This window comes from Pleurodeles waltl, chromosome 6 (assembly GCF_031143425.1).
Source record: "Pleurodeles waltl isolate 20211129_DDA chromosome 6, aPleWal1.hap1.20221129, whole genome shotgun sequence".
In the NCBI taxonomy this organism is placed as follows: Eukaryota; Metazoa; Chordata; class Amphibia; order Caudata; family Salamandridae; genus Pleurodeles; species Pleurodeles waltl.
The window spans coordinates 980,199,844-980,271,932 of record NC_090445.1 but is presented as its reverse complement, the minus strand read 5'-3'; positions in this window follow the sequence as shown (position 1 = coordinate 980,271,932).

Genomic DNA, 72,089 nt, shown 5'->3' with positions numbered 1-72,089 from the left:
AACTCTTGCCTCCTGTAGCTTTGGACACATCCTGTGAGATGAAGATTTTACTTCCCTGCCAAGAAATTTGTTTTTTGGCTTTCGCAGCGTTAAGAATTCTCAATAAGTTAGTAAATTCAAGAAAGAAAATAATCACGCCTCTTGGTTTAGATGTGGAGGAATGCGGAGAACGATGACCAATGCGGTGCGCTGTTTGGATGTTCAATACTGTAGAAGATGGTATACCCACCAACTTTGGAAAGAATGAGGTAAAAAATGAAATTGAGTCACTCCCTTCAGGACCCTCCGGTAATCCATAAAGGCGAAAATTATTGCGGCTATTTCTGTTTTCCAAATCCTCCTTAAGAGTCTTCAAGGTTGCAACTTCCTTCTCCAAACTAATAATTTTATGTGTTTCATCCTGCACGTCGCTGACTCTTTGTTCCAAAGCAGAGACTCTCACTTCCATTTGAGACCACTTAGAATTAAGATTTTGTATCCAAGAATTAGTTTCTTTGATAAAAGGACGCAATGCGCGTATTTCGTCAAGCACAAGCACGAGAGAGATCAGCGAGGGAGATTTTACTGGTGAAGGTGGGTCCTGTTTGACCCTCTTATGAGTGGTTGTAGAAATATTCTGAGGAGCTTTAGGCGAAGAAGAAGATGAGGAAGACATCTTTGATATGGAAGAAGAAGACGCTGCAGCAGAAGTGTCCAATTGTAAAAAGTGTGAAAGTTTGTCAGCTGAGGAGGACTTGATGCGACAGAGATTTTATTTTCTTTAGTTTGCCCATATGAAAATAAAAAGCCTTCAATAAGGAATCAAGTGACACAGGAACTCCAAAAATATGTTAACGAAACAGCAAAAATAAATAACCAGGCTTGCGCAAAAAAGAAAGTCAAATATTCAAAAAAGTATAATGTAATGGTGAGCAAAGTAAGTCAAAATGACCACACTCATGAGGAGAAGTAAGAAAACGTAATTAAAGAGTCCGGAAATAAGCTAGGCAGCCTAAAAAACAATGAAAATGCTCCCATAGTTGTTCTTAGTGAAACGACATTAAAAGGAAGAACGGCTCCGGCGGTAGAAACTTGCCCGACGATGCGCGGAGCTCCATAATCAGGCGGCTATCTTGGATGGCGGCTCCGCCTTAAGGCTGCATGGAGCAGCTTTTAAATTCAACAAGGTGCTGATGGCTCGTGCCCATAACGCTTTGTCAGCATGCAACGGTTTATCCTGGTAACAAATAAACCAAGGATTACTGGAGCTGCACACAAATAATAAGCTTAAATAAATGCTTATTTAAAGTTCAGTGAAAAGGAGAACATGCGCTGCTTGTGTATTAAAATCTGCGGTGGTTGAGCTCACCATTGAATATTGTAAATAAAAGCAAGGTTTGTTCTGAAGTAAACCCACTGGTCGCCACTTTGTCTTGATAACATGGCAGATAAAGTGGGTTTAATGTAGATTTATTGATTGAAGCTTCATGTAAGTTGCGGTAAAAAACAGCACACATCTTCCTTCCTTCTCTGCCTCTCTCCAACTGTCCTTCCCTCCTCACTCGAACCCTCCATGGCAATGCATTCCATTTTCTTACATACCTACACTTCTTATTGTATGACAACATATAAAACCTTCCCCTTGGAAAATATTGCTATAATATATCAAACTCCTAGATTTTGGGATATAATGCACAAAATTGTTTGTTAGATAGTGAGTTTTTGTGGTTCAAGTAAGATGTCCATTTGGTTGTTTTTGTTTTAGATAAAAATGTTTCACCATGTTTTGGTGGTGCATACTTATTTTTAGAATTGTGATGGGTTCTAAGGTTATTTGACTTTTGAAAAATTCTGATTCTCTGTTGGGATTTCTGAACCGTCTACAAGAGGTTACATTTTTCTCTAGTGATTTTCTCATGGAAAGTATGGTTTGTTGTTCAGAAGATAAAATGAAGCCTTGTTTTCTACCAATTTACAAATATCTTCCTTGTCCATGTGAAAAAAACTGACTTGCAGAATAAGACGTGTACTGGAAACAGGAGAAGCAGCCAGTCAGTTAATTCTCCGGAGCTCCACCACAACTTCACCACAGACATATAATGAACTACTAGAGTGCTAACATTTTGCATTTGTTGTTGGAATAGGAGTTGTAGAACTGAAAGCATTTCATATGGAGGACACTGTAGTAAATGAGCAAAACCAGATATTTTTTTTCATAATGGAAATTAAAGTAGTGCCCTGGAAGGTTAAGATTACACCTCATTTAATATAGATTCTCAAGTATCTTTTTTTCTCGATGTCAGAAAAAAGTGTGGTGGTATGAATTATTATGTACTTCCAACAGCAGCAGCAGTCTGACAGTTGAGTTCTCAATATGTCCTATCTTCACCACAGAGTTCTAATGAACAATTAGAATACTAAGGCCCATATTTATACTTTTTTAGCGCCGCATTTGTGTCATTTTTTTTTCGCAAAAACGGCGCAAACATGCAAAATACAATTGTAGATTTGCGTGAAAAAGTATAAATCTGGCCCTTTGTTTGTTAAGGTTAAGTATTCAACTTTTTTGTTTTGCTAATTTTATTTGTTTAGTTTTGGACCTTAACCCCTTCTCTGCCAGGCCTTTTCCCCCCTCCTGTGCCAGGCCTTTTTTTGCCTATTTGGGGCAGTTCGCGCTTACGCCCTCATAACATTTTGTCCACATAAGCTAACCAAGCCAAATTTGCGCCCTTTTTTTCCAACATCCTAGGGATTCTAGAGGTACCCAGACTTTGTGGGTTCCCCTGAAGGAGGCCAAGACATTTGCCAAAATACAGTGAAAATTCATTTTTTTTCAAAAAAATTGGAAAAAGTGGCTGCAGAAGAAGGCTTGTGGTTTTTCCCCTGAAAATGGCATCAACAAAGGGTTTGCGGTGCTAAACTCACCAGCTTCCCAGCTTTCAGGAACAGGCAGACTTGAATCAGAAAACCCAATTTTTCAACACAAATTTGGCATTTTACTGGGACATACCCCATTTTTACAATTTTTTGTGCTTTCAGCCTCCTTCCAGTCAGTGACAGAAATGGGCATGAAACCAATGCTGTATCCCAGAAACCTAAACAATTCTGAAAAGTAGACATAATTCTGAATTCAGCAAGGGGTCATTTGTGTAGATCCTACAAGGGTTTCCTACAGAAAATAACAACTGAAAAAGAAAGATATTGAAATTGAGGTAAAAAAAACATCAATTTTTCTCTACGTTTTACTCTGTAACTGTTTCCTGCAATGTCAGATTATCGAAAGCAATATACCGTTACGTCTGCTGGACTCCTCTGGTTGCGGGGATATATAGGGCTTGTAGGTTCATCAAGAACCCTAGGTACCCAGAGCCAATAAATGAGCTGCACCCTGCAGTGCGTTTTCATTCTATACCGGGTATACAGCAATTCATTTGCTGAAATATAAAGAGTAAAAAATAGCTATCTAGAAAACCTTTGTATTTCCAAAAAGGGCACAAGATAAGGTGTTGAGGAGCAGTGGTTATTTGCACATCTCTGAATTCCGGGGTGACCATACTAGCATGTGAATTACAGGGCATTTCTCAAATAGATGTCTTTTTTACACACTCTCCTATATTTGGAAGGAAAAAATGTAGAGAAAGACAAGGAGCAATAACACTTGTTTTGCTAATCTATGTTCCCCCAAGTCTCCCGATAACAATGATACCTCACTTGTGTGGGTAGGCCTAGAGCCCATGACAGGAAACGCCCCAAAACGCAACGTGGACACATCCCATTTTTTTTAAAGAAAACAGAGGTGTTTTTTGCAATGTGCCTACCTGTAGATTTTGGCCTCTAGCTCAGCCGGCACCTAGGGAAACCTACCAAACCTGTGCATTTTTGAAAACTAGAGACCTAGGGGAATCCAAGATGGGGTGACTTGTGGGGCTCTGACCAGGTTCTGTTACCCAGAATCCTTTGCAAACCTCAAAATTTAGCAAAAAAAACACATTTTCCTAACATTTCAATGACATAAAGTTCTGGAATCTGAGAAGAGCCACAAATTTCCTTCCACCCAGCGTTCCCCCAAGTCTCCCGATAAAAATGATACCTCACTTGTGTGGGTAGGCCTAGCGCCCGCGACAGGAAATGCCCCAAAACGCAACGTGGACACATCCCATTTTTTGAAAGAAAACAGATGTGTTTTTTGCAAAGTGCCTACCTGTAGATTTTGGCCTCTAGCTCAGCCGGCACCTACGGAAACCTACCAAACCTGTGCATTTTTGAAAACTAGAGACCTAGGGGAATCCAAGATGGGGTGACTTGTGGGGCTCTGACCAGGTTCTGTTACCCAGAATCCTTTGCAAACCTCAAAATTTGGCTAACAAAACACATGTTCCTAATATTTCTGTGGCAGAAAGTTCTGGAATCTGAGAGGAGCCACAAATTTCCTTCCACGCAGCGTTCCCCCAAGTCTCCCGATAAAATTGATACCTCACTTGTGTGGGTAGGCCTAGCGCCCGCGACAGGAAGTGCCCCAAAACGCAACGTGGACACATCCCATTTTTTTAAAGAAAACAGAGGTGTTTTTTGCAAAGTGCCTACCTGTAGATTTTGGCCTCTAGCTCAGCCGTCACCTAGGGAAACCTACCAAACCTGTGCATTTTTTAAAACTAGAGACCTAGGGGAATCCAAGATGGGGTGACTTGTGGGGCTCTGACCAGGTTCTGTTACCCAGAATCCTTTGCAAACCTCAAAATTTAGCTAAAAAAACACATTTTCCTAACATTTCGGTGACAGAATGTTCTGGAATCTGAGAAGAGCCACAAATTTCCTTCCACCCAGCGTTCCCCCAAGTCTCCCGATAAAAATGATACCTCACTTGTGTGGGTAGGCCTAGCGCCCGCGACAGGAAATGCCCCAAAACGCAACGTGGACACATCCCATTTTTTGAAAGAAAACAGATGTGTTTTTTGCAAAGTGCCTACCTGTAGATTTTGGCCTTTAGCTCAGCTGGCACCTAGGGAAACCTACCAAACCTGTGCATTTCTGAAAACTAGAGACCTAGGGGAATCTAAGATGGGGTGACTTGTGGGGCTCTGACCAGGTTCTGTTACCCAGAATCCTTTGCAAACCTCAAAATTTGGCTAACAAAACACATGTTCCTAACATTTCTGTGGCCGAAAGTTCTGGAATCTGAGAGGAGCCACAAATTTCCTTCCACGCAGCGTTCCCCCAAGTCTCCTGATAAAAATGATACCTCACTTATGTGGGTAGGCCTAGCGCCCGCGACAGGAAATGCCCCAAAAAGCAACGTGGACACATCCCATTTTTTGAAAGAAAACAGATGTGTTTTTTGCAAAGTGCCTACCTGTAGATTTTGGCCTCTAGCTCAGCCGGCACCTAGGGAAACCTACCAAACCTGTGCATTTTTGAAAACTAGAGACCTAGGGGAATCCAAGATGGGGTGACTTGTGGGGCTCTGACCAGGTTCTGTTACCCAGAATCCTTTGCAAACCTCAAAATTTGGCTAACAAAACACATGTTCCTAACATTTCTGTGGCAGAAAGTTCTGGAATCTGAGAGGAGCCACAAATTTCCTTCCACGCAGCGTTCCCCCAAGTCTCCCGATAAAAATGATACCTCACTTGTGTGGGTAGGCCTAGCGCCCGCGACAGGAAATGCCCCAAAACGCAACGTGGACACATCCCATTTTTTGAAAGAAAACAGAGGTGTTTTTTGCAAAGTGCCTACCTGTAGATTTTGGCCTCTAGCTCAGCCGGCACCTAGGGAAACCTACCAAACCTGTGCATTTTTTAAAACTAGAGTCCTAGGGTAATCCAAGGTGGGGTGACTTGTGGGGCTCTGACCAGGTTCTGTTACCCAGAATCCTTTGCAAACCTCATAATTTGGCTAAAAAAACACATGTTCCTCACATTTCTGTGGCAGAAAGTTCTGGAATCTGAGAGGAGCCACAAATTTCCTTCCACCCAGCGTTCCCCCAAGTCTCCCGATAAAAATGATACCTCACTTGTGTGGGTAGGCCTAGAGCCCATGACAGGAAACGCCCCAAAACGCAACGTGGACACATCCCATTTTTTTTAAAGAAAACAGAGGTGTTTTTTGCAATGTGCCTACCTGTAGATTTTGGCCTCTAGCTCAGCCGGCACCTAGGGAAACCTACCAAACCTGTGCATTTTTGAAAACTAGAGACATAGGGGAATCCAAGATGGGGTGACTTGTGGGGCTCTGACCAGGTTCTGTTACCCAGAATCCTTTGCAAACCTCAAAATTTAGCAAAAAAAACACATTTTCCTAACATTTCAATGACATAAAGTTCTGGAATCTGAGAAGAGCCACAAATTTCCTTCCACCCAGCGTTCCCCCACGTCTCCCGATAAAAATGATACCTCACTTGTGTGGGTAGGCCTAGCGCCCGCGACAGGAAATGCCCCAAAACGCAACGTGGACACATCCCATTTTTTGAAAGAAAACAGATGTGTTTTTTGCAAAGTGCCTACCTGTAGATTTTGGCCTCTAGCTCAGCCGGCACCTACGGAAACCTACCAAACCTGTGCATTTTTGAAAACTAGAGACCTAGGGGAATCCAAGATGGGGTGACTTGTGGGGCTCTGACCAGGTTCTGTTACCCAGAATCCTTTGCAAACCTCAAAATTTGGCTAACAAAACACATGTTCCTAATATTTCTGTGGCAGAAAGTTCTGGAATCTGAGAGGAGCCACAAATTTCCTTCCACGCAGCGTTCCCCCAAGTCTCCCGATAAAATTGATACCTCACTTGTGTGGGTAGGCCTAGCGCCCGCGACAGGAAGTGCCCCAAAACGCAACGTGGACACATCCCATTTTTTTAAAGAAAACAGAGGTGTTTTTTGCAAAGTGCCTACCTGTAGATTTTGGCCTCTAGCTCAGCCGTCACCTAGGGAAACCTACCAAACCTGTGCATTTTTTAAAACTAGAGACCTAGGGGAATCCAAGATGGGGTGACTTGTGGGGCTCTGACCAGGTTCTGTTACCCAGAATCCTTTGCAAACCTCAAAATTTAGCTAAAAAAACACATTTTCCTAACATTTCGGTGACAGAAAGTTCTGGAATCTGAGAAGAGCCACAAATTTCCTTCCACCCAGCGTTCCCCCAAGTCTCCCGATAAAAATGATACCTCACTTGTGTGGGTAGGCCTAGCGCCCGCGACAGGAAATGCCCCAAAACGCAACGTGGACACATCCCATTTTTTGAAAGAAAACAGATGTGTTTTTTGCAAAGTGCCTACCTGTAGATTTTGGCCTTTAGCTCAGCTGGCACCTAGGGAAACCTACCAAACCTGTGCATTTCTGAAAACTAGAGACCTAGGGGAATCTAAGATGGGGTGACTTGTGGGGCTCTGACCAGGTTCTGTTACCCAGAATCCTTTGCAAACCTCAAAATTTGGCTAACAAAACACATGTTCCTAACATTTCTGTGGCCGAAAGTTCTGGAATCTGAGAGGAGCCACAAATTTCCTTCCACGCAGCGTTCCCCCAAGTCTCCTGATAAAAATGATACCTCACTTATGTGGGTAGGCCTAGCGCCCGCGACAGGAAATGCCCCAAAAAGCAACGTGGACACATCCCATTTTTTGAAAGAAAACAGATGTGTTTTTTGCAAAGTGCCTACCTGTAGATTTTGGCCTCTAGCTCAGCCGGCACCTAGGGAAACCTACCAAACCTGTGCATTTTTGAAAACTAGAGACCTAGGGGAATCCAAGATGGGGTGACTTGTGGGGCTCTGACCAGGTTCTGTTACCCAGAATCCTTTGCAAACCTCAAAATTTGGCTAACAAAACACATGTTCCTAACATTTCTGTGGCAGAAAGTTCTGGAATCTGAGAGGAGCCACAAATTTCCTTCCACGCAGCGTTCCCCCAAGTCTCCCGATAAAAATGATACCTCACTTGTGTGGGTAGGCCTAGCGCCCGCGACAGGAAATGCCCCAAAACGCAACGTGGACACATCCCATTATTTGAAAGAAAACAGAGGTGTTTTTTGCAAAGTGCCTACCTGTAGATTTTGGCCTCTAGCTCAGCCGGCACCTAGGGAAACCTACCAAACCTGTGCATTTTTTAAAACTAGAGTCCTAGGGTAATCCAAGGTGGGGTGACTTGTGGGGCTCTGACCAGGTTCTGTTACCCAGAATCCTTTGCAAACCTCATAATTTGGCTAAAAAAACACATGTTCCTCACATTTCTGTGGCAGAAAGTTCTGGAATCTGAGAGGAGCCACAAATTTCCTTCCACCCAGCGTTCCCCCAAGTCTCCCGATAAAAATGATACCTCACTTGTGTGGGTAGGCCTAGCGCCCGCGACAGGAAATGCCCCAAAACGCAAGTGGACACATCCCATTTTTTGAAAGAAAACAGATGTGTTTTTTGCAAAGTGCCTACCTGTAGATTTTGGCCTCTAGCTCAGCTGGCACCTAGGGAAACCTACCAAACCTGTGCATTTCTGAAAACTAGAGACCTAGGGGAATCTAAGATGGGGTGACTTGTGGGGCTCTGACCAGGTTCTGTTACCCAGAATCCTTTGCAAACCTCAAAATTTGGCTAACAAAACACATGTTCCTAACATTTCTGTGGCAGAAAGTTCTGGAATCTGAGAGGAGCCACAAATTTCCTTCCACGCAGCGTTCCCCCAAGTCTCCCGATAAAAATGATACCTCACTTGTGTGGGTAGGCCTAGCGCCCGCGACAGGAAATGCCCCAAAACGCAACGTGGACACATCCCATTTTTTGAAAGAAAACAGAGGTGTTTTTTGCAAAGTGCCTACCTGTAGATTTTGGCCTCTAGCTCAGCCGGCACCTAGGGAAACCTACCAAACCTGTGCATTTTTTAAAACTAGAGTCCTAGGGTAATCCAAGGTGGGGTGACTTGTGGGGCTCTGACCAGGTTCTGTTACCCAGAATCCTTTGCAAACCTCATAATTTGGCTAAAAAAACACATGTTCCTCACATTTCTGTGGCAGAAAGTTCTGGAATCTGAGAGGAGCCACAAATTTCCTTCCACCCAGCGTTCCCCCAAGTCTCCCGATAAAAATGATACCTCACTTGTGTGGGTAGGCCTAGCGCCCGCGACAGGAAATGCCCCAAAACGCAAGTGGACACATCCCATTTTTTGAAAGAAAACAGATGTGTTTTTTGCAAAGTGCCTACCTATAGATTTTGGCCTCTAGCTCAGCTGGCACCTAGGGAAACCTACCAAACCTGTGCATTTCTGAAAACTAGAGACCTAGGGGAATCTAAGATAGGGTGACTTGTGGGGCTCTGACCAGGTTCTGTTACCCAGAATCCTTTGCAAACCTCAAAATTTGGCTAACAAAACACATGTTCCTAACATTTCTGTGGCAGAAAGTTCTGGAATCTGAGAGGAGCCACAAATTTCCTTCCACGCAGCGTTCCCCCAAGTCTCCTGATAAAAATGATACCTCACTTATGTGGGTAGGCCTAGCGCCCGCGACAGGAAATGCCCCAAAACGCAACGTGGACACATCCCATTTTTTGAAAGAAAACAGAGGTGTTTTTTGCAAAGTGCCGACCTGTAGATTTTGGCCTCTAGCTCAGCCGGCACCTAGGGAAACCTACCAAACCTGTGCATTTTTTAAAACTAGAGTCCTAGGGGAATCCAAGATGGGGTGACTTGTGGGGCTCTGACCAGGTTCTGTTACCCAGAATCCTTTGCAAACCTCATAATTTGGCTAAAAAAACACATGTTCCTCACATTTCTGTGGCAGAAAGTTCTGGAATCTGAGAGGAGCCACAAATTTCCTTCCACCCAGCGTTCCCCCAAGTCTCCCGATAAAAATGATACCTCACTTGTGTGGGTAGGCCTAGCGCCCGCGACAGGAAATGCCCCAAAACGCAACGTGGACACATCCCATTTTTTGAAAGAAAACAGATGCGTTTTTTGCAAAGTGCCTACCTGTAGATTTTGGCCTCTAGCTCAGCCGGCACCTAGGGAAACCTACCAAACCTGTGCATTTTTGAAAACTAGAGACCTAGGGGAATCCAAGATGGGGTGCCTTGTGGGGCTCTGACCAGGTTCTGTTACCCAGAATCCTTTGCAAACCTCAAAATTTGGCTAACAAAACACATGTTCCTAACATTTCTGTGGCAGAAAGTTCTGGAATCTGAGAGGAGCCACAAATTTCCTTCCACGCAGCGTTCCCCCAAGTCTCCTGATAAAAATGATACCTCACTTATGTGGGTAGGCCTAGCGCCCGCGACAGGAAATGCCCCAAAACGCAACGTGGACACATCCCATTTTTTGAAAGAAAACAGAGGTGTTTTTTGCAAAGTGCCTACCTGTAGATTTTGGCCTCTAGCTCAGCCGGCACCTAGGGAAACCTACCAAACCTGTGCATTTTTTAAAACTAGAGTCCTAGGGGAATCCAAGATGGGGTGACTTGTGGGGCTCTGACCAGGTTCTGTTACCCAGAATCCTTTGCAAACCTCATAATTTGGCTAAAAAAACACATGTTCCTCACATTTCTGTGGCAGAAAGTTCTGGAATCTGAGAGGAGCCACAAATTTCCTTCCACCCACCCTTCCCCCAAGTCTCCCGATAAAAATGATACCTCACTTGTGTGGGTAGGCCTAGCGCCCGCGACAGGAAATGCCCCAAAACGCAACGTGGACACATCCCATTTTTTGAAAGAAAACAGATGCGTTTTTTGCAAAGTGCCTACCTGTAGATTTTGGCCTCTAGCTCAGCCGGCACCTAGGGAAACCTACCAAACCTGTGCATTTTTGAAAACTAGAGACCTAGGGGAATCCAAGATGGGGTGACTTGCGGGGCTCAGACCAGGTTCTGTTACCCAGAATCCTTTGCAAACCTCAAAATGTGGCTAACAAAACACATGTTCCTCACATTTCTGTGGCAGAAAGTTCTGGAATCTGAGAGGAGGCACAAATTTCCTTCCACCCAGCGTTCCCCCAAGTCTCCCGATAAAATTGATACCTCACTTGTGTGGGTAGGCCTAGCGTCCACAACAGGAAATGCCCCAAAGCACAACGTGGACACATCCCATTTTTTGACAGAAAACAGAGTTGTTTTTTGCAAAGTGCCTACCTGTAGATTTTGGCCTCTAGCTCAGTCGGCACCTAGGGAAACCTACCAAACCTGTGCATTTCTGAAAACTAGAGACCTAGGGGAATCTAAGATGGGGTGACTTGTGGGGCTCTGACCAGGTTCTGTTACCCAGAATCCTTTGCAAATCTCAAAATTTGGCTAAAAAAACACATGTTCCTCACATTTCTGTGGCAGAAAGTTCTGGAATCTGAGAGGAGGCAAAAATTTCCTTCCACCCAGCGTTCCCCCAAGTCTCCCGATAAAAATGATACCTCACTTGTGTGGGTAGGCCTAGCGCCCGCGACAGGAAATGCCCCAAAGCACAACGTGGACACATCCTATTTTTTGACAGAAAACAGAGCTGTTTTTTGCAAAGTGCCTACCTGTAGATTTTGGCCTCTAGCTCAGCCGGCACCTAGGGAAACCTACCAAACCAGTGCATTTCTGAAAACTAGAGACCTAGGGGAATCCAAGATGGGGTGACTTGTGGGGCTCTGACCAGGTTCTGTTACCCAGAATCCTTTGCAAACCTCATAATTTGGCTAAAAAAACACATGTTCCTCACATTTCTGTGGCAGAAAGTTATGGAATCAGAGAGGAGGCAAAAATGTCCTTCCACCCAGCGTTCCCCCAAGTCTCCTGATAAAAATGATACCTCACTTGTGTGGGTAGGACTAGTGCCCACGAAAGGAAATGGCCCAAAACACAATGTGGACACATCAAATATTTTCATAGAAAACAGTGCCTACCTGTGGATTTTGACCTGTAGCTCAGCCGGCACCTGGGGAAACTTAGCAAACCACCCCTTTTTTTAAAACTAGAAACCCAGGGAAATCCAAGATGGGGTGACTTGCGGGGCTCTGACCAGGTTATGCTACCCAGAATCCTTTCAAACATCAAAATTTGGCCCAAAAAACACTTTTTCCTCTCATTTTGGTGACAGAAAGTTCTGGAATCTGAGAGGAGCCACAAATTTCCTTCCACCCAGCATTCCCCTAAGTCTCTCGATAAAAATGGTACCTCACTTCTGTGGGTAGGCCTAGGGCCCACGATAGGAAATGGCCCAAAACACAACGTGGAACAACATATTTTTTCACAGAAAACAGAGGTGTTTTTTGCACAGTGCCTACCTGTGGATTTTGGCCTCTAGCTCAGCCGGCCCCGGGGGGGGGGGGGCAGAAATGCCCTAAAATAAATTTGACCCCCCACCCCCTCCAAACCCCCCCTGCCCGGGAGCGACCCTTGCCTACGGGGTCGCTCCCCCTGCGTGACATTGGCACCAAAAAACAAATCCCTGTGCCTAGTGGTTTCTGCCCCCTTGGGGGCAGATTGACCTAAAATCGCCCAATCTGCCCACAAGGGGGGCAGAAATGGTTTAAATACAATTTGCCCCCCAGAGCAGCGACCCTTGCCTGATGGGTCGCTACCCATCTCTAAAAAAACAAACAAACAAAAAAAACACACACAATTTTTTTTTGCCCTGGCACCTAGAGGTTTCTGCCCCCCCTGGGGGCAGAAATGGCCTAAAATAAATTTGCCCCCCCCAACCCCAAACCCCCCCGGGAGCGACCCTTGCCTACGCGGTTGCTCCTCCTGCGTGACATTGGCGCCAAGAAACAAATCCCCGGTGCCTAGTGGTTTCTGCCCCCTTGGGGGCAGATTGACCCAAAATCAGCCAATCTGCCCCCGAGGGGGGCAGAAATGGTCTAAATACAATTTGCCCCCCAGGGGAGCGACCCTTGCCTGATGGGTCGCTCCCCATCTCTAAAAAAACAAAGAAACAAAAAAAAAACACAAAAAGAAAATTTGCCATGGCGCCTAGAGGTTTCTGACCCCCCTGGGGGCAGATCGGCCTAATAATTGCAAGCAATCCGGCTTTTGAAACCCTGGGAGAGACTTAAAAGGGAAGGAAATACATTTCCTTCCCTTTGAAGCCCCTCCGGGCCTCCCCCAGGTGATTGAAAGAGAAATGCTGAGCATTTCTCTTTCAATCGCGCTGGAAGCAGAGCTTCCAGCGCGATGGGGGAGGCCCCTGTGACAAATCAGCGCGTGCTCGCGCGCTGATGTCACAGGGGGGGTGGAGGGGGTCGGGGGTGGAAGGGGAAGGTCTTCCCCTTCCATTCCCGCCTTGGGGGGGAGGGGGGTGCACAGGGGGGGCGCGCTAGCGCTCCCCCAAGTTCCCGTGCTTTGGACGAGGTGACCTCGTCCAAGGCACACGGGAACTGTAGCCTTGGACGAGATCACCTCGTCCAAGGCACAGAAGGGGTTAAGTACTGGTTATGTAAAAGCCGGAGGACATTGCACTTTTAGAAGTCTATAGTAACTTTTGATTAACATGTTTTTGTCGGTTTTATAGTTGATCTCTTTGTTTTAACCACATCATGCAAGGTTTTAAGTAACTATAACATGAATAATAAATTTGAATTTACTGCGGGCTACCTAATTAAGTTCTATCAAGGAATTACTAAACAACCCACTTATCAGATGATAGTGGCCCTGCCAGGTGCTACTATCAAAATGAACTGAGTAACCCCCTCCCAATAATTGGTAACTGTCTAAGAGTTATGGAGAGCAATTCTTATCAAGGAAAAAATGTATGTCAACAACAATCTGTAGGGCTGTTTATATATAAAATAGATATTTATTTCACTAATATGTGTGTGACTTTATCATTCTAGTGCAAACCGTTTTCCGTTATGAATTATATCCAACTTGAAACACCACATATCTTGATAATAGATATGTAAATCACATAGGGGCACATTACGACATTGGCGGTAAGTGACGCCTACCGCCGCAGCGATGGCCGCCAAACGACCATTGCCGCGGCTAACATCCATCTGCCAAATTATGACCACAGCCGGATTTGTGCAACAAGAAGGGCAGAAATCCGGCTGTGGTCATACTGGCGGATAGTGTTAAGGTGGCGCTGCTACCACCAGCAGCGCCAGGGCAGTAGACCGCCGCCAGCCGTATTGTGACAAATAATACAGCCTGGTGGTGTTCTGCTGGCGGGCACTGCTGGCGGTAGCAGCGCCCTGTCCCTTCCCCTGCAGGAAGACCCTCTGGATGCAGGTAAGTAGGGTTTCCGACAGAGGAGAGGGGTGGAGGGTGTGGTGTGTGTGGGGGTGTGTGTGCAGGAATGTGTGAGTGTGTGCGTGAATGCGATTTTTCAAAGTGTCACTCATGCTTCTTGTCTGTAGGTATAACAACTGTGTTGCACTCTGGTTGTTCAGTGCTCCCTGAGTGGTAGTGATGATGCATAAGACAGGGGCTGGCAAGATGGGTTTTGCCAGTAAGATTGTGAACATGCATGACATGTGGGGCAACTTTCCTTGCCCCAGATGTCATGCAGTCACCGGTCACAGGCGGTCATTCTTGGGTTGTCAACTTCTTGGAGCGATGCTGGCAAGGTGCTTACATCCTTTCTCAGTGGAGGCATGTGCATCCTTCAGCCTGGATGCTATGAGTTACTGAGCCAACGATTACTGTGTCTGAATGGTTATGCTGGTTAGCATGGGGTAGAGACTCAGTTCATACATGCTTGCAGCTTATTTGTGGTTTTCCTGCTGTGATGTCACCAGGTCATCGTTGTTTCACCTAAATGTTTTTTGTGTGGATAAATGCTTTCTGTCAATGGCTCATGTCCTTTCAAGCTTGCCTTCCAGGTCTGGCCACTCTTGATCTTCCATCCTACTGAGCTTGGTCAGTCATCAGGTTTCCCTGTGTGAACCGGCTGGTCACACTTACATTTACACTTCTTCTTTCTACTTGGTGCTTTGACTTGCACCTTTATTTCAATGATGGAGTTGAGACTGCTTGTTGCTAAAGTCTCTTCTTCTAGGTGAGGCATCATCCACATTCTTTGGGAATGGCAAATAAGACCTGCCACTGGCCTTGGTTATTGGGCTTCTGCTTAGTAATGATCAACGCAGTCGCTGATCCAATTTTCCTTGCCTTCTTTAGAACTATGTGACATGCCGCCACATGTTGCGTGTCCCTCTTGCCTCTTCAGGGACCTACTTCCGTGGGCAGTAGGGAGTTGTGGTTCAGCCTCCTTTCTCTGTGCTATCAGGCAGGGCTGGTAGGGTGTGGCCTGGCATGCCTTGAGGGTGCAGGATGATGTGGTCCTAGTGTCTAGACACCGTCATGTCATTGTTATGTTACCGATACTTGTTAAGCACATGTACACTAACCAGTTTCATGGCGCTAAAGCAGAAGAGAACTGACCAAAAACGACTGCTGTGAAGAGGATGCACTAATAATTAGCTTGTCAGAAAAGCCAGGGTTTAGGAGATTGTCTGAATTTTGAGCTATTGTGTGCTTCATCTGGCATGCTTGGGCAACAGTACAGTGTCTCTGGGATTCCCAGTCTCTTTAATGGGTGGCAGTGTGTAGGTTGCACCTCGTTTTCTGAGTGTCCTCTGGTGAGGCCTCTACTTCTTTGTCTCATGGACTCGCGTGTCAGAGTGTTCTCCTTCCTTTCGCTGCTTGGCTTATCCACTCCTCTCCTGACCTTGTTGGGGAGGTAGGCTTCTATCTGCTTCCTCTCTGGAGTCAGCATTCTGGCGGTACCACAATGGAGAGGGGCCTCTCCTTTGGGCTTGGTCAGAATGAAATTGGGTGTCTCTGAGGCCAACTGCCATGGTCGACTCATAGGCTGGGTGGTGGTGTAGGTTTTGTCATTTTGCTCCACTTGTGCTGTCTCTCTTTGGCAGTGTCTGTATGCGCTGTCACCCCAACTGTCCTTAATAGCCTTTCTTCTGTCCCCTGTTACAGTTGGGGTGCTTGCCTTTTGTGCTTCTTATTGTTGGCTCTGTTGTTGGGGATAGAGAAGCACACTGCAGGGCTTGGGTGCTCCCGGTGGTATAGGCAGATAACAGTGTACATCAGGGAAGGGATGAAGTGCAGCTTGGAACTTTCTTCTCCCTTGCAACTCGCTACCCTCAAATTTGTCCACAACCTTCAGTTGGGGGAGGTGTCAGTCGTCTCCACAGGGTGCTGATTTCTCCTGCTGAAAGCCTCTCCTCTCAGTCTGTGCTCTGCGTCTGGCAGCCTTATTATGCAGCTCTGCTTACAAGGTGTGGGTCCATGATGAGTTGATACAGTACCTCTTCCTTTCAGTGTGGCCAGTGATCTCTCTGGACTTTGAGTAGCTGATGAACCATGTTGAGGGCTGTGTGGCGATGGAGATGGCTATTGAGGGGGTTAGGGTCTGGCCAGAGTGGCAAAAATGTCCCTGAGTATGCAAAGCCTGCAGCTGGATTTTGACCTCCTGTAACGGAGTCTCTTGTGTGGCCTCTTTTCTCCAGGCCACCTGTTCTTTGCTGTTGGGCAGTAAGGTTGCATACTGAAGGTGTGGCAATACCTATTGCCCACCAAGTCTTTGATAGATTTTTCTAGGTTATGTTGTGGTACAATATGGTAAAGCTGGTTCCTTGTCATACAGTTTGTTGTCAAGGGTGACCTCTAGTTGCCTTGTTGGTGCATTGTGCCGCCTCTTATGATAAGGGTCTGTGTCTTTCTGCCGTGCCGGGCACCACACTAGTTCTGAGAGCATGTACTGTATGTAGGCTCACTCCTGCTGCTATGCTATTTCTCAGGCCAACACTCCTTGCACTGCACATACTCCTTTCCCTCTCTTGCTGAGGGCATTCAAACCTGTCTCTTCTCACCCTACGCTGCACTGAAATCCGGCTACGAGGCAGCATTTGGTGGCAGCAGGGGACCACCAGGTGGTGTGCAGTGTTCACCCCACTTACTATACAGGACTCACCTCCCACCTGACTTGGACCTGCAAGCGGCTTACTCACGCTTATGGGGCAAGAGATATGGGGTTGTGTCTGTCCAGCATTGATTCCAGGCTTGTGTCACTTCCTTTGCTCCTGCTGCCTGGCAAGGGCTGGATGGGGTGAGTAGCAGCTGGCCCAACACTATTCCACCAGTGGGTGTGTGTCCATCGGCGCCACCACCCACTCCTCTGAACTCGTTGCTGCTCCAGAGCTGGTCAGTGTAGTCACAGCTGGGAGTCCTCCATGGGAATTCACAGCAGCAGGCTTCGCCCTTTAGCCTGTGTGTCTGTCAATCAATCAATCAGCATTTGTAAAGTGCAACACTATCAACCTCAGAGGTACCTGGCCACTGAGGGTGGCGTGTCTCTGTCAAAGAGCCAGGTCTTTAGTTTCTTTCTAAAGTCCGTTAGGGAGGGTGCTGTTCGGAGATGGAGAGGCAGGTCGTTCCAGGTCTTGGTGGCAATGTAGGAGAAGGAGTGGCCTCCACTGCTGCTGATGTGGGGGGTGCGAGGGCTAGTGAGGTGGAGCAAAGGTCTCTTGTCAGTAGATTAAATCTCAGTTGCTGGTTGATATAGTATGGTCCTCAGATGTGTAGAGCTTTGTAGGCGAGCATGAGGATCTTGAGCTGGCATCTCTTCTGGATAGGGAGCCCGTGGAGGTCTCTGAGGTGGGGGGAGATGTAGGTCCTTCTGGGGAGGCCAAGGATGAGCCTGGCTGCAGTGTTCTGTATGGTATGGTATGGTGTCTTCTGAGGAGTTGGGTGGAGATTCCAGCATAAAGGGTGTTGCTGTAGTCGAGGCATTTGGTGACAAGGACCTGTGTGATTGTTTTTCTAGTGTTTATTGGGATCTATCTGAAGATTCTGTGGAGCATGTGGAGGGTATGGAAGCAGGAGGAGGCGGCTGTGTTGACTTATCGTATCATTGTCAGTTGGCTGTTGAAGATGATGCCCTGGTTGAGTACGTGGTCTGTTGGGATGGGTGTTGGCCCGCGTTTTACCAGCCACCAGCTGTGGTCCCATGCAGAGGTATTTTTTCTGAATATTAGTACTTCAGTTTTGTCTGAGTTCAGTTTGAGGCAGTTGCCTTACATCCATTTGGATGCATTGGTCATGGCATTGCAGAAGTCTGTTTTGGTGCTGGATGGGACTGAGTGAGAGGATTAGTTGAGTGTTGTCTGCCTAGGAGATTTTGTTGAGTCCATGGGATCTGACGAAGTCTGTGAGGGGGTCAGGTAGATGTTGAAGACTGTGGGGCTGAAGGCTGATCCTTGGGGTACACTGCACATGATGTCCTTGGGTGCGGAGGTGAAAGGGGGTATTCAGGTTCTCTGTGTATGTCCCATCAGGAAGGAGGTGATCCATTTGAGGGCGTTTTTTTATAAACCCATATTCCAGAGTCTGTTGATGAGGGTGTGGTTGGAGACGGTGTTGATTGCAGCAGAGAGGTCAAGAAGGATCAGGGCTATTGTTTCTCCACGGTCGAGGAGAGTTCTGATGTTGTCCGTGGCAGCAATCAGTGCGGTCTCGGTGCTCGGTTTGGCAAGGAATTGTGATTGTGAGGCATCGAGTAGATGGTTTTGTTTAAGGAATTTGGTGAGCTGTTAGTTGATGGCTTTCTCAAGTACTTTGGCTGGGTAGGGGAGCATAGAGATCGTTCAGTATTTTTTAGATCACTGGGGTCGGCAGAGGGTTTCTTCTGGAGGGGCTTGACCTCTGCATGTTTCCGTTTGTCAGGGAAGTTTGCTGTGGAGATGGAGGTATTGAGGATAGCTGTGAGTTCAGTATTGATGGGGTGAGTTCCGAGGTTGAAGATATGGTGGGGGCAGGGGTTGGTGGGTACCCCGGAGAGGATGGATGACATGATGCCTCCTGTGGTCTGGATGATGATCTGAGACCAGGTGGTGATTGTTCGGTTGATGTCCACTGGTTGGTTGAGGTTGTGGAGGGTAATGGTGGTGGGTTGGGGATCAAAGTTGTTGTAGATGGTGGCGATCTGGTTGTGGAAGTAGTTGAAGAGGGTGTTGCTGAGTTCTTGGGAAGGGTGGAGGGTGTTCTTAGTGGCTTTTAGGTTGGAGAATTCTTTGACTATTTTGAAGAGTGCCTTTGTGTGGGTGGCTGTTGCGTCGATGCAGGTGGAGATGGCTGTTCTCTTAGCTTCCCTGATTTGCCGGTGGTAGTTGCTGAGGGATGTTTTGTAGGCAGTTCTGTCAGAAGGTTTTTTTTGTGATGCACTTGAGGTTTCTGAGTTCTGCAGTGCACCAGCTGCTTGTTTTGATGTTTTGTTGGTTTCATTGGGATGACTATGTCTTCACACTTGGTGATCCAGGCAGAGAAGTCTTGGATGGTCTGGATAAGGTCTGCTGATGTTCTGGGTTGTGTGGTGCTGCTGGCCTGTGTCCACTGAGTCTCAGTTATCTTGCCCGAGCTGCGGTGGGGGGAACTGTGGTGCTTTGCGGTGGAGTGTTGAGCATTGGAGATGGTGAAGTGAATGATGGTATGGTTGGTCCAGGTGAGTTGTGTTGTGGGTGAATTTGATTCTGTTGCTAGAGGTACAGATAGCATCAAGTGTGTGTCCTGCTCTGTGCATGGGTTTGGTGACCAGTTGGGTGAGGTCAATGTTGTTCAGGTTCTCCAGGAGGGCGGGGGCGCGGGCATCGCTGGGGTCATCGATGTAAAAATTGAGATCACAGAGTAGGACATACTGGTGGGAGTAGATGGCGGGGTGATGAAGTTGGAGATGGCATCATAGAAAGCTGGTCAGGGGTCTGTAGGTGAGGGTGGTTCTTATTGTTGTCTTGGCGTTGGTCAGTCGGAAGTTGAGGTGTTCCATGAGAGGCATTGGGTCATCATTGGTGACGATGCATCGTACTGTTTCTGTGAAAATTATGGCAATGCCCCCCGTGTTTATTGGTGTGGTCTCGGTGTAACATCTTGTAGCCCTCTAGAATGGCAGTGGTGATGTTGGGGTTCTAGTGTGGGTTAAACCATGTTTCGGTGATGAAAGTGATGTACCAGGAGAAGGTGCTGATGGTGATCCAGGGTGTTGAGGAGGATGCATTGAAGTGGTTCCAGGTGTGTGGAGAAGGTAATGATTCTCTCTGTGTTTCTCTGGCAGGAAAGTGCCTGCGGTGGCCAGCACCATTATCCACCAGTTGATACTTAGGACTCTGGCCAGATATGAGGTCTGCCTTGTGCCTGTGGGGATGTCGAGTGAACACCACAAGCTACACCAAACCTGTCACCTCACTCGTCACGGTTCCTCTGTTTCCTCTGGCCCCTGTGGCGGTCTACTGCTTCGTCACTTTCTTTCAGTATCTTGATTAATGCAAGAGCAACCTTTAGAGGGCAGTTTCTTAATAGCATGGTGAGCCCAGAGTTGTTTCTCCTGATGCAGCAGGCCAACCAGTGTTGGCAGTCTTTGCTTTCTCTGGGACAAGTGTGCTCCTCCGTGCCTCACGCCATACTGACTGCTTGCTTGTAGGGGGTGTAGGAAGCTGGCCTGTTGTGGTGAGCACCTTTTGTGTTATCACGTTATACCAGGTCCAGGTATCCCCTTTTAGTGAAGTGTAGGCAGTGTCTAGGAAGTCAGATCTCTCTAGAGGTAGCTGTGGATGAGCAGCCAAGACGTATCTAGGTGACATGTAAAGCTTATGCCATACCACTATAATCACACAGCAATATCACACATGAAAGAACCACACAGTGTTACAAAATAAAGGTACACAAACACTAGAATACTATTAGGCAGTCCCCCCAACTGGAGGAAAGTAAACACACTATAATATACACATTAACAATCAGCGAAGAGCATAAAAAGCAATAGGCATTGGCATAAGCAATAGAAAATAGTGTAAATCCTTAGGGAGGGCCAAACCATAGACTAAGAAAGTGGAATGTGAGAAAGAGTCCCCACCTAAGGATGTGGAATTGCTAGAGGGGAGCTGGAGGAACTAGGAACCCCAAGAGGTGAGTACCAGAGTGACCCCCAGCAATCAGGAGAGCAGAGGTAAGTACTTGGTTTCCCCCAAAACCAACAGGAGGACTTAGGAAAAGGATTGTGCAAGACCCAGACAAGACTGAAAGAACCCAGAAGTGGATGCTGGCAGACGAGGACCTGCAAAGGGAGGGGACCATATCCAGTTTGTTATGAAGTGTCTGCTGGTGGCAGGAGCCACTAAAAACCCTTCTGTGGATGCAGGACCAGGTTGATGGTGGACAAAGAAAACCAGCTGTGCAGCACAGGAGCTGAAGAGGAGTCCCTGAAGTGATGCAGATGGTATCCCACGTTGGCTGTCGGGTTGCAGTGGGTCAGTGGTGCTGAAGAATCACCAAAAAGCCTTGGCGAATGCAAGAGAGGAAGATGAGTTGCAAGGCTGAAGAGGACCAGCAAGACCTAGGAGCCTTGACCCAAAGAGGGGAGTCCGGGGTGACCCTCAGCATGCGAAAGAGTCACAAGAAGAGGAGGCAGCCCCCACAGGCAACCCACTGGCAGCAGGCACAGCAGTCGCAGTGAGGCCCACTAAGCACACCTGAAGAGGATTCCCACGTCGCTGGAGCAGAACAGAGGAGACCATGCTTGGCAGGAAGGAGTGCTGGGGCCCGGGCTACACGAAGCCTGAAGATCCCTTGGAGGAGGAACAAACAAGCCTTGGTAGCCGCAAGAGTTGGGGTACACAGGGGTACTGTCCTGCAAGGACAGACAAGGGCTTACCATCTCCCAAGTTGGACAGATGGCAGAGAGAATCAAGGGGACCACTCCAGACCACCATCTGTGATGCAGGATCCAAGCAGCTCCGGAGGCGAGAAGATCCCCACAGCTGGCCGTTGTTGCAGTTGGTGCTTGCAGATGCCTCTTTCACTCCAGGGGAGATCCCTTCTTACTTCTTGTGCAGGCTGAAGACTAACCAACCTCAGAGGATGCACAGCCAGGTAAATGTTGCAGTTTCTGGCAGGGGCTGGAGAAACAATGTTGCAAAGTGGAGTCCTTTCAAGTTGCAGATTATCTGTTCCTGGAGGGTCCAGTTGCAGTTCCAGTGGCCAGAAGATGAAGTAAACAATACAGAGGAGTCCTGCTGGAATCCTTCATGTCCAATTTGAAGACCCTAAACAGCACAGGAAGGGGGATTGGTCACCTAGTAGGGTGACCACCTATCAGGAGGGGGCTATGACGTCACCTGCCTGACCTGGCCACTCAGATGCTTCCAGGTGCCTCTGCCCACCTTGGATTCAAGATGGCAGAATCAAGTGGCCACCTGGAGGGAACTCTGGGCACCACCACTTGGATGGTGATGGACACGGGAGTGGTCACTCCCCTTTTCATTGTCCAGTTTTGTGCCAGAGCAGGGGCAGGGGGTCCCTGGACTTGTAAAAACTGGTCTATGCAAGGAGGGCACCAAATGTCCCCTTCAAAGCATACCGGTGGCTTGAGGAGGCTACCCCTCCCAAGCCTTCTCACACCTATTTCCAAGGGAGAGGGTCTTACCTCCCTCTCTCACAGGAAATCCTTTGTTCTGCCTTCCTCTATCTGAACTGGTCAAGCAGCAGGAAGGCATAAACCTGTCTGTGAGGGGCAGCAGTCTGGGCTGCCTGCAAAACCCCAGATGACTGGTAGGAGCAATGCTGGGAGTCCTCTAAGGAGCCCCCAGAGTGCATGAAATCATGCAACCAATACTGGCAACAGTATTGGGATATGATTCTTACATGTTTGATACTAAACATGCCCAGGTTTGGAGTTACCATTATGTAGCTAGACATTGGATAAAATGGCTTCTGTTTACTTACGAAGTCCAGTGTAATGGAGCTGGAGTTCATAGGGGTGCCTCTGCTCATGCGGGGTGCCCTCACACACAGGGACCTGCACCTTGCCCTCTAGGCTAGGAGGGCCTACCATAGGGGTGACTTACAGTGACCTGGTGCAGTGATCTGTGGTGAAAGGGTGCATGCACCTCTTCATGCACGCTGCAAAGTCAGGCCTGCAGACACATTTTCCATGGGCTCCTATGGGTGGCATAATACATGCTGCAGCCCATGGGAGACCTTTGGTGCTCCAATGCTCTGTCTACCTAAATGCCATATACTAGGGGCTTGTATGGGGGGAACCAATATGCCAATTGTGTGGTGTGCAAAGTCCTAGGCAACCGATAGAGCACAATCACTGGGGTCCTGGTTAGCAGGATCCCAGTGAAAACAGTCAAAGCCTGCTAATAGCAGGCACAAAGTGGGGCAACCATGCCAAAAAGAAGGTACTTTCCTACTGGGGGTCTCTGCAAAGACTGGTTCCCTCCTGTATATGGCAGTGAAGGGACCTTGACGCAGCCCAAGGACCTTGCGCACGATCCACTTCTGCACTCCTACTGGTTCCACTCCTGGACTCGGCTCACGCCTTCACCGGAGTGGGGGTGGAAAATGCTCATGATGGTGCTCTCTCACTACCATGGATCAGCCTTACAGTAACTCTGAAGCCAGGCACCTTTTCTGCAGTAGGGTCCTGCAGCACTGCGATACCCATCTTGCCTCACCTAGCAGCACTGCCTATGGAACCCAGCCTGGACTCAAGCCTCTGTCTTGCTTGGCACAGCAGTCCTGTACGGTGTTATTGCAGGTGGATGATGGCTGCCGCAGTGCAGTGCATGAGGAATACAGCCACTTCTCCACCTGTAAGCTATGGCAGAATTCCTCCTCTTCGCTCCTTCACAACACTTTTCTGTGGGGCAGCATGGCAGGTAGGGGTAACACCCCCTCGTCGCCAATGTAAAGTCGTGGGCCCTATCCCATCTACTAAATTAAGGGATGACATTAACGCATGTTCTGGTGGGTATAACTGGCCATAAGCACATGAGCCGAGGCCCTTTTATTAACAAAGTCACTTGAATGGTGATTGATGCCTGTGTTGAAATGGTGTGGGGTGGGTGTTCGCACTGCCCCTAAGGAGGGGCTCCAACATGGGCGTGTCCAGCAGGACATTACAGGGCCTGCGTTAGGCCCCTGAATGAAAGTGGTGTGGGTGCAGTAGCAACATAAAACTTTCGAAATTTCTGCCGCTGAAAAACGTACGCATTTCAAAAGTAGTGTTTTGTGTTGCAGACAGCTGCCTCACGCTCACTCATTTTACCGTAGAACAAAACTTCTTGCGCTTGATACAATCTATTAATAATTATTTTAGTTTGGATGTGAGGCTGCTTGCTACTACTGCTGGTTTAGAAATGAATGCCCACCAGAGAACCTGATTGATTCAGCTGCACCGCTGACTCACACCTGTCACCTAATCACCAAGAAGTGCAGCGTCGGGCATCCAGCCAGAGATCTAACTTCATCTTTCCACCTCGACAGAGCTGTGTTTACTGACAGGTCTCTTACTGTCGGTTTAATCCATCTGCCTTCATTAGCATGTCAAGGCCTCTTGCTGCTGGTTTATTTTATCTGCCTTTATTAACACGTGAAAACGCGGAGTCTTTATTGCTTGCAGTTAATAGAGTTATTCAGGGAATCAATATGTTTTCGGAATGGTCGAACGCACGTTGAAGTAATACTTCACAAAATAATTTCTCTTTTAGCAAAAATAATTCAGCACAGCTGACTATAAAAGAGAACCGGTGAAGGTTGAGTATTCACCGCCTCCTTGTAGGAACAATGCTCAACGCGGAGATTTTAGCATCTTGAAGAGGTTCTGGGCTGACTCGGGAGCGGCTCCTTCACTTATGCGGTGGAGCGTTGCCACACTGCTTTTAATAACGGAGCGTTATCATTTTGTTTTTCAGCTGCGCCAGGTTAGGGTGGGGGAGCTGGTGGGAGGAGTGGTTTGTGCACCAAAAGCGTGCATGTATGTTTGGCTGGCCTTTACATTTCTCCTACCGGCTGTATTGCACAGCCGCGAGGAGAAAGTGCACAATCAATCAGTCAGGGATTTGTAAAGCAGGGCTACTCACCAGTGAGGGTCTCAGGGCACTGGGGGAGGTAGGTGGGTGCCTTTGATCAGTCGAACAGCCAGGTCTTGAGGTCCTTCCTGAACTGTGACAGGGTGGGGGATTGCTTGAGGTGGATGGGGAGGGTGTTCCAGGTCTTGGCAGCAATGTGGGAGAAGGATCTTCCTCCGGCTGTGTTTTTCCAGATGTGAGGGACATTGGCGAGGGCCTGGTCGGCAGAGCCTAGTTGTCTGGTGGGAGTGTAGAAGGATAGTCTGTGGTTGAGGTAGGCTGGTCTGGCGTCGTGTAGGGCCTTGTAGGCAGGGGTCAGGAGCCTGAAGGTGATTCTCTTGTCAATAGGCAGCCAGTGTAGGTCTCTTAGTAAGGCGGAGGTGTGGCTGTGTCGTGGGGCGTTCTTGATGAGACGGGCGAAGGTGTTCCGGATGCGTTGTAGTCTTTTCCGGGTCTTGGTGGTTTTGGCATAGAGTGCATTGCCGTAGTCGAGGAGGCTGCTGACAAGGGCTTGGGTGACAGTCGTCGGCGTATGAGATGATGTTGAGTGCGTGGCTTCTGATGATGGCGGCCAGTGGGGTCATGTAGAGGTTGAAGAGGGTGGGACTCAGCGAGGATCCTTGGGTGACGCTGCAGCTGATCTTGGTGGCTTCCAAGAGACAGGGAGGAGTCGGACCTTCTGAGTTCTGCCGGAGAGGAACGAGGAGAGCTATTGCAGTGCTGAGTCTCGGTTGCCCGCGTCGTGGAGACGGGTGTGTAGCTTGTCGTTTGAGACTGTGTCGAAGGCGGCAGAAAGGTCCAGGAGGATGTGGGTGACGGTCTCTCCTCGGTCGAGGAGGGTGTGGATGTGGTCTGTGGTGGCGAGGAGGGCGGTCTCGGTGCTATGGTTGCTTCTGAATCCTGACTGAGAGGGGTCCAGGATGTTGCTGGCTTCCAGGAAGGAGGTGAGTTGTTTGTTGACTGCCTTCTCCATAACTTTGCCCGGAAAGGGCATCAGGGAGATGGGCCGGTAGTTCTTGAGGTCTGTCTCAGTGTGTTTCCAACTCTCTGGGAAGGTGGCAGTTTCAAAGGAGCGGTTGATGGTATGCCAGAGGTTGGGTGCGGTGATGCCGCTGGCTTTGTTGAAGATGTGGTGAGGGCAGGGGTCGGTGGGTGCTCCTGAGTGGATAGTTGCCATGATGTTGCGGATCTCATTGTCGGTTATGTTGTTCCAGCCGAGGAGGGTGGGTAGGGGATGGGGACGCTTCAGTCGACGAGCTGGTGGTGAGAGTCGGGAGGGGACCTGGGTGGTGAAGCTGTCTGCAATCTTGCTATGGAAGTATTTGGTAAGGCTTTTGCAGAGTTCTTGCGACGGGGGATGTCAGTGGAGTTGGAGTTGGCGTTGGTGAACTCTTTAATGATGGTGAAAAGTTCCTTACTGTTGTGAGTGTTTTTACTGATGCGTTGTTGCAGGACAAGTTTTTTGGTGGTCCTAATGAGCTGGTGGTGATGTTTGACGGTGTTTTTGAAGGTTTTGTGATTTGCAGGAGTCTTGTCGGTGCGCCATTTCCTCTCTAGACATCTGCAGGCCTGCTTTGATTCTTTGAGTGCAGGGTGAACCGGTTTGCTTTCTTTGTTGTGCTTCTGTAGTGGGTTGTCTTGAGGGGGGCGAGGGTGTTGGCGCAGTCACTGATCCATTTGTAGAGGTTGTGTGCGGCAGTGTTGATGTCGTCGTCAGCTTTGGGGTGTTGCGTTGAGGCTGGCAGTGAGCTGGGCTTCAGTGACCTTGTTCCAATTTATGCAGGGAACTTGGGGAGTGTGGTGGCGACCAATGGGTTTGTTGAAGGTGAAGTGAATGCAGCGGTGATCGGTCCATTGGAGGTCGGTGGTGTGACTGATGGAGACGTGGTTGCTGGCGGAAAAAATGGGGTCCAGTGTGTGACCGGCTCAGTGAGTGGGTGCGGTGACGAGTTGCTTGAGTCCGAGGTTGGCGAGGTTTTCGATCAGGGTGGTGGAGTTGTTGTTGTTTGGGTTTTCCAGGTGGAAGTTGAGGCCCATGAGTAGGATGTAGTCCTTGTATGTAAGAGCGTGGGTGGTGGCTAGATCAGTGATAGTGTCGCAGAATGGGGGGGCTGCGGCCTGTAGATGAGGGTGCCCCACAGAGTGGTGTTCGGGTTGGTTCCAATCTGGAAGTGGATGAGTTCCATGTTGGTTGTGGAGTCTTCGGTGCTGGCGGATAGGCGTAGGGAGTCTTTATGGATGATGGAGATGCCTCCCTTGGGGAAGATCGTGCAGTCTTTGCGGATGTTCTTGAGGCCGTCTGGGATGGCAATGGAGATGTCTGCAGCCGAAGAAGGGTGAAGCCATGTTTCTGTGTGGAAGGCGACGTCCGGGGATGTGGTGTCAATGAGGTTCCAGAGTTCGATGGCATGCCTGTGGATGGAGCGAGTGTTGATCAGGATACATCTGAGGCTGTGTTCTGCTTTGTGGGTCCTTGAGGGTGGGCTTGAGTGACGGAGGCTGGTGAATATGCAGTGGTGACAGGTGAAGGGTCTCTTGGTGTTACTTGGAGATGCCTGCTTACAGTTATTGTCATGTCCTAGGTTGATTGCGATGAGTGCTGCTGGCATGTAGTGGTGGTGGCTGAGAGGCCCAGGGGTCCTGGTGCTGGTCGCGGTCAGTTCGCGGACAGATGCAGACAGGCTTGCCTTAGGCGCGCTTTTGGCACGCACGCTGCACACGTCCGCTGCGTGGTCACCATTAAGTAGGGAGGGGGGAGGAGAGGACAGCTGGGAGGCAGGAGCGGGAATGGTGCGAAAATGGGGGCAGGGGTCCGGGGGCAGCAGCGGCGGGGAGAATGCGAGAGAGGAGGGGGGTGGTCCGCAGGGGCAGCAGGGGCAGCAGGAGCAGGGAGAATGCGAGAGACGAGAGAGAATGAGAGAAGGGAGAAGAAAAACAAGGAAAAGAAGAGGGAAGCGCAGAAAGCGAAAATGGCGCAGAGACAGCACACTAAAAGAAAAAGGAGGAGAAAAGGGAAAGCGGCAAAGAAAGAGGAAAGCACGAAGTGAAAGGAACAAAAACAGCACTGTTGGACCTGGCCCTTTTACAGGGTCATTCCCCAGACTTTTTGCTTTTGCCTCCTTATTTTTCTGACCTTTGTTGGCTGACGTTTTGACTCTGAGCACTTTTTCACTGCTAACCAGTGCTAAAGTGCATGTGCTTTCTCTTACAAATTTAGTATGATTGGATTATACCTGATTGGCATATTTAATTTACCTATAAGTCCCTTGTAAAGTGGTATCTCTACACCCAGGGCCTGTAAATTAAATGCTACTAGTGGGCCTGCAGCGCTGCTTGCGCCACCCACTGAAGTAGCCTGTCAAACCTATTTAAGGCCTGCTAGCGCAGAGCCTGTGTGCGCAGTTTCCTGCCACAGGGACCTGGCATCTAAATTTACTTGCCAGGCCCAGAACTCCCCTTTTACTACATGTAAGTCACCCCTAAGGTACGCCCTAGTTAGCCCTCTGGCAGGGTGCCAGGTATGTAGAAGGCAGGACATGTGCCATGTTGCGTGGCATGTCCTGGTAGTGACAAACAGCCTAACTTGGTGTCTCACTGCTGTGAGTGCTGCCTTCTCATAGGATTGCATTGGAAATGCCCTGCCTTATGTGGAAGGGGTATTGTCTGATTTATGAGGGGTAGCGTAGGCCTGTTTGGTATGGTTGTGACAGTGGTAAGAAATGCTACTTACTGGTGTAGGTGTATTTCTTATTACTGTCACAGAAATGCCACTTCTAGAAAGTGCGCATTTATCTGTACTTATAAATTTGGTGTTTTGTAGCTTGTCTCCAATCAACGTCTGGGCAGACTGACAGTTGGGGCTTTGTGCATACTTCTCAGACAGCCTGAACACAGGGAGGGTGGAGGTGACACAGAGGTGCATCTACATATTGTAAAGCCTACCTGGGCTGAGAGAAGGGAGAGGCGGGGCACGCCTGCATTTGTAAAGACTGTGCCCTGGCCTCACACAATAGGGTCGTTAACCTCCCACTGATGTTTGGAGCCTGTGCTGAAAGGAGAGAGGGGGCACTCCCAGAACCAGTTTTAACTGGCTGGAACCTCCTCTCCCTACCATTGTGAAACACTGTAAAAACTGACTATAAGTACAGGGGAATTTTCCCCACAATTTGAACATTCTTGGAACTGGAAACTGGACACACGCTGAGGAATGGACTCACCAGGAAACCACCTTGGACTGCTGCTGTTGTGCTGACCTGTGACCTGCCTGGCCACTATAAGGAACTGCCACAATCTGCCCTCCTTGTGCTGGTCTGTATTGGGCCCACCAGTCCTGTGCTCCTTTGGCCTCCTGATTGCTCCCAGGGGCAGGGTGCTGTGCCCCTGACCCCTGTACCGATCTCTCCAATTTTTCCTAGCGCTGGGAGAGGAGCGCTCACCCCTAAGGAATTTGCTGCCAGAGATCACCGCCGCAGCCCAGGCTGCACGTTTGGATTTCGCGCTGTAACAAGTGCTGGGTTCTGCTTCCAAAACAATCACCGCCGCCACCCGGGATCTTCCTCTTCAGCGCCGGGTCTGCGCTGATTCTAGTGCCCCCGGGGCACCTCAGCAAAAGATACGGAGCAAGCGTGCTCCTCTCAGCGCCCCCGAGGCACCTCCCAGAAGGCACACAGGGGCACCAGCCACCTACAATCCTACAGGAAGCCTCCCGGCGGCTCGGGAGAGGCTTCCTTCACTCGCACACCACATCGGGTGCGGGTGAGTGTTCCCTCGGGCCCCCGGAGGGGTCCGAGTTTCCATCCACAAGGGAAGCAGGACTCGGGGAGGCGCAGGGAACGCCCCCCTTCCCCGGTCACTGCGACAGGAGCGGGACGCTCCTTGCCGTTTTCGGGGGCATTTTTCTTTTAATTAACTCAGGAAGGGAGACCTCGACGGAGGTCCCTTCCCGTCTTGGCCCCCGGAATCATTAGTGGGCCGCGCCTGGCCCCCTACCCTATGGACAGGGTGTGCGGAGGCCGAGGCAGGCCCCCACCCAGAACGGAGGCCCCCGGAGGGGTCCGTTCAGGAAAAGAGGGTGCCAACCGCCCCTCTTCGATCCAGGGCATCGCGTGGCCCCCGTTTTGCACGCCGGAGCGCCGGGGGCCCACTAAACTCACCTATAGGCACGGGAAGTGCCCAAAACAACTGGAACCAGTTACTCGTTAGAAAATCTAGGCTCTAGAAGCCTAAAACAAACTTACAAATGTTTGCTAATTTCTACCTGTTTACTGGTGACACACATATGTGCTAATGTTCCTTTTCTAGGCATGTCGAGCTAATGTGTATGTATATGACTTGTAGTAGGTTTTCTAATGTTCCTTTTAGGGGTATTTAGGAATTGTTCCTGACAAGTGCATATACCTCTTATTATAATTTCTGACTACTGCTTATGTTGCAGAATCCTGAGTACGTACATGTCCTAACGTGACAACTGCAACTTCTTGCAGAGTATTAGTGACTTGTGTAACCTTCTGACGACTGCTAAGGTAGCAGGGTATTACTTACGTGTAATGTTGGTCTAATTATGTTTTGTGCAATACAGATTATTTTTACATAGCTCAGTGTTGTGTTTACTTTGTGGTGTACATTTTGCGTCACGTGTGTTGTGTGTTGTGAGAACGCTTTACACATTGCCTCCACGTTAAGCCTGACTGCTCGTGCCAAGCTACCAAGGGGGTGAGCAGGGGTTATCGTGGATGTGTAACTCCCAAACCCTGACTAGAGTGGGCAGGTTCTGCCTGGCTGAGGTGCATACCCTAGCCAACCAGAAACCCCATTTCTAACAAGCACACTAATGAAAAAGGAGAAGAAAAGAGAAAAGAGGCACAGGGCAGCCAAGCAGAAGAGCAGAGCTCTCCCACCAGGTACCCGGATAAGGCACAGGCAGAAGCCTGAGGGTGGAGGAAGGCCTCAAACTTCGGACAGAGGTCAGGGTTTGAGTCAGGATGGGCTTCCACTTACTAATGGAGCTATGCGGAGGCAGAGCAGTTCACTAACCAGGTCGTCACTCCCTCTGTGAGCGCCGTAGCAGGCCACTCACTCTAATCACAACTCTGCTGTCAAACTGGTGACAGCAGCTTTGTGATTGCCTGAGGGGAGTCTGGGAGCCTGTGCGCTTCCCCAAAGAGGAGACTGGAGGAGACAAACCAGCCTCCGGAGGAAACAGGTAAGTGTTTTTTTTATTTTTATTATTGCCCCCCTTCTCCCAACAATTCAGTGGCAGTCGCCACTGTCTAACCAGGAAGTATACAATGGATGAGAGGTGTTAAGGTGTGGTTAACCAAAAGTATGATGTAATGCACAGCACATTAGTGTAGTGTAAGGTTTGAACAAGCTCCCATGTGGTGTTGTTCATATGGAGGCTCCATCGCTGGGAAAGACACTACTGAGAGGATCTTGTTTATTTTTTCATGTGTCGAACTGCAGGCGGGCTCTTTGCGAATTATTTCTGCATTGTACTTGCAATCAGTTAATTGGGGTCAACAACCACACAATTTAAAGGGCCCACTGTGTTGAGTGATTTATATTTTATTATTTAGTGCTTGGACTGTGTTTCCTTCTGAACTTCCTTCATGCTTTCAGCTTGCTATAATTTGAGCCAGTGGTTTGGGCTGCTTCACACCGGCACTTAATTCTGAACACTGAAATATTGAGTGTGCCTGATATGGCACTGGTTATTTAATTTAGAGATGAGCAAAGCAACAGTCATTTATGAAATTGATATTCATTAAGAATGACTAAGAGCTGCTGTCCAAACAATTCTTATAATTTTTGGTGGCCTGGAATAGGAAGAATCACCACACTTGCAGGGTGTGATGGTTAATAGTTGTGTTGGTACTGTCATTGGTAGCGCTGGTAAGGGCAATGGGTGGTATAAGCTGCAGTAGTCTCCTTTGGACGGCCCTGGCACTTATTGTTTTAACTTGTTAAGCAGTGATTGTCTTCATCATGCCATGTGGGATTGCCTAGTTTTGAAATGTCTAACAGTGAGCCTCTCCCTTAGTCATGCCATTCTGAGGTCTCTCTGTTAAAGAAAAAAATCATTTGATTTTGCAGTATTGTTCAAAAGCTACCTACATGGAGGGAATACTTTCATTGGCTTGAAAGAAGAGGTGGTGTTTTATACATCATCGTAGACGAGGGGCTTTATTCTTAAAAACCTGAACCCAGGTGTATACTGCTTTGAATTTACAAAGAACTTCAAGGATACAACTTCAAATGGAAACCTGCGCCAGTCACAATCCAGGAAAAGAATTGTGAAAACGTGCACCATTCTATTTTTGCAGAAGATAATAACACAGTAAATGCACATGTTTTTTTTTACTTGTAAAATATTTTCCCAGTAAAGAAAACTGTTCCCATACTACGCCACTGTAGGGTCATGCTCACTGTGGATAATGGAATGTTGGTAAAGAAAGAAAGTCATGGAATTAAGGTTCCAGAAGGGGATTCAGAATGGAGCAGACTTGAAGAGAGGAAGCTGTGTCTTAGAGTAGCTGGGGGTTATGAGAAATTTTAATGCTGTTTTCCAAAGAATAAAGAACTGAGAAACCTACAACCTTCGTATGGCTGCTACATAAATTGGCGATGAGGGGTACTCTGCGCAGGAGGCAGAGGTTACCCATAACTCCCAACCCCTGGTCATTCACGGTAGGACTGAAACGAAAGATCATCCTACGAGTCAAGCATCTACATGATCGTGAAGATTAGGATTGTAGTTACAGTTGTGTCAAGGAAAAAGCGGCAAGTATTCTTCAAGTGGCAAATACATTCTTTATTTACTTAATTTTAAAGAACTGTTGATGTGCGCTTAGTGGAATTCAAAAGTAAGCAGACTTAAGGCGCTTCGTTTTATGCGCGTTGTCCGTGCGGCAAGTAATTTTTCATTTACTCAACCTTAAAGAACTGTCGATGGGTGTGTGGAGGAATTCAAAACCAAGCAGACTTCGCGGCCATTGCCTTCTTAACGCGCTTCGTTTTATGCCATTGTTGGCGCGTGGATCGTTTGAAAATAATCAAATTCCACAAGCTATTCAAACGCGCTTTGTTTATGTGTGCTGTCAACGCGCGTGGAGAGTCGAGCAGGCTCCACGTGTCGCTGCGTCGCCGCAGGTGCACCTGCACGACTCTAAAAAAAAAAAAATGTTTTTAAGCGCGCACCGCACATACTTTAATTTTATGGCCAGAGGAGATTAAAAAATAAACGGACACTTACCGAGAAGGTGTTTCTTGAAGATCGCGGAGGTTTGGCATCTTGACTTCCTCCTGCCGCTCCTGCTGCCATTGGCCGACTTCCTGTTGTCTGACTCAAGCTGCCTGATGCATAGAAATAGTAGAAGGACTACTGAAAGAACAAGGAAGTTAAAAGAAGAAAGGGACTACGAAGATTACAGAAGTTACATAAAGTTACATACAAGAAAAAGAGGAGAACTCTAATTACAAGGACTGATATAGTATCTCAATAGAATTGTTGTTATTTTAACTTGTTATTTCAAATTGTTATTTTAGTTTCTTAATTTAATTTATTATTTTAGCATATTGTTGTAGTTTGTTACTTTATATTTTTCTGCAGGATGGCTGAACAGAATATGTCTTCACCGCCATGTTTTCTACCAGTACCTGCTGAACCATCTATATCGTGGAAGAGATGGAAGAACATGTTTTCTACTTAATTATTGGCCATTGCAGGTGATAGGTATACTACTATAAGAAAACAAGCAATATTACTTCATCATCTTGGGGCAGAAGGGAGAAGAATTTATGATGACTTACTTGAAATACCTTTAGGTACCGGTGATGGTCAACCTTCAAATGTATATGAAATGTCGTTACTGATGTTAGAGAAACATTTCACTCCTAAATTAAATACTGTATTTGAACGTCATACATTCTTCTCCCGTGTTCAAGGTCAGGATGAGGATATCATGTCATATGTGGCAACTTTGAGAGGCTTGGCGGTCACATGTGATTTTTGTGACTTATGTGATTCCTTGATTCGTGACCAGATTGTACGTTGCACAAATAACAAAAAAGTGGAAAAAAAATCATTATCCATGGATCCAATGCTAGAAGAATGCATACAAGTAGCCAGGAGCATGGAACATACGGCTACCTGGATGAAGGAGATTGAAAGAACTAACATGTACGTAAAGGATATTGATGGAAAATCAACAGTAGAGGTGAAGAAAGTAAAAGCAAAAAGACAGGAATGGACACCGGAGAACACGGAGAAGAAAATTGGAGAGAAAAGGAATTTGAACACTGTGTGCTTCAGATGTATGTGTCCGGGACACATAGCATCTAGTCCTAAGTGTGCAGCACGAACCTTAGTATGTAGAATATGTGGGAAAAAGGTCACTTAGCTAAAGTGTGCAGATCAAAAAGGAAGATATCAAATAGTAGTGTGAAATCTGTGGCTAATATGGATAATGATCATCAGGAAATTGCATTGGCCATCTATGAAAATAGTGAATCCAACCAACCGATTGCCGAACCTGCGTGTGTGAGGAAGTGGAAAAATGAGAATTCAACCAAATTGGAAAAACCACATTGTCATGTGTCTACAGATTCCGCAGTTGTGAAAGTATTGGTGGATTCTGGAAGCCTATTTACATTGATATTGAAGGAAACCTTTGAAGAAACAATAAGGAAGAAGGTTGAAGATTTGTTGAAGTCTGACGTGAGAGCAGTTGGATATGGGGGTAGAAGAATAGAGATAGTAGGAATGCAGTGGATGGATATTTCATTCAAAGGTAATGGAGTCCATGGTAAAGTTTATGTTACAAAAGAAGGGTCGAATCTTCGAGGGTGGAGGCATCAGAAGGACTTGAATATAATGCTCGACTCGAATGCTGCAAATCCAGTAAAGATTATGGAACAGGCAGCCAATATGGATAATTTGTACTCTAATGAACAATGGTGCGAAAACCTAATGTCTAAGTTCTCAAAAGTCTTCACAGACAAGCTCGGAAAATTAAAGGGTTTCACACACCGCATAATTTTGAAAAGCAATGCAGTGCCGGTAGTGCACAAAGTGAGACCGGTCCCATTTTTGATGAAAGAGCCATTACAACGTGAACTGGACAAATTACTTCAACAAAAGATAATTGAGCCCATCGAATCATCTGAATGGTTGGCACCGATAGTTCTAGCACCTAAAGATGGGAACAAAGTTCGTTTGTTCATTGACTTAAGAGATCTTAACAGGAATATTTGGGTGGACAGACAACCTCTGCCGAACATTACTAAAATGTTGAGTGTAATGGGTGGTGGAAAAGTATTTAGTGTGTTAGACATGTCTGCTGCTTAACACCAGGTCAATTTACATCCAGAATCTCGACCTTTAACTTCTTTCGTGACGCCTCTTGGGGCGTAACCGTATTGCAGAATGCCCTTTGGATTGGCATGGGCTTCAGCCGTATTCCAGCGAATAATGCAGAACAGTTTTAGAAATTTGAGTAATGTCCTATGCTTTCAGGATGATATAATTGTAATAGGCAACTAATTTGAAGACCATGATGAGTTATTACAGAAAGTGTTGAAGAGAATCGAAGACCATGGGTTAACTGTGAAAAAAGAGAAATGTAATTTGAGAAAAAGTTGTGTAAACTATTTAGGGCATGAAATATCAACGGAGGGCATTAAACCGAAGAAAAGTATTGTAAAGGCGATTAGTGAGGCCCGAGCCCTACCAACAAAGATCAGTTGAGGTCATTCTTAGGGGTAGCGGAATATTGTTCAAAATTTGTGTGCAATTTTGCTGAACTCGTGGAACCTATGAGGGTATTATTAAAGAAAGGAGTGATGTTTGAATGGAATAAGGATTGTGAATGGACATATGAGCAAATTAAGAAATCTATTGCAGGTGCCCCAACGCTAGGACACTTTGAAGTTACTAAAAGAACGATTGTACTGACTGATGCCAGCAATGTAGGTCTAGGTGCGGTACTCATTCAAGTGGTGATGAAAAAATTATTGGTTTTGCTTTGCGTAGATTGTAGGGAGCAGAACAATCTTTTTCTGCTATAGAAAGGGAAGCGTTAGCTTGTTGTTGGGGCATAAATCACTTCAAGTATTACTTGTGGGGTTTACCTTTCGTTCTTAGAACTGATCACAAACCTTTATTGCAAATTTTCAAGTGTGGATGAGGGTTAGAAGGTAGCTTAACTCCTCGCATTTCTAGGTGGTTAATGTCTGTCATAGATTTCAATTTTGTAGTGGAATATGTGAAAGGAAGGAAGAATGTGATTGCAGATTGCCTGTCGCGGCTGCCTGATGATGAACGTTTGAATGAAAGTGTGGATGAAATGTGTAATATGCAGTTAGAGACATTTCAAATTGATGGTGAAATGGCTCTTGGCAAGGATGAATGGGATGAAGATGTAAGAGATGACCTAGAATACGATAAATTGCAAACATTTGTAATACAACAAAATTTTGACATGGGGGGAATGGTTTGAAGACATTTTTGACAGTGAGAGATGAATTAAGTGTACAAGGAGAAAAGATTCTGAGGAGAGATAGAATAATTCCTCCAATGAAATTGAGCGAAAGGTTATTAGGAATTGTTCATGAAGGACATTTGGGAAAGAGTTTAACTAAAAGGAGGTTACAACAATTCTATTGGTGGCCTGGAATGGACAGGGATGTGGAGAAGGTGGTAGAAGAGTGCCAGGCTTGTAGAAACAGCGACAAGACCAAAACAGTAAGGGAACCACCTTTAGGTCAAATGCAGTTTCCTAAGGCACCATGGGAGAGATTAGCTTTTGATTTAGTGGGGCCAGTAGAGAGATTGGGAAGGAACAATTGTTTTATCATGATTTTAGTGGACTATTATAGCAAATGGTTTCTAATTAAAAGTTTTGAAAAGATTACTACCGACAAAGTTATTGAATTTCTTAGAGAGTCATTTTTAGAGGAAGGGATTCCCAAGACCTTAGTTACAGATAACGGTGTACAGTTAGTTTCTGCAGCCATGACGGAATTCCTCAATGGACTAAAAATAAACATGAGAAAGTAGCGCTATTTCAGCCTCAAGCAAATGGATTGGTGGACAGAGTGAACAGAATTGTGATGGAAAATATTCAGTTGTCATTAGTGAATGTTTTGAATTGGAAACAAGAGTTGCGCAAAATGATGTGGGCGCATAGGATAACACCTCATTCAGTAACGGATGTGTCACCTTTCATTGTCCTTAAAGGAAGGGAACCGGGTACGAAAGAGTCTCCTTGGTGGTTAAATGAAAAAAAACAAGTGGGAGTTGATCAGGCAAAGTTACAGGCAAGGGCTATGTATTTCCAGAGGAAGAATAAAATGAGTTATGACAGAAGGAGAAATGTTAAGTTTGCCGATGTAAGATGTGGTGATCTGGTTGCAGTTAAGAAAGTAGGAATTATAAGAAAGGGAGAAAGCAAATTTCATGCGCCACAGAGGGTAGTTTCTGTGAAAAATTCAGTGGTTAGGCTGGAAGATGGTAGAGAATGGAGCACCGGAAACCTGTGCATAATTAAACAAAGATAGGAATACACATATCTGTTTAAATATGCACCGGAAACCTGTGCATAATTAAACAAAGATAGCAATACACGTATCTGTTTAAATACTTTTTAAGCTGTACATAATTAATCTAGGATAGAAATACACGTACTTGATTAAGTGCCATTAGGAACATTATGTACATTGTACGTATAGTCGTTATATGATTAAGAATGTATTATTGTTTTGTTTTTGTTTTTCATAGATTGTATGATGAATCTTAATCTGGGGTAATTTGTAAGGGGGAAGATGTGTAGGGTCATGTTCACTGTGGATAATGGAATGTTGGTAAAGAAAGAATGTCATGGAATTAAGGTTCCAGAAGGGGATTCAGAATGGAGCACGCTGGAAGAGAGGAAGCTGTGTCTTAGAGTAGCTGGGGGTTGTGAGAAATGTTAATGCTGTTTTCCAAAGAATAAAGAACTGCGAAACCTACAACCTTCGTGTGGCTGCTACACCCACTGATTTTTGGCGGCTTTCTTTTCCCTTCCCATCCTAGAATAGCATTTACTCCCACTTTTGGCAGGAGTAAAGTTCCAAAACATTCAAGGATGGGAAGACTCAGAAATGGTTTGTGAATACCACAAATGTGCAAGTTTGTGGATGCTCACATACTTTCCACCAACTCCCACCATGCATAGCTTACTCCCCACCCTCATGAGGCAATTTATTCAAGTACATCAAGTCAAAGTTTATTCATAAAAATTAAATGAAATTGAGGGGGCCTGGTTTGGTGCGCTGCAAGATGGCCGCCCTCCTTTGAGCTTTGGTGAGCCCACCGCATGACCCAGTGAAATACGGATGAGCGTTTCACCTCTGTAACTGGCGAGGATCCAAACTGAGCTACTCCCGAGCCTTAGCTGACATTTAGACCTCATCTATGCTACCTGTACGGCACTCCCTGGATCAAACCAAGATAGCGGATCCACATCGTACAACGCGCTTTGCCGACACGGATTGAAGGAAGTTGGAGAACATTGATTAAAAACACCCTCCATGAGTTTAATGTTAAGTTTAATGCAAAAGTTTAATGTGAAGTCTTAATGTGAAGATCATCTGGCACACAGTGCGCATTGAGGTATGTCAGCTTAACAAATAGTAAAACGAAGGAGGGGTGTGAACCAGTGTTTTTGGACCTTGTAAACTCTTGTGGCTGGTAGGAGGGCTGGAATATCATGCCAACTCAGGCACTCACAAGAGCCACATGCCGCCCTCCCCTTACGAATTACTGTGTGCTGTAAGGCGACCACCACCACTCGTTCGCACCCTCCTCTGCGACCATCACGATCGAGAGAGACGCATTGACCATCAACTGTATTGAATAGATTAACAATTACACAGCGCAAATTAGCAGTCAACTCCATCATTAAAGCATCATTTATGGTACCGCTATAGCTTAATCTCAATCACACATCCCTCTGGATCGGTCCAGCTCACATGCATATTTTGAAGGAACGTAACACGTGAGGGCAACACGGCGTGGGTACCCAGCTCAAACACATATCTGCTTACCCAGCTGGTCAGATATTTTGCAATGCAGAACGCAACATGGCCGAATCCAAAGACTCTACCACCAGGTCAAGAGAATCCAATACTGCCCTCAAACGAACAAAACAATCACTGCCCAGTCTAGAGTCACCGGTTAAAGATCAACCAGATACCTCACCTACACTCAATGCAATTCTGTGCAAAATAATACTGTGCATGACGTGGCCCAAAGAACCAAGACAAATACTGATATACTCCAGGTGGAAGTAGCTGCAATATGTAGTACCGTTAAAGATCTGAAAATAAGAGTCACAGCAGCAAAATCTAGGATCAGTAGAGTTGAAGACTGTACCAATGACCATTCCCAAAGGTTTTCTGAGTTAGAAAAAGTGGTTGTGACTCTGAAATCTCAACTAACACAGCAGGAAGATCGAAATCGGAGAAGCAACCTCTGAAACTTTGGTCTCCCAGAAGGAATCGAATTGAACTACAAATCAGCCGCTGACTTTTTTATCTCCTGGATTCCAACTGCCCTACAACTAGACTTTGACAAAGACTTTGAGATCGAGAGGGCACATAGGGTCCCCTCCAATAAGCCAAATAATCTAACATCACCAAGAGCTATGATTTTCAAATAACTCAGACACCAATACACAGAACAAATCCTGGCTAAGATGAGGAAAATGAAAGCGGTAATGTGGCAAACTCTGAAAATATCCATCTCTAAAGACTATGCAAAAGAAACCGTGATTTGTTGGAAAGGCTTTCTAGCCTTAAGGAAGAGACTTATGATGATGGTAGTCGCCTTCGCTTTCAGTGGACTGTCCAAATTCGGTATTACATATGAAGGTCAGACTAAAGTTTTCTCGGACCCTACGGAGCTAACCAGGTTTCTAGACAATAAATCTGAGTTGCAGATGGAATCTGAACCCGCCAACACATCATCATTGAATTATACTCTGCCCTGATCATCTCACATAGATGGCTACAACATGCGAATATTGCTATATAATTTTTGCTGTTGCTATTTCTTGACGATATGTTTACTGCAGTCACACTACTATGATATGTCTTAAAATGGTATGCTAATGTTATTCACTTGTTACTTCGCCTACTTCTGGTAAATGGTCCTCCTAAGACCCACGGTCAAGAGTCTGAATCCTCAAACACCTTATTGGTTAGGCTCTTTTTCTCAATATATGTTAAACTGGCCTAATCACCTACTTGTTTAATGTTGTTAAACAACAAGCTTGATAGTGTATATCTAAATACCATCAGGAAGGACACCATTATTGTGCTCAAACATGTATTACCTAAAGATTAAGCTGTTAAGCTCTGGAAAGTGATACCTAAGATATTCTCCATTGTGTTGATTGTTGATTCTTAATCCTGTCACCTATATACAAACAGCTACTCTCTCTCGTCATACTCACCACTGTTTTGAACCCTATCCTTCCCTCTTGGGTTTCCATGCTATGTTCACTGCCATATAATCATCCAAGAGAATGACATGGGCATTTGTGGTGGGCTCGGGCCACGCTCCTACCCGTTGTCTATGCTTCCCCCCTCCTTTGATAATTGCCTCAACAGACCTCCCCTGGTGGAAAGGGACACTATTACAATTCCTTTAACACCAATTATTGTTTGCTCTATCACTTGTGGAGGTCCCCTGAACACCCTACACTTACCTACCTTCTTCTCGTCCTAGCCATGGTTTGGGACTTGCATGTTGACTATGGGTTGGTCTTCATCATTTGCCCAGATTCTAGACTGAAGTGGCTATCATCTAATAAAACATTTCCCTATGACGTCCATTAATATAGTATCCTTAAACACTAAAGGATTTAACCATCCAGTGAAGAATACGGAAATTTTAGACTATTATAAAGAATTAGCAGTTGATATTATATTCCTACAAGAAACAAAGATTGTCTATAGAGAAGCTCTAGCTATGAGGAGAGGGTGGGTGACCGAGGTACTATGGACTGAAACGTCAGGGAGGAAAAATGGAGCTCTCACACTCATGTCTAAGAGTTCAGGACTGAGAGTCATTTAGTTGGAACATGATGATAGAGGGTAATGGCTACTTACTAGGGTAACCAATGGCAGCCAGGAACTATACATAACAAACATTTATGCACCGAACGCTGACGACCATGAATTTTGGGTTCAACTATACAAGAAACTAACAGATATTCCACCAAACTTCAAGCTGATTGTTGGTGGAGATTTGAGCCTCCCAATGGACCCCATCCTAGAACGCAATTCTGATCTTCAGTTTAGAACCCCCCAAATATCACAAACACATGACTAAACTTTGCCAACACAGACTCAAAAACGTGTGAAGAATTCACAATCCGACCAGCAATGACTTTGGGGGTCATTCTGACCCTGGCGGTCACCGACCGCCAGGGTCAACGACCGCGGAAGCACCGCCAACAGGCTGGCGGTGCTTCCTGGGCCATTCTGACCGCGGCGGTAAAGCAGCGGTCAGAAAAGGGTAACCAGCGGTTTCCCGCCGGTTTACCCCTGGCCCAGGGAATCCTCAATGGCGGCGCTGCTTGCAGCGCCGCCATGGGGATTCCGACCCCCTTCCCGCCATCCTGTTCCTGGCGGATGGCGGGAACGGGTGTCGTGGGCCCCCTATCAGGGTCCCACAATGATTTTCAGTGTCTGCTTTGCAGACACTGAAAATTGCAACGGGTGCCACTGCACCCGTCGCACCCCTGCAAATCCGCCGGCTCCATTCGGAGCCGGCTTCCTCTTTGCAGGGGCTTTCCCGCTGGGCCGGCTGGGCGATCTTTTGGAGATCGCCCGCCGGCCCAGCGGGAAAGTCAGAATGACAATCCTGAAGATATAGAGGGCCTCAAAAAGGAGATTAATTTATTCTTCAGAGAAAACAGCCACTCGGTCTCCTCTCCCGTAATACTATGGGATGTGTTTAAATGTGCAATGAGAGAACAAATAATCCAACGCATGTCCAATAGAAATCACCAGATCAAGATATCACTCCAACAGATTGACTTATAAATTAAATCTAAAGAATCTACTATTAGACAAACAAGAAATAAAAAGACATTGAGTGAGATCAAACAACTGAAATACAAATATGACACTATCATTACTAAATGAGCCTATCTTTGTGTCCACGCTCAAAAATCCAAACAACTCTTATTTCTAAACAAGATTGGGAAAACACTGGCTGCCACACTCAAATTTAGACACACATTCAACAATATCTCTCTTATCAAAGCACCAAATAGACTGTTAAAATACACAACTAGCCAGATTTTAAAAGTTTTTAGAAGCTTCTACACTAAACTCTATACCGCACAAACCCAGTGTTTGAAATCTGAATGCAAAACATTTCTCAGAAATCTTCCTATCAAAAAATTAATCGATTTGGAAAAAAAACCATCTAAATAAGCCCATTGACTACACTGAAATAGCACATGCTATTAGATACATCAAATCATGCAAGGCACCAGGAGCGGACCTCACCGATCGAACATCTTGGAAGCGTATTAGATATTTTGTACACTAAGGTAAGGTTTCTGGGACCGTGGCTGAAGCCTCGATGGTAGTGATCCCAAAAGAGGACAAGGACCACACAGACCAAAAAATTACCTACCCATTTCCTTACTCAATATGGAAGCTAAATATTAGTGAACATCCTAGCAAAACGGATAGATATTCTCATCCCAAAACTCATACATCACTCCCAAACAGATTTTGTGAAAGGAAGAATGGCAAGAGACAACATCCTTTCCTTCTGCCATGGCATAAACAAGGCAAAAATTACATCTCTACCAGAAGCTGCACTTGCGTTTGATGCAGAGAAAGCTTTCTGGCTGTTCCTGCATGCTACCCTAGAAACCCATTACTTAGGTGAATCTTTTATTAACATGATAATGGCCCTGTGCGCCAACCCTAAAGCAAATATCCACATTAATGGTGAACTTTCTGCCACATTTGATCTATTTCAGGGCACGAGACAAGGCTTTCTTTTATCCCCACTGTTATTCCTCTTAGAAATACACCCCTTGCTCCTACTAATTGACTTATCCCCTGAGATTGCGGGTTTTAAATTCGGCAATAACACCTACAAAACCTCAACATATGCTGATGATATACTTATTTACTCGGAAGATATAGAGAATGCAATCCAGGTACTAATCAATATAGTATCAGTCTTCTCTAGGGTCTCTGGCTACACACTTAACAAAGAGAAGACCAAGGTTTTCCCCCTTAATTCCTTATGTCTTTCTTCACACTTGGGTAATTCAGGCCTCAAATGGCAATCTAAACAACTTAAATCACTACGTAACAGGTTTCCCAGAGACATCCAAGGTACACTCCAAATAAAGGAAGAGAAAACTATCAATATAATAAACAAATTATTGGACACCTGGTCACCCAAACATATATCATGGTGGGGCAGAATTCAGACATTGAAAATGATGATCACCCCAAATAGTAACTTCACTACCTCCATGTTACCAATGCAACTCTCTCATTTCTTCTTTCATAAGATAGATAAGCTAACATCTGTATTTTTGTGGAAGAGGGCTAGAAACTCCTTTAAGACCTTAAGAAAGGACACTCATGAAGGGGGATGTGGATTACCAAACTGGAACTTATATCAAATGGCTTTCCTGGCATCACAGGGCACTTTTTGGCTACTTAAAGATCTGCCTCACCCCCTCCCTCCCGTGATGGCTTTAATTTGTAAACTCCACTTACTCACCCTTCTTCCCTGCCACATATTTCTCTATGAAAAAGTTCAGACCCCCTATGTTGCAAGAGATATTTATTGACACTTGTGTCGCTCTTAAAGTATGAGATAAACAATCACAATTTCCATTGCACAGATCTATAATGGCTTCTCTATGGGACAACCCCAGAATAAAATTGGACACTACAGATGAACTACACTGTTCATGGGCCTCAAAAAAACATCCACACTATTCGGGACCTATATGACGACAACGGAGAACTTATGCTCTTCGTTTTTTTGGCTGCAAAACACAATCTTTCCCCGATCAACTTTTATAGCTTTCTAAAAATGTAAGCTAAGCTCTCTAAACTAGAATACAAATGCAACCGTCTGCCAGCGACTAAAGCTATGGCATTACTCAGACATATCTGCTCCAAGATATACAAAGCCCTCCAGACACCCACCTCATGTAACTTATCACCCCTTAGTTCCAAATGGTCTAAACGCTTAGGAGGTTACGACTTAATACAGGTTTCTGTACTAAGTCGTTCTGAGAACTGGATTAATATAGGGAAATATGCTCTTCAAAATAAAGTTGCCCCCTCCTTGAGCCAATCAAAATTTTTTACTTCTCACTTCCTTCATTGGACTCCCGCTAGGCTGCACAAGTTGGGTCTCAGAGACAACATCAAATGTTGGAACTGTGTAACTGCTCCTGGATCCCACAAACATATGTTCTTCTAATGCCCCCAACTATCTTTCTTTTGGTCATATATCTCAAACCAAATCAATGCCATGTTTTAGACATGAATAACCCTAGATTTCCCATTAACTGTATTGGGCTCTTGGAGTATCTCAACTAGACCTAAACCCGATGAGAGCGACATGGCATTATTATCTCCTTCTGTTCATTGCAATTAAGGTAATATTAGCAGCCTAGAGATCCCTCAAACATGTTTCCCCTCACACATGGTGGGCATGGTAATGTACCTTAGAGGAGCGAATGAGCTATTCGAGTCATCCCCACTTCTTCAAAGGTCATCCAACAATATATGGCAAATATTAGACCACTTCATGGAAAAAGAAGAGAAACCCACTTAGTGCATACCTTATTGCTTTTGTACATTCACACCTCAACAGGAAAACCACATTGGTCATAACTACTTACAAATTATTTACCAATGCTCTTCCCCTTCCACCCCATCTCCTCCCCCAAGTTGTTATAATTCCTAGGTTGTCTAGTGGATACACATTACCACATGTATTAATCATTCTAGAACGTGTACAATTACAAATGTCACCAATGGTTGGCCTACCTTCAGCTATATGTATGTAAGAACTATAGATAATTTATACTGTATAATGTATGTATATGGATAATGTGAATATCCCACGATATTCCTAACATTGTGTGTCCCCTAGTCCCTATGTTATTCACTAGTTGGTTTTTGCGTAGAGATACCAATAAAAATGATTTGAACAAAAAAAAGTTACCTGAAATTGTTAAAAAGAAAGAAAAATAAATAAGTAAAACAGAACTATTAGAATTAATATTATTATTAGAATCCATTACATGGTTAACCCTGTGTGTTCTGCATGAGTTACTTCACTTTTTAAATGGGAAAAAAATGAAACAGTTAAAATAGCTCAAAAGAATATGGTCTCTGGTGCCTACATATGCATAACCTTAAATTACCCTAGCTACTGCCTGACACTAAATACATTTCAATTGCACTTTCAACTAAAGTGACTTATGATACAGAAAAAAGGGCTTTTAACCATCGTCTGTACTCTAAGCCTGTCAGGTCTCAGGCTTAGGATGAGACAAGAAAAATTTGATTACTTACATCAGCAAGACTGTTAAAGCACCACAAGATCTGATACAAGCAATATGCAAAGCACTGAACCCTGCATTTCAAAACTGAGACACGCCACCTTTCTCCCTCTTTCTTTGCTGCTCAGCAGTCAAGCTAAGTGCCTCTTAGTTTCGATATGCTCTGCTTTATGTTGTGTTCATTGTGCATATAGTGTTTTGTGATTGTCATTGAGCTTGTGGCAAGTGTTTTTTTTATATGTTTACAGCACTTTACTTAGTGCCAGATGTCTTCCCCATGGTGCTGAATTTTCCTGGCATGCCGTGGAGTTCAGCCGAAATCCCTCCCCCAGGGAAGTTTACTGACTAAAATTTTTCTTTCTCTGTTGCATGTGCAATACAAATGTCTGGCATTTTCTTTTAGGGCAGCCCCCGACTCAGTGGAAGCAAGGAATGCACGCATAGCTCAAATGGGCATCACACACGTAGTCCTCTTTCTGTCTTCACACCGCCAGTGCTCACTTTGGTGTGCTCAGCAGCCCACCCAATTCAATCACAGGAGCCTACAATAATAGGAGATAGCAGATTCCCATTCCTGAACTGGAGACTTTTGGCATGTGCGCTGTGTTCAGACACTGTTCAATATGCGCTGCTCCACAAAAGCTCCTATGAGACGCCCTGTCTGCAGAGTCAATCTGGGCTGCAATAATTGTGAGTTCAAGCTTGCCTGAAGAGATGGATCGGAACCTTTATCCCTACAGCGTAAGATTACAATCAGGCTGCTCCCCCTGCTACTCCTCTCTGGGGTGACATGGCTGCAAGTTAGAGATAAATTGCCTTGACAAGCTGTTTGTCTGTGTTAGAAATGGGGTCTTTGGTTGGCAGTCAGGTTACCCCCCTGTCCAAGCAAGGACCCTCACTCTAGTCAGTCACACACAATCCAAATTATCCTGTGCCCACCCTCCGGTAGCTGGGCACTGAGCAGTCAGGCTTAACTTAGAAGGCAGTGTGTAAAGTATTTGTGCAATAAATCATGCAATAACACAGTATAGCACCACAAAAATACACCACACAGTGTTTAGAAAAATATACAATATTTATCTGATAAGATGCAGGTCAAAACGATTAAAATGCAATAAGTAAATGTTGACATATCACTGTAAAAGTGATATAAAGTGTCTTAAGTCTTTGAAAAACAATAAATGTCTCTTAAAAACAATAAATGTCTCTTGCAAGCACAAAGTACCCGATTTGCGTTCAAAATCTCCACAAGGGACCGCAGAGGAGGCGATGTGTGGAAAACGGGGAGTTGTGCAACGGTTTCGCCCCTTTGCACACCGACTTGCGTCGTTATTTTTCATGCAGGGGAAGACTTTGCGTCGATTTCCGGCACACGGACTTGGTTCCTCTTTGGGTTGCGAGGTTTTCTGGTGCCCCGGGGACGATGTGTGGAATCCTGGGCTTGCGGAGCGAGGTCACAAGTGCTGCATCGTTCCAGCAGGCATTGCGTGGAAATTTCTCCCACACAGCAGGCGCTGCGTCGATTTCTCTCTTGCGGTCAGGCTACGTTGTTCCAGGTCGACTGTGCATTGATCCAGTGGGCCGTCTGTCGAAGTTCCGGTCGCTATGCTGGTGCTGTGTCGATCTTCTCATTGCGAAGTTGGGATGCGTCGATTCGGTTCGGCGTGCAGTGAATTTCTCACCGCAGGTCAGGCTGTGTGTCATTTTTAACAGGCTGTACATCGAATTTTCACCGCATAAGGAGTCCAATTGCAGAAGTGAAGTCTTTTTGGTCCCGAGACTTCAGGGAACAGGAGGCAAGCTCTATCCAAGCCCTGGCAGAGCACTTCTCAGCACAGCCAGGGAGCAGCAAGGCAGCAGTGCAACAGCAAGGCAGCAGTCCTTCTCAGAAAAGCAGTCCAGGAGAGTTCTTTGGGCAGCCAGGCAGTTCCTTTTGGCAGGTCTGGTTAAGGGATTCTTAATCAGCAGGTTTCTTGTCCAGAAGTGTCTGTGAGGTAGAGTGTCTACCCCAAGAAGTGCCTAAAGTCTGTGGTTTTGGGTGCTCTTCTTATACCCATTTTGGCCTTTGGAGTAGACTTACTTCAAAAGGAAAGTCTCACTTGTTTGTGAAATACTGCCTTGTCCGGCAAGGCCTCAGACACACACCAGGGTATTGGAGACTGCATTGTGTGAGGGCAGGCACAGCCCCTTCAGGTGCAAGTGACCACTCCTCCCCTCCCAGCACAGATGGCTCATCAGGAAATGCAGACTACACCCCAGCTCCCTTTGTCTCACTGTCTAGAGAGAGGTGCCAACACCTCAACTGTCATACTAACCCAGACAGGGAATTCACAAATGGGCAGAGTCACAAAAATGGTTCAAGCCAGAAAATGCCCACTTTCTAAAAGTGGCATTTTCAAACACACAATCTTAAAACCAACTTTACTAAAAGATGTATTTTTAAATTGTGAGTTCAGAGGTCCCAAACTCCACATGTCTATCTGCTCCCAAAGGTAATCTACGCTTTAGTCATGTTTAAAGGCAGGCTCCAGGTTAACCTATGAGAGATATAGGCCTTGCAATAGTGAAAAACGAATTTGGCAGTATTTCACTGTCAGGACATATAAAACACATTAGTATATGTCCTACCTTAACCATACACTGTACCCTGCCCATGGGGTTACCTAGGGCTTACCTTAGGGGTGTCTTACATGTAGGAAAAGGGAAGGGTTAGGCCTGGTAAGTGGGTACACTTGCCAAGTAAAAGTTACAGTTTAAAACTGCACACACAGACACTGCAGTGGCAGGTCTGAGGCATGATTACAGGGCTACGTATGTGGGTGGCACAACCAGTGCTGCAGGCCCACTAGTAGCATTTGATTTACAGGCCCTGGACACCTCTAGTGCACTTTACTGGGGACTTACAGGTAAATCAAATATGCCCATCATCAAGAAACCAACTAACAGTACAATTTACACAGAGAGCATATGCATTTTAGCACTAGTTAGCAGTGGTAAAGTGCTCAGAGTCCTAAAGCCAACAAAAACAGGTCAGGAAAAATAAGAGGAAGGAGGCAAAAGGTTTGGGGATGACCCTCCAAAAAGGGCCAGGTCCAACAGTCTGCAAACCATATGACCCCAATGAATATTGCCCTTATGGCCATGATGACCCATTGACATTCTGTTTTGAGGATTGACAGGTTGAGACCTTGGACCAATATGTGCAGCAAACAGCTAATAAAGCCTTGAAGCCTTGGCAGTGGTGCTGCAACCATTTATAGAAGACCTGGAGATGTACGGCTAGAGGCAGAAAAAGAACCAATCCTCCACCTTGACATCCATGAAGTAATAGGGCATCAAACCTCAGAAAGCATAAGGCAAGCCGCATGCTGAGACCCTAGTAAAGATCTTACAGGACTGGTTGGGAGCCCATAGGCACAGTGTATGTGATCCCACTAAGCCTTAGCAGCATGCGGATCCTCCCACAGTTATGGACACGGATTATTTCCAATCAACCCCCCCCAATCTGAATAAACCTAAAGGTCACAAGCGTAAAAGATCCAGAGAACCTCCCTGAGGGATGTCAGCCTTCCTCTCTCTCATAACCTGCTAGCTTTCGACCTGAAGGACATTGTGCATCCGAGGCCTTCAGATTGGACCCCTGTATTAGCAGATTATATGCAAACTCACTTGCGTAAAGGTTTCAATAAACATTTTAAAACAGGCCATAAGCTGAATGTCCCAGGCCACATCTACCTGGCAAGACTGCTGACACCCCAGAAATCTACCCCAATATGTTGACCTTTACATAACGAAGTATGTCAAGGACCCCAAGAGGGATTTAAATTGAGTCTGGTGGGCGTGCTAGCATAAACCTTTAGATATCTGCTCCCCTGGTGAAGATTCTGGAAATGGCCTTGGAGGCCAATGAAACAGGCACCAAAATTGACCTGGAGGTATTGGTTGGTTGGTCTCAATGTGCTGTGTCACTACTGCTCAACGCCAATTGTGTGATCTCAACAGAACAAAAGAAGTCTGTAGTAATGAGAATCAATCCTAAACTAGTGGACCTTGCCTTGTCTGAAGCTGGCCCTTTGGCATATGGCCTGTTGAGATGGCCAGTTGTTTGGAGACAAGTTTGTCAAAGACATTCGGAAGTTTATCAATACATTTACAGCACTAGACAAAGTGCAGGTGTCACTCAGAAAATTATTCTAGCCCAACCTCTTTGGAAGGGACAGGTAAGGTTAGGGATGCTCGCCAGGCTGTCCCTATTGCCAAGGTCCCAGCAGGGTTATGGATTCCACAAGGGAGGAAGCTGAAATGACCAATCAAGAAATATCTTCCACATCTGATTGTCCTTCTCCAGAGGGTCATTCAGCAAAGATGTCTACTGAGGCACTTTCCAGCCCACCTTATGTGAAACCTTTCCTGGTGAGCATTATTCCTCTTTCACAACTTATCTTGGGTGGGGACTTTCTGCCATTTGCGATGGTGGCACAAATGGTGGTGCAAGAGGGGCAACAATGGGAGCAGTAGTGTTAGTAAACCTGATATTGAAGGCTCAACCATGGTTCCTGGTCCTTTTAGATTTGGCTTTAAAGTTTCCAATGGCCTTCCCAGTAGCCCTGGAACTTTTTCAGGATCCCCTGGGAAAATTGCATCCCCTTGTGCTGCCGAATTAACTGGTGTTGATGGCCTGGGAAATTTCAGGAGACGTTGGCAGATGCCTGGAATTTCCAACCAAGCTGGTAAGTACATTCAATAAGCCTAGGCTCTGTCCACTCTCAAAAGATACAATTCAGGTTGGAAGCAATCAATGGGTCGCTGTGTGGAGTGGCAGCTAGATCCTGTGGAGGCAGATTTAAAGGATATCCTTAATTTGCTTTCTGAAAGAGCTGGAGAGGGCTTAATTTACAAGTCAGTAAATCATTTTTGGTCTGCAATTCCAGCAGGTCATGTACTGCTGTATGGTAAGCCGGCTGGTATGCACCCTTTGGTCTGTAAATTGCTTAGCAGTAAATGAGTGTCTAATCCCACTAAACGAGTTATGAGAAACTGTGGGATGTGAATGCTGTTCCAAATCTGTTTGAATGATAGCCAGACAGTTAACAGTTGTTAGAAAACAGCTTTCTGCGAAACTGCGTATGATATATCCTGAACAAAGGTCTGGCAAAAGGGTCTCTGATGTTCGAGCTTTAGATTTAACCAGTAGAGTAAATTCCCCAGTAGGAGTGTCATTTTCCATTTCAAAGCACACTAAAACATTTTCCAGATGTATTGAGTACCCCACCTGTAAGAAATTGGGTAATTGGTTGAAAGAGGGGTGAAGCCCTACTCAAGCAACAACCACATTCCTTGTTAGGGTAAACTACAAAAGTCAGTAAATTAACCTGTCCTTAACCCTCTGGAAGCTTGGGATAAAAGCAGTCACGCTTAACTAAGAGGCACTAAGTAAAGTATTTATGCAGCATATTAACAAAGAGAAATCCAAACCAATTTCCAAAAATAAGATACACTTTAGTAAATAAAACAAGACCCCAACAACAAAAATCCAATCATTAGAACCAGAGATATGCAATTTCAAAGTTTTAGGTAAGTATTGTGCCTAAAAGCACAAAGTGCCACTACGGGTCATCTGGTTGTGCTAGACCAGCGGAAAGTCATGAGTTCAGGCCAACTGCGATGGAGCATGGGCCAGATACAGGGACCAGGTTGGTCCACCTCGAAAAGTTACTTTCTCAAAGTCTGGCTCAAAGAGTTCAGTTCATGGTGCAGGGGGCTGCAAGGAGCAGTTGTTACTGTAGTGGGAAGAGCAGGTCGGGTGCCACAGGCTGTCCTCATTGTAGCATAAGGAGCCAGTTGAGCATCAGTTTGTTGCTGAAGCTTCCTGCTGGCTGTCACAACGGCCTATCATTGTTCTAGCATAAAGTGCAGATCTCGCATTACCAGTCGACGCTGGTGGTTGCTGTGGCGTGGACAGTCAGGTTCACCAGAACTTTGTGTTGGCTCTCAAGATTGGGAGTTTGTGCAAAGCTCTCGGGACAGACCACGGGCGGGCATGAAAGGGAAGGACAGCATTCTGGTGCTCTGTGGCCTGATCTTCTCCTTCCCTCTGCCGCAGCTGGTACAGTCATTGATCCTGGGTCACTCCTCCGCTCTGAAGTCACTCGACCGACAGGAACGTGGCAAATTGCAGGGCACTACGACGGCTCTCTATCTCTGGCCTGTGGTCTACCTACATTTTGAAAGCAGACCAAGCGGCTTCAGGAAAGGTGAAGTACTTCCACGGTCATTGCAGTGCGGACAAGTCGTAGGATAGGATTATTTGTGCCACGGGTTGTTTAAACATCCCTTCCCGGGGAAACTGAAGATGCAGAATTACAGAGAGTGGTGGTGTGGATCCAGGATCACCATTAGTGTTCGTCTGCCAACCTGGCTGGTCAGGCCACGTCTCCAAATATTTCTTTTTTTGCTGTCTATGAGGGAAATTAGGATATTTTGTTGAACCTTTGAAAGAAGCATTTCTTTCATTATGCATGTGTAGTTTTACTGAGGGCTCACTCTGCCAAGAAGTCACTTCAGTGCAATGGTTGTGGTAAGGGGAGAAGTAAGTGATGGAAGTTTTGGATTTGGAAATCAGATATTTTAGATTTGAACCAACACTGTACACCCCAGGAGATTCTACTTTGGGCGGAGGACGGCAAGCAGATTTTTCGCATGCCAATCACAGGAATTATGTTGGCTAGTGCAAATGTCATGCACAAATGAGGTGTCAAGGTTTGAGGTCAAAGACGGAATCTTGAGCCATCTACAGCATTTTAAACTCAATGAGGCCCATTCACAAAGGCATTTACAATATACGTTAATGAGTTTTGCTGTTATACTCTTTCCATTCTACTTCATGGCTTTGTTAACTGTCTCTAAAACATCTAAAATGGAATAATATGGGAATATTTATATACATATATTTTAGCAGTTTTATGTAGTGTGAACTTGATCCTATGGTATTGGAGTGTTTTACATGGGCACCAGTTGTATTATACATGGGTATATTCATTTTTATAAAAGGCATGCAGAGATTAAGGGGGACATTACGACCCTGGCGGAAGGCGGAGAACCGGCGGTAAGACCGCCAACAGGCTGGCGGTCTCCCTTCATGGAATTATGATCATGGCGGTTACCGCCATGGTCATCTGCCGGTTCTCCGTTCCGCCCGCCGGCTGGAGACCTGGGTCTCCAGCCCGGCGGCCGTCACTATACTGCCGGCGGTATTTTGACCCGGCTTACCACAGTGGATTTCCTGCGGTTTGAACCGCCATGAAATCCATGGCGGTAAGCACTATCAGTGCCAGGGAATTCCTTCCCTGGCACTGATAGGGGTCTTCCCCCACCCCCAAGCCTCACCCCAACTCCCTCCCCTACCCCCCTCACCACCCCTGCCACCCCCCAAAGGTGGCAGGGTCCCCCTCCCCACCCCGACCCCCAACATCACATCACCCACCTACACACTCACACGCACACACGCCAACATACATGCCTACATACACACACAGGCAGACACACACACTCACATTCAAACATTCACGCACACATCCATACTGACATACCCACACACATTCCCATACACACAACACACCCGCAAGCATACACGCACTCACACCCCCTTCACATACACACACGCACACCCCCATGCACGCACACAACACCCAACACTCCCCCACCCCCCTCCCCTCACGGACGATCGACTTACCTGGTCCGACGATCCTCCGGGAGGGGACAGAAACCATGGGGGCAGCTCCGCCGACACCACACTGACAACAGAACACCGCCACAACGAATCACAGGACGTGATTCGCTGGGCGGTGTTCTGTTGGCATGGCGGTGGAGGTGGAGCAACCTCCACTTCCCCGCCTCCCGCCAGTATGGCTGTTGGTGGCTTTCCGTCCAAAAAAGGACGGAGAGCTGCCAACGGTCATAATAGGCCGAGCTGAAAACCGCCACCACTGCCGGTCTTCCGCACGGCGGTCCCTCAGCGGTCTTTCAAAAAGACCGCCGAGGTCAAAATGACCCCCTAAGTGATTTGCCCACAATCACAGGATATTGAGCCAACAAGACTCAAACCTGGAGGCATATTTACAAGCAGCTTGCGCTTCCTGTGCAACACTTTTCTTGATGTCCCAGCGGCGAAGGCTGCAGGCCCCTATCTACAGGTCCACACAAAGCTACTTTGCATGGCTCGTCATGGCCTTGTAGGTATGGAGTAAGGCAACTCAGCCCAGGCCGCTCCGTTGCCTTACTCTGCGTCAACTAGTTCTTCCATGGGCATTGCAGTGGGTTTTCTTATGCAAAACCCATGGAATTTGATGCATTCCCAGATTTACAAGGATTAGAAAACCTCAGAATGCATCAAAAGCCTACACCTCTGCAAGGGAGACATAATAATGAGAAATAACTTTATTTCTCCTAGTTTTTTCCTCTTCCTATGTGTGCTTCATTCTGCAGCACACATAGAAGGAGGAATACACCTCAATTTATTTTTTTGTGCAGGAAGATGTCCCTTCCTGCACAAAAACAATCATTCCTACAATGCAGACACCCTTGCACCATGGTGCAAGTGTCCCTGTGTTGGCAGATGGCAGCCAACTGTGCACCAGCACAGTAGAAGAAGACAGGAATGTGTTGCATCTTATAGATACAGCGCATTCCTGCCCTCTTCTTTTGATGCAGGGCAGCGCAGAAAGAAGCCTTGCGGTGCTGCCCTGCGCCAAAATATTGTAAATATTCCCCCTGGTTCCTCAATTCCAAAGTTTGCAGTTCTAGCTATAAAGTCACACCCTCTCTTTTATACCTTTAGTACAAATGGTAAAAACGTGCCCTCTTTGCCCTTTTTACTAGTAGGGAGCTGGACATTTCAGGCTGATTCACTGAGACATGTAAAACTACATGTAAGACTAGAAAGACAGCATGTAAGACTACAGAGAAGAGTACTCCTGTGCTGGTTCTTCCAGCTCCCCCTGCAGCCAGTTTCACTGCCAGCCTTTGCTCCTGAGAACTTTTGGATAGCCCCCGCTAGCACACGCTCAAGGCCCAAGTTCCTGTCCCCAGGGCCACCTCCCAGCTGCTTCCTGCCTCGCTGCCCAGCCCCACCAAGCCCTACTTTCCCGTCTCCAGACCTTCCCACCTCCCCTATGTCCCTCCCCCCTCCCAGGCCTATTTCATAGAGGCTGCAGCACAGCCCCTGTGAGCAGGTCCTTCCAGCTCCCCCTGCGTGCCTCAATGCCAGCATCACTGCCAGACTTTGCTGTTGAGATGTTTTTGACAGCCCCTACCAGCCCACACTCGAGGCCCAGGTTCCTGTCCCCACCTCCCCGCTGCTTCCTGACCTCCCTACCCAGCCTCGCCATGTCCCGATTTCCCACCTCACCCCTCCTGTGCTTCCTGCCTCCCTTATGCCCCTCCCAGGCCTATTTCATAGAGACCAAAGGTTTGCCAAAGGCAAGCCCATCTGCGCCCATCCGCACACAGATCGTGCCCAGCGACTGGAACCCTGACCCTCTGGACTCCCACTGCTATTCTCCACTCCCTAGACCCTGGTCACAACAATAACCGCTGCCTCGCATCTCGCCCCCCTCGCAACAGGCCCATTCACCTGTCTCCAATGCCTCCTCAGCTTCACTCCAGGACTTACCACCACTGTTGGACCTCGCACGATGCTGCCCGCTCCGACCAGGAATCCGCCACCTGCATTGACACAGACCCCACCTGACCAACTCAGACGCTTCCTGCTCATCTCCAGATGACTCAACAAACACGCCACCAAAATCTGGAACACCATCTCCACCATTGCCCCCGACGTAACCTTCATCATGGATGCGTGGATCACCCCAGCATCGAACCCGAACATCCCACATCAACACCCAGTGGCTATAAGATCAAACGCTGTGACCGCGCAAACAGACACAGAGGCGGCATAGCCATCATACATAAGGACACAATCACCTGCGCCATCACCGATGACAAAACAACACCAATCATGGAACAAATGAACTTTCAGCTTTGCACAGACAATAATACCACCATAAAAGGCACTGTCGCCTACAGACCGCCAGGACCATGCACGGGACTAAGCAACGCAATTGCTGATTTCAGCACCCTGCTCGTCATTGAATCCGAACACTTTGTCTTCCTGGAAGACCTAAATTTTCACTTAGATGACTCCACCGACACCAACTCCACCGACCTTATGAAGAGACTGGGCAACATCGGCCTCAAACAGCTAGTCACCGACCCCACGCACAAAGCAGGACACACGCTGGAACCCATCTTCACATCAGGCAACAGAATCTGGTACAACTACACCTTGGAACTCACCTGGTCGGACCACTCCAATGTACACTTCACCATCGCCGGACATCCCTGCACTACCCCCAAAAAACATGGCACTGCCATATGCAGCTGGTCCACGTTCACTCAGCAACAAAGGATGCATGCCGTCAACAGCACACAGCCCATAGCAATCACCAACATGGACCTCGCAGTTCAGAACTTCAACAACTGGATAACCAACGCTGCCAACCAAGTCGCCCCTACCAAATCAGCCAAAACACACAGACCCGCCCAACAAACCAACTGGGACACCCTGCAACTCAGCACATCAAAACTCAGGTTCAAACAGCTCAAAATTAGACAGCCCACCTGCAAGAACCACACCGACAGAGACACCTTCAAATCAGCCCTCAATGAATACCACCAACAGATCAAAGCAGCAAAGAGAGAGGCCCTGATCCATCGCATCGACACCAGTGCCAACCATCACCATCGTCAGAGAGGTCAACTGTCCATCAGCCTCTGTAATCGTGACCCCCCTCGCAAGAAATTTGCGACATCCTTGCAGACCACTTCCACAACAAGATAGCAACTATCTACAAGAACTTCAATATCCAACCCCCACAGCCCCGGAGAGACCACCAGTGCTGACTACGCGCTCAACACATGGGGCCAGCTCAGCGCACAAAACACAGCCACCCTTATGAACTCCATCCAGTTGGGAGCACCAACCGAGCCCTGCCCCCACCGACTCTTCAACCCAGGAAAAGGCAAGATCAGCCTCCAACTCACCACATCATCAATGCCTCACTAACCTCCGCCAACTTCCCCGATGCCTGGAAACACACAGACCCCTCCTTAAGAAACCCTTGGCAGACCCCACCAAACTCTAGAACTACTGACCTATTCACTGCTCCCATTCCTCGCCAAGGTACTGGAAAAAGCCATCAACCAACAACTTATCGACCACCTGGAAAGAAACAACTTGCCAGCCCTCTCCCAATCAGGATTCAGAACCAATCACAGCACAGAGATAGCTCTGATCACTGCAACTGACGACATCCACACCCTACTCGACAGAAGAGAATCAACCGCTCTGATCCTGCTTGAACTCTCTGCCGCTTTCAACAGTCTCCTACAACACTTTCAACAATAGACTACACCAGATTGGAATAACAGACGGCCCGTGCTGATAGATGGTATTTTTTCTCACAGGATGCACCCAGAAAGTCCACCTCCCCCCATTCCCAAACAAGCCAAGCACATCATATGCGGCATGCCTCAAGGCTCATCAATCAGCCCTACTCTCTTCATCATCTACATAATCCCACTCCCAGACATTTTTGGAACGCATTACATCAACATCATCTCCTATGCTGATGACACTCAGCTAGTCCTATTGCTCTCCACTGACTCGTCCGCAGCGAAGGTCAAATTCCACAACTGCATGAAGGACATCTTAGCATGGATGAGGGACAGCTACCTAAAACATAACATGGACAAGATGGAAGTTCTCATTTTCGGCAAACACACTGCCCTCTGGAATGACTCCTGGTGGCCATCAGGAACTCAGACCCACCCTACACCGAAAGACCATGCCTGCAACCTCGGCATCATCCTAGACAGCAAACTCTCCTTGAAACTACAGGTAATCACAGTCTATGCAGCCTGTTTACACACGCATGCTCTGCAAAATCTTCAAGTGGCTCTCCATCAACACCAGGAAGACAGGAACGCATGCCCTCATCACCAGACGTCAGGACTACGGCAACGCACTTTATGCAGGTACCTCCACTGAACTCATGCAAAGACTTGAGTCGATCCAGAGCACAACCGCTGGATTGATCCTCAACCTACCCAAGAGAACCCACATCTCCTAGCACCTGAAAGACCTCCACTGGCTCCCGGTCCAGAAAAGATGCCAATTCAAGCTCCTGACCCAGGCCTACAAAACCCTTCATGACTAGGGATCTGCCTACCTGAATCACTGCCTACACTTCCACCACCCCTCTAGGAATCTCCGCTCCGCACACCTTGCCCTTGCACAGATCCCAGCATATGGCACTGTCTTCCCGGAGGACACTTCTTCTCCTATCTTGCCGCCGAAGTCTGAAACACCCTCCTCCTCACTGACCAACTTCAGAAAGGGGTTAAAGACCTAGTTCTTTGAACGAGACACACTGCAAAGCGCCTGGATACACTTGTGAGTAATAAGTCATGCTCTAAAATTAATTCTTGAGTGATTGATTGATTGTGTTACTACTTCCCGTACTCACAGGTTCTTTTGTGAATTTGCCCCAAAGTGTTATTTCATCATCTGCACTGAAGGTTTTCATTTCTTGGAGAATTGGTCCAAATGGCTCTGGTCAAGGATGATGTCCACACTGTGTTTTTCATTTAATTCTTATTGTAGTAGTTTAGTCACCGCAGCATTGATTGAGGGCCGGCTCTGTCATTTAGCACAGTAGCAGTGGGTAGGAATTCCTCAGACCTCCTTCGGTGGTAGGCAGCCATTTGTAGGGGCTTTGGGTGCAGGACAGCCCCCTTGTAGCTTGTTTTCAAAAGATACATATACATTCACAACTTATTTCTATATATTTACTGAAAAAGTGTGATAAAGGTAAGTTATGGTTATCTTTCCTCATAAGACTTTAACATTTGTTCATAAAAAAAGAGAAACTGCCTTAATGTCAGCCCCTTTAAATGCTGCTGCAACCTCTATATTTTGCACAGCTAAAACAAAAAATAATAAAGAACATTAAAAAAAAGGAATGGTAGAAGGAATGAAGGCGAGCCTGCTCCCATCAACCTGCAATTAAAGCGAACTATAATTAAGGTGTAAAGTTATGTTATGTTATGTTATGTTATCTTAAGGTTGCTTGTATAGCGCATGGCTGCAAGGAGGCCTCCCAGCGCTAGTCCTGAACAGGTGAGACAAAGTCCGAGGAACAAGCTCTAAAACAGCCAGGTTTTGAGTGCTTTCTGGAAATTAGGTTCATGGCTGGTTAAACGGAGACCAAGGGGAAGTGAATTCCACAATTTGGCTCTGAGGTAAGCCATAGGACTACTACCCCATCTTGCTTTTTTTACTCTGGGGATTATGGCCAACGCAGCTGTTGAGGACCTGAGATGTCTGATGGGTTTATAAAAGGAGGCAAGAGTCCTTAAAAGAGGAGGACCTCTATTATATAGGGACCTATGAATACAACACAACGTTTTAAACTTTATGTGCTGTTCCACTGGGAGCCAATGAAGAGAGGAAATAGCTGATTTGACAGATTCATGCCTAGGTATCTCAAAAAGAAGACGGGCCGAGGCAGTCTGAACCACCTGCAGCTTCCTTTTCACGTATTTGGGGGAACCAAGATACAATCCATTCCCATAATCCAAGTGAGATATGATAAGAGCCTGGACAAGGACTCTTTTTTCCATAAAAAAAAGAATTTAAAAAACCTTCCTTAAAAGCCTAAGTAAATCAAAGCAAGACGAAGAAATGTTCTTGACCTGATGTTCTATGGTAAGCCAGAGATGAAGCCAAACTCCTAGACTTTTAACGTATTCCTTGGGAGGGGCAGCTTTCCCAAGGATTCCAGCAAAGAGGGATTGAGACCCAGATGGGGACAGTGTTCCAGTATCATCACCTCAGTGTTATCTCCATTTAGTTTAAGCATACTTTCAGCCATCCATCCTGACACCACCTGCAGGCAGAGAGAAAGTGACAGTCCATCAGTGCTGGAGTTAGTAGAAAACGGGACCACTAGCTGGGTGTCATCTGCATATGACACTAATGAAAATCCATATGGTTCCACTATCTTAGCCAAGGGGAACATAGAGATATTAAATAGAGAAGGGCTAAGAGACGAGACCTGTGGCACACCACAGCTACCCTAAACACAGCTGGAGAGGAATGACCGGTCAAGCATCTGAAATGATCTATCCCCAAAAAATAAGGAGAGCCAGCTCAGTGTGCTTCCCGTGACTCAAATCTCCCTCCTCCTTAGAAGTAGTATATTGTGGTCAACTGTGTCAAAGGCAGCACTAAGAACAAGAAGAACAATCGTCGACACAAACCCCTGATCCATACATTTCCTGGCCTCTTCCACAAATGCAATCATACCCGATTCAGTGCTATGGAGAAGTCTAAAGCACACCTGAGAAGGTTGAAGGATGTTGTTATCCTCAAGAAAGCTCAAAAGTTGAGCATTAATGTGTTTGTCAATTATTTTGGATAGGGATGGCAGCAGCGACAAAGGTCTGTAATTATTAAGCAATGTTGCGTCAAGATTAGGTTATTTTAGCAGGGGTTTCACTATGGCATGTTTCCACTGGTCTGGGACAATGCTCCAAGATAGTGAAGAATTCAGAAGGTCAGTAAAGACTGGGACAATAGCCGGAGACCAAGGGCCAATACAGAAGAGGGTGCAGGGTCGAGTGGGGATCCCAATTTAAGAGTAGAGAGTAAATTAGCGACCTGATACCTGGAAAGAGGGGGAAATTTAGCAAGAACAATAGTACAGTTATGGCGATGGTCCACCGCAGCCTGAGAGTAATGTATATTAATCGGAAGGTTTGAGTAAATATCTACAATGTTTTGCTGAAAGAACAGTGCCAAATTATTACTATGCTCTTGATAAGCTTCCACGAGTTCACTACGAGAGTGTGGTTGTGAAATTTCTTTAAGTAAATGAAAAATCTCTTTGGGAGAGTTGGAAGACTGTTCAATTCTGGTAGCATAGTATGTGCTTTGAGCTGTTTTAATTTCAGCATGAAAGAATCTAATAGCTTTCCTATATTCTTTTTTTAGTTCAAATTCATATGATTTTCTCCATATTCTTTCCAGATTATGGAGGTGAGAGGAAAACCATGGGGTGCTTTTTTTCTGGCAATCCCCAAATCTAGTAATGTAGGGAAGCTGAACGTCTAAGTATTTAATGATCCATTCATTGAATGATTCTAACTGTCACCCCTTATTCTCCAAGAAGGAGGGTTTAAGATTTTCCAAGGTACTAATCTGCTAGCATTAAATTTGTAGCCAATAGGGTCTGGTTATCTGAGATAATCTGCATATGGTAGGGATGGCTAGATTCAAAGAAATTAAAAAATGGCCTGACCAGGCTAGAGGAGGAATGGAAGTTAGGCCTGATAAGGTACTAAAAACTAAGTCAATGGTGTGTCCTTCATCATGTGTGAGGCCTTTGGCCAGTTGAGCCAATTCCAATGCATCCATGTCAGTAAGAAGGGTTTTAGTGGCCTTGTTATCTATATTATCTACATGAATATTGAAATCACCCAAAATAGTGAAATTAGATGTTTTACATATTAAATCAGTGACCTGATCCGAGAATGATAGTAGTGTTTCTGGTGGCGTCTGTAATTTTTTTATCTGAATCCACGGCGAATATAATGCGGTCCTGAGCTGTGTTAAGGGGTGCTGGAGCTTGAGTGGTCAGGCTGTCTAGGGATCCCCAGCAGTCCTAAGTACCATGGTGCGGTATGGGGTGTGTGATGGGGTCTGGGAGCCTGCACCTCACCCTAACATGGTGGCAGCTCCCAATATATTTTAACAGTTGTTAGGGACCGGGTCTAAACATAGGGATGTCGGTCCCTCAGTGATATGGGGCCGTTGTGGGTCTTGGAGCCAGCGCCTCACCCTAATGTAGCACCGGCTCACGATATATTTTAAAAATTGCTGTGGACCGGTGTCGTACCAGCGTGGCGCAGGTCCCCACGTTGGACATGGGGGCAGTGCAGAGGGGTTTGGGAGTCGGTGCCTCTAGGGGTATACACCTCTTTGAAACACACGGCTGCCTGATCCTAAAGCATACTCGGGCCTCTTTAATGCATTTACAAGCACCACTTGCCATCCACCCTGCAGCTTACTCATGCAGATGGTTGCACTTAACTCCTCTGTTCTGCTTTCTCCAACCATACCTTTCCCCTAGAGGTATTTTGCTCCCAGTAAATGCAGAAACGCATAGGTATTGGGGACCCCCCCGAAACAGTCAGTTCTGTAGAGAGTCTTGCACTGTTGACATTAATTAGCTTGTTTTAAATGATGTTTGGGCCTTTAACTTGTTTTTAATGCTGGGGAGCCGGGGTCGGACGCATTGCAGACATTTTTGCAGAGAAATGTGCGTTTATGTTTCATGCACGTACATATTTTAACCCTAAAATGGATTAGGGTAATATTAGTTGTAGGAAAATGGCTCCCTGTTGCAGTTACCCCCCAGTTTTTGCCTGAAATTGATGCTGATTTGACTGAGAAGTGTGCTGGGACCCTGCTAACAAGGCCCCAGCACCAGTGTTCCTTCACTAAAAATTTACCATTGTTTTCACAATTGGCACACACCTGGCACACAGATAATTCCCTTGTAAAAGGTACCAGTGGTACTAAGGGCCCTGTGACCAGGGAAGGTCCCTAAGGGCTGCAGCATGTGTTGTGCCACCCTAAGGGACCCCTCACCTAACAGATGCACACTGCCATTGCAGATTGTGTGTGTTAGTGGGAAAAAAAAGGCAAAGTCGACATGGCATTCCCCTCAGGATGCCATGCACACAAAATACTGCATGTGGCATAGGTAAGTCACCCCTCTAGCAGACCTTACAGCCCTAAGGCAGGGTGCACTGTACCACCGATGAGGGCATAGGTGCATGAGCAATATGCCCCTACAGTGTCTAAGTCCATCTTAGACATGGTAATTACAGTGTGGCCATGTTAAGTATATGGTCTCGGAGTTTGTCAAAACTAACTCCACAGCTCCATAATGGCTACACTGAATACTGGGAAGTTTGGTATCAAACTGCTCAGAATAATAAACCCACACTGATGCCAGTGCTGGATTTATTAAAAAATGCACACAGAGGGCATCTTAGAGATGCCCCCTGTATTTTACCCAATCCTTCAGTGGAGGACTGACTGATCTGTGCCAGCCTGCCACTGAGATGAGTTTCTGACCCCATGGGGTGAGAGCCTTTGTGCTCTCGGAGGCCAGGACCAAAGCCTGCACTGGGTGGAGGTGCTTAGCACCTCCCCCCTTGCAGGAACTGTAACACCTAGCACTGAGCCTCAAAGGCTCAGGCTTCGTGTTACAATGCCCCATGGCACTCCAGCTAGTGGAGATGCCCGCCCCCTGGACACAGCCCCCACTATTGGCGGCAAGTCCAGAGGAGATAATGAGAAAAACAAGGAGGAGTCACCAGCCAGACAGGACAGCCCCTAAGGTGCACTGAGGTGACCCCTGCCTTTAGAAATCCTCCATCTTGGTTTTGGAGGATTCCTCCAATAGGAATAGGGATGTGCCCCCCTCCCCTCAGGGAGGAGGCACAAGGAGGGTGTAGCCACCCTCAAGGACAGTAGCCATTGGCTACTGCCCCCAGACCTAACCACACCCCTAAATTAAGTATTTAGGGGCGACCCTGAACCCAGGAAATCAGATTCCTGCAACCTAAAGAAAGAAGAAGTACTACTGACCTGAAAGCCCCGCAGAGACGATGGAGACACCAACTGACTTGGCCCCAGCCCTACCGGCTTGTCTCCAGACTCAAAGAACCTGCACAGCGATGCATTTGACGGGGCCAGCGACCTCTGAAGACTCAGAGGACTGCCCTGCACCTAAAGGACCAAGAAACTCCCGAGAACAGCGGCACTGTTTAAAAACTGCAACAACTTTGCAACTTTAAACCAACTTTTAAAGAGACTCTACTTCCCGCCAGAAGCGTGAGTCTTCATACTCTGCACCCGATGCCCCAGCTCGAGTTCAGGAGAACCAACACCGCAGAGAGGACTCCCAGGCGACTCCAATGACGTGGGCACCCTGAGTCGACCTCCATGCACCTTCACAGCGACGCCTGCATAGAGGATCCAGAGGCTCCCCCTGACCGCTACTGCCTGGTAACAAAGGAACCCGATGCCTGGACCACGCACTGCACCCACAGCCCCCAGGACCCAGAGCAGCCACCTACCAGTGCAGGAGTTACCAGCAGGTGGTCCTCATCCTAGCCCAGTCAGTGGCTTGCCCGAGAAGCCCCCCTGTGCCCTGCCTGCATCGCCTAAGTGACCCCCAGGTCCCTCAATTACTTTCTATAGCAAACCCGACGCCTACTTTGCCTAATGCACCCGGCCGCCCCTGTGCCGCTGAGGGTGTTTTTTTTGTGGGCTTGTGTCTATCCCCCCACAGTGCTCTACAAAAACCCCCTGGCCTGCTCCCTGAGGACGCAGGTACTTACCTGTAAGCAGACTAGGACCGGAGCACCCATGTTCTTTATAGGCACCTATGTGTTTTGGCCCCTCCTTTGACCTCTGCACCTGACTGACCCTGTGTTGCTGGTGCTGTGGCTTTGGGGTTGCCTTTCACCCCCAATGGTGGGCTACCTATGCCCAAGAGACTGACTGTGTAAGTGCTTTACTTACCTGCAAAAACTAACCAAACTTTCCTCCCCAAGGAACTGTTGATTTTTGCACAGTGTCCACTTTTAAAATAGCTTATTGCCATTTTAACCAAAACTGTGTGTACTACTGTTTTAAACCAAAGTTCTATACTTTCCTGTGTGAAGTACCTTGCATTTTATGTACTTACCTCAAATCTTGAATCTTGTGGTTCTAAAATAAATTAAGAAAATATATTTTTCTATATAAAAACTATTGGCCAGGAGTTAAGTCTTTGAGTGTGTGTTCCTTATTTATTGCCTGTGTGTGTACAACAAATGCTTAACACTACCCTCTGATAAGCCTACTGCTCGACCACACTACAACATAATAGAGCATTAGTATTATCTAATTTTGCCACTGTCAACCTCTAAGGGGAAACACCAAATGTGGACTCTGTACACACTATCTCTCACTTTGAGATAGTGTATACAGAGCCAACTTCCTATTTTAGTAAACTGTTTTTGAGTTACAATATTGAAAACGCATGTTGCTAATCCTAAATCTTAGAATGTGGCCCATTGTGTCTGTTTTCTGTCTTTTCTATGCCCTTACCTTTCACAGATGTGTATTTTAACATAGTAAACGTCTAAATGTTTAGAAATATGTTGTTTAGGGCTAATAATGCTAAGGTTTGAGCATGTCAAATGCAACAATGTGCTTTTTTTTACATTTTTCTAAGTAGTTCAACCCTTGATGTTTTGTGGTGTTTTATTCTGCGCAGTTTTCAAACTGTCCACCAGTTTGTTTTAATAGGTGTACATTGCCTATTTTGAAAAGTGATGTTGTCCCAGAGACTTGTTTGTGAAACGGTGTTGTATCAGTTGGGTGCTCGCCTAGTGTTAAGGTGTGATAAGCTGAAATGTAACAAGGGTTTTTTTAACATTTTTCTAAGTAGTTCAACCCCTGATGTTTTGTGGTGTTTTATTCAGCTCACTTTTCAAACTATCCAGCCCCACCAATTTGTTTTAATAACTGTAAAGTACACGTGTTGAAAAGTGATGGTGTCCCAGAGATTTATGGGTGAAACACGTTCTTGTAGTATTTAATTAGCAGTGTGCTGTGTATTGTGCTGTGTTAATATGAAATGCGCATGTGGCCTTTTTCTAATGTATTATATTCGCTTTTACAACTTTAGCTGACGCTTGCAACTTGAGAAATGGTGTAAAAGTTTTGATGGCATCTTCAATTTTCATAGTCTTTTTTCAGTGGTGTGTCTCGCTCCCTGTAATGCTTTAAGGCTGTAAACTATGTTTAGAGGCGGTCAAATAAATGTTCCAATTCTGCGCAAATGTTGTAACACGACCCGTGTTTTGATGTCTCTATTTTAAAAATGTTTTTCTTAATGGTGTAGGCCCTGTACGGTTATTGTTTATGACTTATTTTACTTGTGACTAGTGCCTGGGTTTTTAATAATGCAGGATGTCAAAGAGTGATGGAACCAAAAACCTGCGGCTCTCGTTAGATATTATTCTCATGTCAATTTGTCTGTTCTGTACGCAGGATATCCCAGAACTAGCGTGGACATTTCAACAAACGGAAGCTTTCCAACAAGCTACAAGTATTTAGAGCTTTATAGCTTAGATACCCATCGTCAAGGTGTTTTACCCTAGGTGTTTTATTTGGTAATTTAAAAAAAATGTTTTTACAGGTTACAATGCGAAGTACGGGTGGCTCTGGACGCTCTGCAGCAAATCTTAGACGATCAAGACGCCGTAAACAGAGTGTCGCCTATTACAGGCAGTGTTGCCTTGCAGGTAAATAAAATAGGGACTTGTTGCAAACGTTACGTTAACAATAGAATAGTATAGGTTGAAACCCTCAGATGGTCTATTGGAACTAGACCTGTTATTATACTGTAAATGTGGCGCTGATGTCTTTTTTTCTCCTTTACCGTCGCCATGGAAGCGTGCCTGGACCGCGTAGGACCGTTAAAGGTAGAACCCATAGCGAAAAAGAAGGGTCAGAAAAGAAAGTCCAAGGCGCTTGGCAAAGGGCCATCCGCAAAGAAAGGAACACCTCTAAGGAACAAAACAGGCATGTTTTTCACAACTGTAGAGTCAAAAAGAACCCTAACATCTCTATCTTTCAAAAGGTTACTCCGTGTGCATGTAGTAAGGGCTGTAAAAATGTATTGTAAAAGCTAGAAGTGTGGGGCATGTGGCTAGGGGGTGGTAATCATAAGTGATGTCCTATAATTTTTCGAATACGTACTTTTATGTATTCACCTCAGAGACGGTGCAAGAGAACTGTGAAGGGGACTGGCATAAGCATGAACAAACAGCAACACCACTCAAGGACATCACCATGAAGCTTCAAAACATCCAGGCACCTGCTACCATTGAGAGTGAGCTGCTCTAAATGAACCAGGTACATCATACAACATCAAAACCACTATCCGTGTGATGCCAACACATGGACCTTTATACACTCCTACATGTTCCACAGTTCAGCCACCCTCTAAGGGCTCCGAAGAACGTGTGCTACCAAGCGCTGACATACATCAGCAAGGACATTGTAAACCTCTTGAAGGGGGTCTCCAATTCGTCGTACAGCCAAAAGTTTAGACTTATCATAAAAAAAAAGCGTTACCATTGAGACAAAAACACAGAACCAGGGGCTCTCTACTTGTTCAACCCCTGTGCCGGATAATACCTGCGTTATTCCCTTGGGAGTACCCCCAAAACCATGTGTAAATAACAATCAGAGGCCCGAGAGTGGTGATCCTGAAACAGACCAGGTGGAGCAGGCTCCTCATTCCCACTGTATTGACCTTCTTAAAGGGTTGGCAGGTGGTCCGGAGAGTTCTGAAAACCCGGCAGCAACCACGCACAGTGTAGACCTTGAACAGCGGGAAACACCGGTACACAGTCCCTACGATGATTACACCACTGAGGCCTTGGGTTACTACGATCACCAGATCAAGTTTCCCAGACCCGTTGTCACCTCCCACACCCCCTGGAGCGTACAACCCTACAAGCCCCATGTCAAGGGTAATAATTATGTCACCGGCCTCAACATACCCCAACAGTAGCTTAAGGTGGAGCGATGGTCAAAACCATAGTTTTGAAATGTCTTTTAGTGACTCTCAGGCCTCTGAAACCCTGGATTTTTCACACTGGGGCACCAGTTTTTTGAACCCCCAGAGTCCCGAACTACACAAAGGCGCTGTTGATGCTGACACAGCCGACGCCCCTAAACTAGATATTTTAGACCCCAAAAATGTGCTAGAGACCTACATTAAAGACATCCAGAGGGCTGGCAGAAAACTAAAAGCGTTGCTCCACTCTAAGACATTAAAACCGGGGAAGGCTGGAAAAGGGAAGCAACCCCTGAGGGTTAGTTCGAGGGAGGAAATTCAGAGGCTGGAGCAGTGTAGAACTGAGGTGATCCAGGCCTGTGAAGCAGTTGCTACGGACATAGGAGTTGTGCCGGCGTGACTAAGACCAAGAAGCGCCCTATGAGGCGACGATTCAACATTCACGGGCCCAAATATAAAAAAAAGGTAGCGGCTATACTAAGTAAGGCACTGCATTTTTTATGCACCATCAAAACTAAAAATCATATAGAACACCCTCAAGTTCCAAAGATATTGCTAGCAGCGTCTAAAGCCGACCATCCCTGTTTCCAAAAGATACATTTCAGTGAGAACACAGGGACCGCCACAAACTTCAAGACCCCTCTGCGACAAGTAGGGTGACTCAAAGACCCCTAACACTTAGAAGATCCATCTGAGGGACTTGTAATAGGGTCCTCAGTGGGGTCAGCTCCAGAGTGTGTTGCAGAGGTTGTTCAAATAGGCGGTGGGAAATCCCTAAAATCGGGTGGGCCGGTAAGAAGCAAAAGTGGGCAGATAGTGCCAAACAGTGCCAGCTTTTATTAAGTAAATTAAAGAAAGCCAGAATATGAGCTGTACAGAGGTTAAACAATACAGGTGCCCTAAGCAATGGTCAGACTCCCTAAAATGGCTCTCCTGAGAGTTCCCCCTCCAGCATAGATCCTCAACCTGGGGCTTTCGATATACGCCCTCATTTTAACATTGGCGGTAAATCCAACTTACCGCCATGGTGACGGCCTCTAACATACCACCGCGGTGGCGAATATCCATTTCACATATTAAGACACACACACACACACACACCAATCCGACAGAATACTGCCACACACACAAATCCACCAGCCCAAAGGAAAGTGTTAAAATGATGGTACCAACACCCATACCGTTACGCAAACAAAACAACGCCCACCTCATCATGACCCATGAATCACCATGGTGGACATTCAATGGTGGTAAACTATGGGCGGTTATACCGCCGCGCTCAGAATGGACACCCAAATACAAAACAACACTATATTGGCAAATACCAAAAACACACACCTGACACTCATACACCTACCACACCCCCCACAGCACCATAAAACACACATCCACATTGCCCACAACCCTTTACGAACAAAAATTATTGCCAGGAGATTGACACGAAGAGCACAGAGACAACTAGACACACACACCACTTACACCCATACATCCCTCACGCCCTCCACATCACACACCCCACCACATTACTCAACACACTCTCACCAACACACACCACACAACACCCATGTCCCCACTAAGGCATCCCTGTTTCAATGATGAGGAGTTAAGTGTCATGGTGGAGGAAATAGTCAGGGTACAGCCACAGCTGTTTGGAGCACAGGTACAGCAGATATCCATTGCCAGGAAGATGGAGCTATGGCGGAAAATTGTGGGAAGGGTGAACGACGTGGGACATGACCCAAGAACAAGGGACGACATCAGGAAGAGGTGTAATGACCTATGGGGAAAGTGAGTTCCGTGGCACCAAGGCACCAGCTAGCCATTCAGAGGACTGGTGGTGGACCCCCACCTCCTCCCCCACAGCTCACAGCATGGGAGGAGCAAGTCTTGGCATTACTGCATCCAGAGGGACTTGCTGGAGTAGCCAGAGGACTGGACACTGGTAAGACAACATTAACCACTTATCACCCCCATACCTGCATGCCATCACACCCCCTCACCTTCACTCCCATCACTCCACTCCATCCCACACACTGCACCTACACATCTGACTAACCCCAATGCCAAATCCTGCATGCCATACCAATGCATGGACAGCCCTCACAGCCCTGCATGGACACCCATGACTAAAGCATGTACAGCATAGGGAAACTAACAATCCCACAATACATCGCTATACACAAACAACGGTGGCAGCAATGATAGAGGGGAAGCTAGGGATGTACAATATGTCACAGACATAAAGCATAATACATCACTTACATCCACACAGGTGCCCCAGCCAATGTCAGCGGAGAGTCGGTTCCACCACTATCCAGTCCCCCAACAGAAGATGCCCCCAATGATGACAGTAACTCTGGACTTCAGGATCTGGATCAACAACCTGGCCCATCAGGGACCACTGGACAGTCAGTGACCCTCCCAGTCCACCACAGAGCCTCCCGCCTCAGTATCCAACACCACAGCACCCACCCAGCACACCCACACCTCTGTCCCCAGGACACGTAAATCAGCAGTGTGCCCCCCTGTAAAGGGACCCCAGTCACACCTCACAACCAAGACAATCAGGGACCTGGGGTCAGTGGCAGTGGGCACACTGTTCAGGGGACAGAGGCACAGGGCAACAGGGACACTGGGAGGACCGTTGTGCACCAGGGAGAGGACTGTCCAGGAGGCACTCACCGAGATCCTGGGAGCCTACCAACATTCCGAGGACACAATGGGCCAGAACCATGACAATGTGAAGGAGAACAGGCAGCTGCAGGAGGAACAGTAGCCATGGACCAGGTAGGACTTGCAGGACATCAACACCACCTTGATCTCCATAGCAGGGGTGCTGGCAGACATGGCCAACATCATGAGGGAAGCAAAAGCACAGCAGCGGTCCCCTACCCCTGGCCAGTACATTGGCCAGCCCTCCACTTCTGCTGCAGCTAGTGGGCAGGAGGCCCTGCCACAGGACCCACAGGCCACCAGCACCCCTCCCCCTGCTAAAGGTGAACCACTCTGGAAACGTTCCCTGCAACTCAGACAGAAGCCAGAGACACTTGCCAAGGCCACCACCAGGAAATTAGACTCTCCTGATTGTCCCCCTTGTGTCCGACCCTGTCACTTTGTCCACTTTGAACTGCCTTTGCTCCCATTCCTATGACCCCTTGGACATTGGACCTGTGCTACAAACAGACTGGAACAATACCCTGGACTTACCTCTACCATCACCCCATTCCATTGCACTTTTCCCTCAATTTCATGGCATTACAATAAGCACCATTGAACTTGACTACTAGTATGTGTTGAAGATGTGCATTTATGGAAACAGTCACCACTAGAGCAAATGAACTGAACACGGTGAGAGCATAGAAATAATGACCTGTAGCTGTCTTTAGCCATCACAGCAGGACACTTGTCATATCACCAACATCTGTAAAATGGCAAGCCATAGGTGACAGTAAGTTGAGATGCAATGAAAGTTAATGCCACCATGCTACAGCAACACAGAAAACATCAATAGTCAGAGGAATGGTCTGTTGCACTGTCTCACCTGTGTGTCATTGGAAGTATTGACGTATAACGGATGTTCTGTTGTCATCATTCTCATCCTCTGACTCCTCATTTTCACTGTCCTCAGGGTCCACGGCTGCCACAGGGTCATCTCCAGTCTCCTCCTGCAGAAAAGGTACATGCCATCTGAGGGCCAGGTTGTACAACATGCAGCATGCCACTACTATCTTGCAGACCTTCCCGGGTGAGTAGCACAGGGATCCACCTATCAGATCAAGGCACCGAAACCTGGCCTTCAGGAACTCGAAGGTCTTCTTGATGATCCTTCTGGTTCGCCCATGTGCCTCATTATAATGTTCCTCAGCCCCTGTCCTGGCATTCCTCACAGGGGTCAGCAGCCACTATAGGTTTGGGTTGCCAGAGCCACCTGCAAGTATTGAGGGACAACATTTAGCCTCACCCAATGCTATGTGGGTGACACCTGAAGGAATACACTAACATACAGTGGGTCAGGATCCTGGCTCACCTATTAGCCACACCCTGTGTATCTGTAGTTGGGCCATCACATTTGGGATGCTGCTATTCCTCAGGACAAAGGCGTCATGCACTGACCCAGGATGCTTGGCAGTGACGTGGGAGATATACTGGTCTGCCAGGCACACCATTTGCACATTCATAGATTGGAAACTCGTATGATTCCTAAACGCCTGTTCATTCTGGAAGGGGGGGGGACAAACAATATGGGGGTCATTCTGACCCCGGCGGTCTGACCGCCGGGGCCAGGATCGGCGGGAGCACCGCCGACAGACCGGCGGTGCCCCGCAGGGCATTCTGACCGCGGCGGTTCGGCCGCGGTCAGATGCGGGAAACCGGCGGTCTCCCGCCGGTTTCCCGCTGCCCTGCAGAATCCTCCATGGCGGCGGAGCGCGCTCCGCCGCCATGGGGATTCTGACACCCCCTACCGCCATCCTGTTCCTGGCGGGACTCCCGCCAGGAACAGGATGGTGGTAGGGGGTGCCGCGGGGCCCCTGGGGGCCCCTGCAGTGCCCATGCCAATGGCATGGGCACTGCAGGAGCCCCCGTAAGAGGGCCCCACAAAGTATTTCAGTGTCTGCTATGCAGACACTGAAATACGCGACGGGTGCCACTGCACCCGTCGCACCTTCCCACTACGCCGGCTCAATTCTGAGCCGGCGTCCTCGTGGGAAGGTTGATTTGCCCTGGGCTGGCGGGCGGCCTTTCGGCGGCCGCCCGCCAGCCCAGGGCAAATCCCAAAATACCCTCAGCGGTCTTTCGACCGCGGAGCGGTATTTTGGTGGGGGAACTTTGGCGGGCGGCCTCCGCCGCCCGCCGAAGTTAGAATCACCCCCTATATGTGTCCCGTACCTCACACCAACAATATTGGGGATATATCCCATTGCATAGAA